At 41.9% G+C, this 72089-nt stretch overlaps 1 protein-coding gene across 1 annotated transcript; it reads right to left on the reverse strand.

Annotated features, from left to right (window-relative positions):
* Positions 1–5820: 5820 nt before the first annotated feature.
* ZBTB39 (zinc finger and BTB domain containing 39) lies at positions 5821–42280 on the reverse strand. Its single transcript, XM_089681028.1, has 2 exons — positions 42171–42280; positions 5821–10559 (listed from the first exon to the last, which is right to left on the reverse strand). Exon 2 carries the CDS (start codon positions 10431–10433, stop codon positions 8343–8345), a length of 2091 nt encoding a protein of 696 aa, XP_089537154.1. The 5' UTR covers positions 10434–10559; positions 42171–42280; the 3' UTR covers positions 5821–8342.
* Between the last annotated feature and the right edge of the window lie 29809 nt (positions 42281–72089).

Genomic DNA, 72089 nt, shown 5'->3' on the forward strand with positions numbered 1-72089 from the left:
ACATTTTTCCACCTGGAAATGTACTTTCTATGGTGCACTGCAGACAAAAAAAAAAAAAAATCACACTTGAATAATGCCCAGTGAAAAAATGCTGACCTCTTAACTATGCCTCCCAGCAAGCCTAGCATAGCGCCATGATGTTAGGAAGAAAGGGGGTGTGGATTTGGCAGGGGAATAGGTGGAGATCATCAGCACTTATAAGTAAACTTCTCTCCTTTCAAAAGGTCACCAAGAGATGGGGCCTAGCAGGAAGAATAAAAATTAGCTAACTCCACCAGATGCTGAGACATGAAACCTCATGATTTCATCACTTGCAGTCCAAAGACTTTGCTACGATTACCTGAACATCCATCTTACTAAACGGGAATGTAATATTTGTCAGCGGTCATTGCAGAAACTACATCTTAAAATGTGTCAAGTAGATCTCTGTAAAGGCAATACAATTAGGCCCCATGCACATGGTTGTCTAAACACGTGTCCAGGTATGCTTGGAGCCAATTTCTGAATGTCACTTGAAGCATGTAATGCTTTTCTAAGGCTGAATGCACAACTAGACGTCTGTCGGCATCTAGCTGAGTTCACACGAACAAGGAATCTCTGCGTCCCGGGACTATTTAGCCACGTAAACACATGTAACCCCCAACTAAACTTTGACACAAGAGAAATGGACCTGGAAGTATTAAGTATGTTTACGCCTCCCAGAACTTTTTCTCCTGGGATAGCAAAGGTCTGTGGGCATGGGCCGTTACTTGGAGATTTTCACCTACGTTTAAAATAAACGGTTTGCTCTCGGTCTTGGATATTGTTGTCTCACTGTACTGCTTGTTTATTGTACTATGCCACTGTTCAATAAACCATCATCCTGGTTGTTAAAAATATAAACGATTTACTCCATTTGAAAATAAAGTTTTTGTGTGGCTACAGTGTTGCAGAAATTATGAGAAACTTGAAAAATAAATATGTAAAACTAAAAACGTGAATTCTACATAGAGCCAGCCAAGGCTCAATAAGTGGCAACATTTAAAGTGGAACTATACTCACCTTGAATCCAGCAATGCGCCATCCCCAGAACTACCTGCTAAAATCTTCGGGCAGCCAGCTTCCAGGTCTCGATCGCTTGCTGTCTTTGGCTGGGCTGAGATTATGTCAGTGCGGGAGTTCAGTCAGCTTTGTGATTCCTGAATTTGTGCAATGAGCTTATACAACTTACTGTACAAGGGCAGACTGGCCAGTAAGTAGCTTTAATGCAGAATAGAAAAAGCAGGCCTCTTCTGCATTAAAAATCTTGCCTGTCTGCCCATTTTCAAGCCTAAAGTTCCACTTTAAGGAGATAGGCAGCTCTGTAAGCTCGAAGGCAAGACAGTACCTTACAGTAGGGTGCCATTTTGGAAAGGACTAGCAGTGAAGCCAAAGTTTTTAAACTTCACAACCATTTTACCCAATTATGCAGCATCACGGCATGATGAAGTTACTAACCATAGTGGTGCATATTCACTAATCAATATCAAAAATATTTCTCACCAACTCTTACAAGTTAAGCAGAAACTCTGCATTATCCTTTACTATCCAATGGCTATACAAAAATGCTTTCATTAATGAGCATTCACTCAAATTGATCCCAATTTGCAAATGCCTGAAACAAAAATTTGTAAAGCTAGAGTTTTGCTTTAAAGCAAATCTGTACTCTGACAATGGAAGCCATAATCCGTGCCTAATGATGAGTGCCTACAAGTACCTGGCATATAGTTTTGTATTGCTTGGAATCTTTTCCTCGTGGGATGCTGCATGAGACTGCCACCTTCCTCCCAAGGAGCCCAGGGGTAGGTGACAGATGTCAATCACCGCCCACTCTCTCTAGATCTTACTCTGATTCTAATTTCTTTTAAGTGAAGCACCTTTTGAAGTACTTCATACTTCTGAAGAACTGGGACTTTGTTAAAGAAGAACCATGGTTCAGGCAAAATAAAATAAATCATCCATTAGTACCCCCCCTACACAAAACGGTTAATACCATTTTGAAAATCCTTACCATTTAGGAGAAAATATTAACTGAATTTTCAAGACCTCATCTCTGTAATTCAAAAGATAACAGCATCTGCTCCGCCAAGGAGGAGGTGTAACAGCCGAGGATTACATAATATCTTCTCTCTCTCTGCAGTAAATGGAAACTACAATTCCCATCCACAACAGGGAATTGTAGTGAATGTGGGCGGGCACACTAGGCCTGTTTATGTTGAATGTGTCCAAGAGTCCCGGGCCACCCACCACTGCAAGTGGGGCTGAATAACATTGCTGCTTCCTGGAGAAAGAACTACAGAAGGGATGTGCCAATACCAGTGACTAAGGGAATGGGAGGCATAACATCCACCGGTCTTACAAATAGAAAACCAAAGATAATTAAATGGAATAGGCCATTTCACAGCAACTACTGAGTGAACCAGAAGATGGATGACATGTTCAGTGGAGGTAGGAAATCAGCAACAAGGACATGTTAAGAAATTTTTCCCTGGAGTTCTGCTTAAAGTAAGCACAGAGACCAGGTTGCTCCCATTTCCATTACATTCAGGAAAGATTAAGAGGTATTTTAACGTTTAGCATGTGTGATTAGTTTAATGCCCATAACCTAGTCACTGGCTCACTTTAAGAAATAATAAAATTTTTCCTGTGTATCCATCTTTTTGTTTTTTACAATTACAGTGAAACTCACAGGTTTAGCGCGCTCAATTTACACCAAACATCAAGGGCTCATTCACACGAGTGTCTGTGTAAGGTCTGGCGGAGGGTCTTTTAGTGAATAGCAATGCTTACTTTTTTTTTTTTAAATTTGAAGTATCACATAGTGACATTTCATTCACATCTCCACAAAGCAAAGCTGTGTGTTTTGGTGACATGCAGTGCCATCAAGTGAGCTGCAGGAAAAATGCAGCATGTTTGCATTTCTCCACACCAACATGTGGTGTGAAAGAGGGACATAGAAAATTTCCAATGTGCACCACTGGTGATCTGTACTTTTCTTTTGTAGAAAACTGCAGGTCACTCTATATAGTGTGAATGTACCCTCCTATCCTTTACAGCCAAGGAAGTTGCCATCCTAGTCTCTGTTGGCTCTGTAGCTTTCATGGTGCTGCACATTTGATCAGTTATGACATCAGGCATTAGTTAGCTTGACAGTTTGATTGAGAGCAAGGGTTTAGTTCAAAATGAGAGGGCTTATAAGCAGGTAAGCTACATTATATCACAGAAGAGACATGCAATGTCCCTACTGTGATTAAAAACAAAAACGTGGACTTCTGTTTTAACAAACCACTTTTAATATGCATGGGCAACATTTTTTATAAGTTTTCTAATTTGATTGAATTTGTACAAGCCAAAAAGATCACCTTTTCTGGATATGTAGCATTTACAAAGTGCCTGTGAAACACATATTGGTACAATGGTTTCAATTGCTGGCTTATATTGGCAAAAGCATTCACAATGTTATGCCTGTATTCAAAAGATAAACATTGGTGTGAAATGACAAGTATTCTGGCTCAAACGATTAAAATTCATAAAAAAATTAAAAATCACATAAAATAGAAAAACAGGATGAAGCACAGAGAAAAACACCACAAAAGGCTGTGAAATGGAGAAAAGTGAACTGCAAGAAACAATAAATTTGGCCCCGTTCACACACATTTTGCGTCAGAACACGCTAAAACGTGTAAAAGGCAATGTTTTTGATAGAGGCTGTTCACATCTGTCTGCTACAGTGCAATTTTGAAAATGTCTCAGTTCTGCTTTTTTGTCCACTTTTATGTTTTTGGAGGTCCAAAGAAATGTGCAAAAAGCACATTAAAAACCCCATAAAAACAGAAATGCAAAAGTGTGAATCTAGGCTTTTTAACTTAAACTCCAGTCAAAATAAAAATTAAAGTCAGCAGCTACAAAAAACTGTAGCCAACTCACCTGTCCCTCAATCCCATAGTGCCCTCACACCGGCCGGGTTCACAGGTATGTCCTGTGTCTATGGCGCCGGCATCTCCAGTGTTGGCACCCGGCTGTGACAGCTTGTGGACAATTTCTGCTTTCGAACACCTAGGCAATTGCAGTGGAAGTGGGTACCTGTAAAATTCAGGTACCCCCTCCACACCCTGTTCTCCAAAAGGTACCAATCCTTAAATACAGAGCTTTGCCTGCCGCTCCCTGTTAAGTATTTTCATGAAATCAAACATTAAAATTCAAGCTCTGCATCCCCCGAGCCACACCATCAGTGTTTTCAAATGCCACACATGCATTCTAAAGAGTATTACTACTAATATGCAGGTTTAGGGTGTTGGTTGAATGTCTGTAGCTAAGTCCTCATTATCTCCTCTAACTAGTCTGGTTAGGGGGGGAAACATTCACTGGAGCACGGGTTTCTGATACACACCTGCTCAGCTTTGAGGAAAACATTTCATACTTATGACTACTATAGCCATGAGGATCTCATCAACGGTGAATATTTCTTCAGAAAGAAACAAAAATATATCAGAACTAGTATGAATGCGAGTTAGGGACCTTAGAGTGCAAGCTTCTTGAGGGCAGGGACTGATGTGAATGTACAAATGTACTGTATATGTAAAGTGCTGCGTAAATTGATGGCGCTTAAGTACCTGTAATAATAGTAAACTATATTATGTAGTCAAATGAATGAAAACAGTTCTTGGTACTTAAATGTAACCTAGCAACTTTTACAAGGTAATTCACTTTCAGCAATGTATCACATGTGAACCACTAGCACTGGTGTTTAGACCACAACCAAGAATTGTTTACTTTCTGCATTTGTGCTAATCTTTAGGTAAGGTTCAAGCTGCTGCAATCTGATTTTGATCTGACTGTCAGTGCAATAATGTAGTGCAACTTGGATGCTACTGCTAAGTGGTTTGCATATTTCATGGGACCAGAATCGTGGGGGAACGGTACCAAAGTAGTACAGGAACCTTTTCCAGAATTGCATTGATGTGAACAGATATCATTTAAAACAAAGTTATTTCCATTGTCATGCGATTCTGTGCAACTCAAATTGCATCTGAAATCGCACTATTGTGAACGAAGCCTAACTCAGTAATCAACACTGCAAAATATTTAGGCATTAATAATAACAATATGATGGATCTTGAAAGGCCAGGATTCAAGTACAAATACAAAGATCAATTAAAAGTGCAAAGTATTTTCAGTGCCCTGTTTTACTTCCCAATTTTCTTACAATTTAAAATTCTTTACAAAATCACAAAACCTTTTTTTTTTTTTAAAAAATAGGTACTTGCAGGCACCATAGGGTGTCAGCATTTCAGCACGGTTACCTTTAAAGCTCAATTCCGGGCTAAAATGTTTAAAACAGCATCTCCGTCCGAATTAGTTACCACTCTCACCCTGCAAAATTCAACCTGGTAAACAAAGGACAATCTGTGAAAGCAGAGCACCATGGCACCCCCAAAGAAGACCTCCCTCACAGTGCCATGCATTCATATATAATGATTCTGACAGTGGCATTGACAACCACCAGGAAAAGATTCCCAAAGGAAGAACAACCTTGCATGTCATGTGACCATTCCACAAATAGTTTAAAAAAGAGAATATAAGAGTGGGGTGCCCAGGACAGGAGGTCACTAGGGACCAGGAGGGTAAGCACTTAAACTGAACTTATGTACAGAAATGCCTTGCATCACCCTGCAGCCTGACAATAACGTAATGCACAAAAGAGAACAAATGCAAAATTCTACTTTGCAAAAAGTTCAAGAAGGCATGTAAAAGCTAATGACCTATCGACTTTAAAAAAAAAAAAAAAAAAAAAAAGCCCTTTATTTTTATACTGTTGTGCTACCTATTTTGTACATTTCACTCTTTGAAGAGATATTCTCACACATCTAATCCAACTGTGAAAGTAAGGGCTTTAAAAAGGTTCAAAATTTGTTTATTTCAAGTGCATTCTCCCTATACACCCCATGGAGTGCTCAGTAAGAGTCTGGTACCTCCGGCTTTTCCTATGGGAGCAGAAGGAGAATTTCAAAGAGCATAGCCCTGGCAAATAATTTGCTAACTGGTATCCTGGGTCCTATGCAGCAAAAAAGACCTAATGGAGGACTGCAAACCACCATTTTTATTCATCTTAAACACTATTTGAAAAACAATATCCACTTTCATGATGATATGCAAGTTGATGGAGCATGACTACTATGCAGTGTAGGGTAAACCATTCTAGGTAATCAGCCATTTCACACACAATGGGGGGGATTTCCTAAAGGCAAATTTGATGAGTGCAAGTGCTGTTGCACTCATCAAATGCAGCTGCTTCAGAGATTAGTAAATGAGACAAAACTTTACTTCGCAAAAAATACCCATCAGATGCAAGAAAACAAAACAGCATTTTGCTTACGCATGATTGGATGATGGAGGTCAGCAGACAGTCCCCTAATTGGCTAAGCTCTGGAGTAACTGCATAGTCTATTTGTCTTTAGTAAATCCACGCCAGAGGATTTTATTTACCCTTTTAATACACAGTGGGGGAGATTTAGTAAAACTGGTGCAAACAGAATTTGGTGCAGCTGTGCATATAACCAATCAGCTTCTAACCTCAGCTTCTTGAATTAGGCTTTGACAATAAAATTTAGAAGCTGATTGGTTACTATGCACAGCTGCACCAGTTTTAGTAAATGCCCCCCCAGTATGTCAGAGGTCCAAATACATGACTACCATGTTTTGTTTTTTTTAATTGAAATTACATTTAAACTTGCATTTTGGACTTGCGTTGTGCTTAGACATCAGCCAGGTGATCTTAATGTACTAAAATGAAGAAGATAACACCAACACGATACACCGTGTTCAGATAATGGGCCTCTTCCTCAGGCAGCAGTGATGTCACTGCAAAGAGGCCCTTAATGGCCTCAAAGTGTCACTTTTTGTTGGTGACATAAAATTGCCCTGCCTGTTTATCAGAACATGGTGTGCTGCTGACATCTTGGACTGGACTAATGCTTTGGTGGCACAATACTCCAATGACTATGGTCACGTTGCTGTATGGAGTGTGCTGGACTCTTTTTATTTACCAAAACCTTCAGACACTTTAGATACAAACCTTTCTTTCTTCCAAACATTGAATACATTTTCTAAAATGGCATCACGTAAATAGTGTGACTGAACAGGGAAAACAGAATACCAAATCTGCCGAGTCTTGACTAAGTGCTTCTTCCAGGTTTACAAAATGCAATGAAGAATGGTGAACAGGTGTTCAATGATCTCTGGCCGCTCTCCAACCTCTCTACACCCTATAGCTGTCCTGGACTTAAAGAGAAGTCAGGTGAGCTCAGGGACAAGTAGCAGAGATTTGGTTTTGCAGAAGCTGGGGGTGGGTGGTTCTGCCAAAAGCAACTGAGTAGTGCACATAGCAAAAAAGGTCTAGGGAGAGCACTGGTGTGACTTGTGATGGTGTGAAAGTAGAGAATAATAACTGTCAGACAACTAGAATTTCTAGAGCCATGGTAGCAATTGGAGCTTTCATATTCATTCCCATACAGGTTTATTTAAAGCAGCACTACACCCAAATGAGAGTTGGAGCCTTGGAAGTTCTAGTGCGCATGAGAAAAAGACTTGCATCAATGTGAGAAATGTAGTACTGGGTGGAATTACCATTCACACAAGAACTTAAAGTAATGGAATGCATTTGTTTCTGTGTGGAGAGCAGAAAAACATTATTAAAATGGTGTTTGAAGGGTTTGGCATCTTTAAAGTCCACTGTACTATCATCCACTGTCTTAAACGATCTTATCCCAATTCTATATTACAAGGGCTTCCACAATAGCTCTGCATGTGCTGCATTACATCTTTAAAACAAAACTGACATTTCATATGCCACCTAAAACTAAAATGTTTAGTTTTAAAAATAGTTAAGTGGCATGAAAAGTCCTTCCTATTCTATAGAGTGGGAAAAAAGACATACTCTAGTTTAATTAGATGGTTAATCGCAATATGTTATTTTTTCTGATTTGTGTAAAACTGTAATCTAGCTACCTGAGGCAAAACAAGTAACAATGATGTACTCAACCCAAAATTTGAACTTATAGTAAACATAGGTTGCAACACAAGTTAGCGCAAAATGTGAACCTGTTGAGACTTCCTGCCAAAGATTTGAGTTTACAGAGACCCAAGAAACTTCACATTAAAGTGAACATAAAAAGCACACATGTAAAAGAAACTAAAAATTAGTAGCAAGATTTTAAACAATGAAATACCTTGCGGTGTTCAACTGCTACATTAAAGTGGGACAGAATAAACAGAAAAAAAATTAAAAAGTTCACAGTCCTCTGCCTTACATTCCCTTTAACCCATCAGCTATCAGCATTCTTGTCTGTTTCTTTGGAGTGGATAGTGTACATGAATGTTTGGTCAATGGTGAAGTCTGAAGGCAGGTTTCCTCTGTGCACTGCTATGTGTTCACCCATGAGGTTTAAGGTGGAGCTATAGTGCCCACATACGATGCACCTGTACATAAGGGCGCCTGCATGTGTCTTCAAGTGGCACTTGATGGTTGAACGGCCTCGGAAGAACTTAAGACACACTTTGCACTGATAAGGCTTTTCTCCAGTATGTATGCGCCTGTGATAGTTAAACTCACTAGTATGGGAGAAGCATTTTCCACAAACCTTACAAGTGTATTTGCTGTGGCCTGTCTGTCCTACAACTGAATGGTCATCTACTGTAAAATCCTCGGGGGCTTTTCTCTTAAACAATGGAATCTGGAGTTGGGAGAATTCAGAAAATCCAGGACGGTCTATAGGAATACTGCCACATCGATGCTGGTTGAGGTGCTGTCGGTAAGTTGTTTCTAACTTGAAACCTTGGGAACAAAGGTGGCAGCGGAATAATGCTTCTTCCGTGCTCTGATGGACAGCCATATGCTTTTCAAGTAAATGGCGGTCAAGGAAGCTGCTAGCACAGAGAGAACAAGAGAAAACCGATATGGACATGTGTGATAAAACATGCCACATGAGACCACAAAGTGTTAAGTGTCTCTGATCACATATTCCACAAGACAGGTTTTTGTTGTTGAGGTGCTCCAAAGCATGGGACCGCACAGAATGGAAATCCCGTAACATGTTCCTATGACAGGCTCCACATTGAAGTTCAGTACCTAGTGCTCCCACAAATGTGTTGACTTCGCCAGGAAGGGGCTGACCTGGTTGAACAATTATGTTATGTTCGGAGGTAACACCTTGTTGTCCTCTGTGGAGGGTGAGCTGCCACTGGCTGAAAAACTTGTCTTCACACATATCACAGGAAAAGAGAAAGATGCCAATATGTGATAGGACATGAGTGATCATAGCACCACGGTCATGGAATCGGGCCTGACAAACTTTGCAGCTACCTTTAACTAGATCTACATGTTCTCGAGCATGCTGGCGAATACGCTGTAAATTAGGTTCAAGAACTTTCTTGCACACTTGACAAGGCATAGCTTTTCCACTCTGATTTTCTCCATGACCAAATAATAGCAGCTCATCTTCGCTACCATCACTCAGTTCAATAATTTCCCCAGAAGGACCAGAGTCTTCATCTCCTCCTTCGTCAAACTGCAACGTTTCTTCTTCCAGATCGTCCAACTGAAGATCACCCATAGCTTCAAAACCTCCAGCAGATTCCTTGGAATTTCCACTAACAGAGGAATCCCCTGGAAAATAACCTGTTTTATTATAGTCACCATTGTGCTGAGTTTTATAGGGAGGGCAGGTGCTTGTTGGACCAAATCCAGGGTTCATTGCACAGTGTGAGGACTGGTACTTTGCTGAAGAACTTTGCTCCTCTGTTTTTGCTGGCAATGGAAAGTGTGCTGTTTCATTTATATTAGCTTCATGTTCTTCTCCTTTCAAAGAACCAGATACATCTGTCTGTGCAGTAAACTGTTTTTCTGTAGGAGGGAGATGGTTGTCCACTCCATTTCCCTTGGATTCAATTTGATTATGTTCTGTTAAAGCAGCACTTACAGTTCCCAAACGGCCTTCACTGGAGGACACAGAGCACTGGTTTTTGTGTCCTGAAGATCCCTCTAGATCAGGAAAGGTCGCATGGCATGCTTTTATCAAGTCTGCCATGCCAAGTTTCTCAGCAACTTCATAAATCACTCCCACATTTATAAGGTCAGTGAAAAGCTCTGAAGTGTAGATAAAGCTCAGGACTTTCTCGAAATTAGTTGGGGTTATGAAATCCACCACATAAGTTCGAGCAATATCCAAATCAGTGTTTAAGAACAATTTTTGAAAATAGGCAGCCGCAGAGCCAAGTACAGCTTTATGAGCTGGAAAAGACCTATTTCCCACAACAATATTAACATCACAAAATGCTCCAGACAACCTAGATTGGTTCAGCTCACGTAGCAGGTTGCTGGGGTGGTCTCTGCTGTTGAGTTTGATTCTCATACCCATTTTTATATCCCAGTGATAATGAAAAAGCCTTGTGAAGGGTCTTCAGGCCTGGCCCTTTAATCTGGTTACTCCTTGCACAAACGAAGTGGCACCTCACCCCCCTTCTAATGAGCTGTGAGGAATTATCTAGAAAATAAAATATAAAAAAAGTACTCAAATGTTAAGAATACACATATGTAAACAAACTGCAAATTACATATTTAATTCACTTTGAACTGTACTGAGAAAAATATGTAGGCAGCTATAACTAAGCTCCTTCTGATTTTGCCATTCTCATTGCTATTTCTGACTTCAGTATGTTAAGTCACTGACATGGAACCTGGTCAATAATCACTGCATATGTTGATCAGCATGGCAGAAAGGCAATTAAAATATTCAATAGCAGGTCAAATGCTAGACAACGTATTTCTCTCAGTACATATTGACCTAAAGCATGGAAGGTGTCCAGAGTTTTTTTTTCCATATTTGAAGATGTATGGTTCCAAAATTCTATAAAAATTCAGTACATACAGTAAATACAATGGAAAAAAATGGATTTTGGATTTACCAGTAAAATCTGTTTCCTTCAGTACAAGACATGGGCTTTTTTAAATCATTAGGCCTGGGTTATATGTAACTACCCAGAGGCGTCCCTAGGGTTGGTGTCACCCAGTGCGGTAACACTTGGTGACACCTCCTCTGATGATCCCCGCAGAATGGATCGGATCTGCGGATTGAGCATAATGGATCAGACTCCGATCCATTGTACTCAATCCGCAGATCCGATGCATCCTGCGGGGATCGTCAGCTTTCTTTACAACTTACCTTTTCTTGGAGCGGGTCCGGTGTCACCCCGTATAGGTTGCATGCCGACGAGGATCTATATGCAACCTATACGGGGTGACACCAGAAAAGGTAAGTTGTAAAGAAAGCCAACAATCCCCGCAGGATGGCACAAAAAACTGGCACTAATCATTCTCATACAATGTAAATGAATAAAAATGCACATTTGTCACAAGGAGAAATAAACACATCTATATATTTAGCAACATTTAAAACCATTAAATTAGAATGCAGTGCTCCAAATTAGGTTTCAATGAACAGAACCTCCTTAGGAAATATGCAGATGGAACCTCAGATATCTAGGCTTTTGTGTTCTCTATTGATGTGTTATTGGTGTCATCACATCAAGATCAATACAGCTCTCCAAGGTCCTCAGAATTAAAGTTGTGGATGCCTAAGATTATGACAAAGGACGTAAAAAGACCTAAAAATTATTTAAAACCAAATCATATCACTATCACACACACCATTATAAGGAATCTAATATAAAAAGTAGCATAGATCAAACCAACTGCAAATTTGTCCTGGACTGGTCAGTTATATCAGATCCAATTATAAAAGCCTGACACAGCAGATTGCAACCCTGCCTAGAACCACCCCTCCCAAATGATTCTAACACGAGCTTGATCATAGAGATTTGTTTTGATTAAACTCGTATTGGGGAAACTTTGGAGAGGTGGCCCTAAGCAGGGCTGCACTGTGCTTTATCCAGTGTGAAACTTCCTGCTGAGTTTGTGGAGCATGGTTGGGCTCCCTTGGTCAGTATCCAGAATTCCAGGGGCAAGGGTTTTATTAATGCAAGCTGGGAGCAGGGACATCTCTATACATGTCTTACAACAGTATATGTCAAAGTGCATGCATCTACAATCAAAAAGATTGCACCAATTTAACCTGCATGTGAAGTGTGCCAAGACAGTCCTTACTGCCAAAGAGGAAGGCTACAACTTCTTATTGAGCATATAGTCCTTCAGAAACAATATGCTGTGGACTGGTGAATCGGACATAAATGAAAACGTATTTTTAGTAGAAGGGGAGAACCCTTTCAACTTGTTAATGCAGTCTCAAGGAAATGTGTGATGTAGCAAGAAAAAGAAAAAAATTTACAAAAATCCTTCATGCCCCCTCCCAGCAGCTCTTCAGGCTGGCTTTTAATCCTAGGAGGCTGTATGGCTTTTCTATCATACCATGATTATTCTCGTAGGGGTTACATGATGGGGAGACGTGTCCCACTGGCTGTGACAGAAATCTGTTGCCAGCTTCTCTTTAAGGGCTCATTCACACCTGAATAATTTCTGACGTTTGCCAAACGCCCCTATAGCGTTTGACAGGCGTTAGGGAAGCATTTTTAACGCTTCCTAATTTCTGACGTTTGCCAAACGCACCCTATGCGCGTTTTGGAGGCATTTGCCAAGCGTTAAAACCACACCACAAACGCCTATAATGAAGTTTAATGGTATTAACGCTCCACAAACACCTGCCAGGCGTTTGAGGAGCATCACCATAGACTTGAATGGGAGGCTTCAATTCCTCCTGACTGGACATGAGGCTTCAATTTTGTTGCGAAGCTAATGCTTCAGTGAACAGCTGTGTGCTGTCATGTGCAGAATTTTCATTGGTGTTTGAGAAGCGTTAAAAACGCTTCCCAAACGCCTGCTAACAAAGCTAGTGTGAACTTAGCCTAAGTGTGCTGGGAATACACAGGGAGCATGCTCTCAGCACACATCCTCATCCTGCACCATGGAACCATGTGCAGTGGCTGAGCATTAAAGCCCACTTTTCCTGTTGTCACATATATGTGCTGTGTGGTATGCAACAGGTTGAAGAATGTTCAGTTTTTGTTAAAAGGGGAGGGAGGAGGATAACAATGCCCTAAACTTTGATTTTAGAGTGAAGGTCCGCTTTAAGAATGAATGGCAACACAGGTCAATGCACAAATCCAGTCTGTTATTATATGTGCAGTGCTGTGAAGGAGCCCTAAAAGAAGAGGATTGCTCATGAGTAAAATGCATGAACCCTGTCATTTGTACTTAACTACCTGTCTCTACAAGTTTATTTACTAAACCTGGTTTACTCACAATCTCATGCACTTCTGTATAGAAACCAATCAGCTTTCAGGTTGTATTGCTAAAGCTTAATTAAATAAGCTGAGGTTAGAAGCAGATTGGCTACCATGCACAGGATTCTGAGTGAACCAGCTTTAGTAAATAAACCCCTAGCTGTCTCTACCTACCTCCCACCTGGCCTATAATCAAATGATGGTCAAGCAGAAACTTTCTAATCCTGTGTAGATGTCATATGATATCCTCCAGGTGTGCACATCCACCAGACACCAGTGGATGACAGCTCACGGTCAGCCCCAGTACCATGTGATCACTGTGACCAATCACAGCAAGCACATGTCAAATGTACGGCATGAATGGCTTTGATTCATAGTCATGCATCATGTATTATTGTGATCTCTGTGAATGGTAACAGTGATCACATGGTACAGACAGGGCCAAACACAGTGCACCTGTACCATGTGATAGTTGTGGCAGAACCAATCACAGCTATCACAATTGTACATAATGGCACATGAATAGATGCCATTCATAAAAAAAATGACTGCATATAAAAAGTAATCACCGCTGTTATATGCAATCAAAGTGTATAAAAAAATAAGTAAATAAAATCCCAATCACCTCCCCAGAGCTGTACAGTGTCAATAAAATAATGCTGCCTTGCTCTGGTCACAGTATGTTAAAATTTTTTTTTTTATTTTAATTTTTTTTTTCATAAACATACTGTACCAATCAGTATCCTTTATCATCGCCTCATGATGCTATATTGCTCTGGTGACAGTATGTGTAAAAAAAAAAAAAAACTTACCATGTCTCTTACTAAATACATTGGACGGTCTATCCAAAAAGGGTCATTTTGGGGGGTATTTGTACTGTCCTGGCATTTTAGGGCTTCAAGAAATGACAGGCAGTCAGTACATCAGGACTGATTTTCAGATATATAAAGTATTATTCACCATAGTTTGTAGACTCTAGCTTTCACTCAGGACTAATATTATACATAGATTTGGGTTATTTTTACCAAAGAAATACAAATATATTAAATTTTGGACTAAATTTATGAGAAAAGATTTGCAAAATTTTAGCCACTTCAGCACCTCTACCTGACCATTTTTTGCAATTCAGCACTGTGCTACTTTAACTGGTAATCTAGTGGACATGCAATGCTGTACCCAAACGAAATTTAGGTCTTTTTTTTTTCCCACACAAATAAAGCTTTCTTTTGGTAGTATTTGATCACCACTGGGTTTTTTTATTTTCTGTGATATAAACAGAAAAAAAAACCCCAGAAAATTTTGAAAACAAAAAAGTATATAAAATTTTATTTTCTACTTTCGGTTATCCAGTAAACTCAAACTTAGTGATACATTTAGGCCAAAAAGTATTCTGCTACATGTCTTTGGTAAAAAATATCCCAATATGTTAAAAAAAAAAATACATAACAGGATGCCTGTAGCTGCAGGTATCATCCTGATATAACCACTCAAAGTCCAGTGACGTACCAGTACGTTGCTGGTTCTTGTTGGACATATATGTAACAGCAGAGAACATGGGCATATGATGAATTGGGTCTGTGGACCAATATGACCGCAATTCATTCTTTTTTGTAATTCCCATATTGAGGATTAGGCCCCAAAAAAGTTTTAAATATGGAAACCGAGGTAGGTTTTCATGCAAATTGTCTGGCAAGAGCTGGATCTGGGTGGGTGGCGATGTATTGTTGTGCATATAAATTGCTTTGGCCCACAATCAACTGATACAAATCTCCAGTGAAAACAGTGGAGTGGCTAAATGATAGTGCTGGCAGCGATTGGGGCTGATCGTACTAAAACTGCATTTTTGGGGACACTATCCCCACTAAGGGGGCACTAGTATAGTTCTGTTTCTGATCAATATATTGATCCATACAAACAGTGCACTAGTAATAGGGGTGATTAGCAACCTATAGTGTGAGCGCGATAGTGTGCAGGCAATCTAACACTAGCTGACCCTGGCTGGGAGGGGCACAAACTGACCCTGACGCCATCGGATGTCACAAGTGGCAGTAATACAGTGATCAGTGAAAACTTCTGACACTGTACTAATGGTGACTGACTGGGAGACAGGGGTGATCATGCATGCATGCATGCCGACAACCAAAAATAGAAAGCGATGTTAGGGTATATCACTTTGCCCAGAGCTGCCGCTTGCCCACACATTGTGGTGGGGCAGGCAGCCGGCAAGTAGTTAACTGCTTTACCACCGCCTACAGCAGAAATACTGCAACAGGGCAACGGGGCTGGGCAAAATCACGTATATACACATTTTGCATTTCAGGGTAGGGGGTGCGCACCCTATTTGTGCCGCCATTGGCGGCCTCAGCTGTCGATCACCTGGTCCTGGCCAGTGATTCCCCGCTGACACCCAGCGATCACTGACGGGGGAGAGGTCTGTATGTAAACAATACGGATCTCTTCCCTGTCAGCTCCTGCACACGGCTTTGTATTGCTCTGCATAGTGAAACACACACACAGCACACAGTAAAACAGCACACATTAAACCCTTTGATCGCCCGTGATGTTAACCCCTCCCTGTGTGATTAGTACAGTGTCAGTGCTTTTTATTAGCACTGATCACTGTATTAGTGTCACTTGGGATGTCAGTGACAGTTAGTCAGTTCCCCCCCAGTATCAGAATGCCCACCACAGTCCCACTATAAGTCGCTGATCACTGCCATATATAAAAAAATATATGTACATATTTTAAAAAAAAATCCAGTATATATACACCACCATTTGTAGAAGCTATAAAATGTTCACGTAAGATAATTAATTTACATGCATTGGTATTTTTTATTAGCAAAGACATGTAGCAGAATACATTTGGCCTAAATTTATGAAAAAATTTGATTACATTTTTATTTACTGGACATGTTCAACCACTTGCCATCCGCCTGCTGTTTATAAACGGCAGGACGGTGGCACTCCTGGGGCGGGTTACCGTTCATAAACGGCACCCGCCATTTCTAGCTGTGCGTGCTCCCTGGGAGCGCGCAGCACCACCATCCAGTGCCTGCTGTGTCCTCCGGACACAGTGAAACACCGATCATCAGAAGGGACCTCTGTGCGAGGTCCTGATCATGCGATTGCTGATTGGCCAATCAGTGATCACATGCAAAGTAGTAAGCAAGATGTCAATCTGTGAATGATCACAGTGGTCACATGGTACAAAGCTATTCACAACAGCCTTATACCATGTGACAAGCTGTGACCAATCACAGCTCACTCAGTAGTTCTCAATGGCTGCAAGAATGCAGACAGAGAGAAAGAGAAATGATTGCTTTTACATCCTATATGGGTGTAAAAGCAATCACTGTAAAAAAAAAAAAAATCTTCATCACCCCCACAAGTAGTAAAGTGTCACCATGGTGACACTGTACTGCTAGGGTGACAGTATGTAAAAAAAAAAACAAAAAAAAACCCATAAATAATACTATAAAAAAATAAAATAAAAATGTAAAAAAAATGTTTAAAAATAATAATTTTTGGTTATAAACTAATTTGGCTTTTTTTGTTTTTTTACTAAAAAGATAACGGAATACATTTCAGTCAAGATTTATGATGAAAGATTATTTATTTGCAAAATTGTATAAGAAAAACTTTTTTTCAAAATGTTTGGAAGTTTTAATTTACATAGCAAAAAAATAAAAATCCCAGCGGTAAATAAATACCACCAAAATAAAGCCTTATCTGTCTCAAAAAAATGGTAAAAAATTCCTATGGGTACAGTGTTGCATGACCGCACAATTGTCATTCAAAGTGTGATAGCGCTGAAAGCTGAAAATTGCCCTGGACAGGAAGGGGGTAAAAGTGTCCGGACAGGAAGTGGTTAATAACAAAAAGTCAAAAATATTGTTTCTTTCTCAAAATTGTTACTTTTTTTGCTTATAGCGCAAAAAAAAAAAAAAAAAAAACGCAGAGGTGATCAAATACCACTGAAAGAAAGCTCCATTTGTGGGGGGGAAAAAAAGGACATAATTTCATTTGGGTGCAGCGCTGCATGACCATGCAACTGTCAGTTAAAGTAAAGCAGCACCGTATCGCAAAAATGGCCTGGTCATGAAGGAGGGTAAATCCTCTGGAGGGCAAGTGTGGTTAATGAAAAAAAGAAAAATTCGCAATATTTTAATTAACATTTTAAACAACAAAAAAAAAAACTTTCATCAGAGTAGTTCAATGTTACCATAGTAACGGGGGTGGGGGGAGAGATTCACACAGCGCTCTCCAGTGTACCTACAACCAGAGCAATGTACTGGGACATCGCTCTGCCTGTAGCTGCCGCACAGAACAAGTCTGTGTGCTTATCTGTTCAGATGGTGTTGAACAGATGTAAATGGATATCATCCATTTACTTCTGTATATCTCCATTTTTATGGTCCTTTCAGATGGGCGAACCAGTTTAGTGGATCCGCTTGCTCAGCAGGAGATCTTGCCACTGATCCCCTGCGGATGATAGGTCTGTGTCCACTCCGCTGCTCCAGAGGACACAGAGCAGCTCGCTCTCCTCAATGGGCGGTCGGATGAAAAACGAACTACCTGTCCATTTCCATCCAACTTGATTTGTCCATTTTTTGCAGGTCAGATCGGATTGGATGTCGGCGGGTGTAAACGGACGTGTCTGCTCCATAGAGAATGGAGGTTCCAATCGGGTCTGCCTGAAAAATGGCAGTTAGGCAAGAAACATTTTTTGTTTACTTTTGTCACCTTTGATCAGTTTCTTCAACAACTAATAACAATGGATATAAACTGAACTAAAGACAGATGTGAAGACTGATGTAAATGGAATCAGTTCTCTTCAAATAACTAGTAGTGCACTGAAATGAAAACTCTCGGACCAAAACCGAAAATTCAGGATGCATTTGGCCGAACACCGAAACCAAAATACAGGTTTTTTTTTTATTTCACATTATTATATTTGACTTTATTATTTTATTATCAGCACTTTTTCAGTCAATAGGCTGCTTTCACACTGAGCAGTTTTTGAAGCACTTCTGCGTAAAAAAAAAAAGGGGGATTAAGAAAAGCTCAAGAAAAATGCATTCCTTTAAATTCATTGTATGTATTCACACTGGTCCATTGCACTTCCTCTGTGGTGTTAAAAAATCCTGCTTGCCGCATTTTGGGTGCATATTTGGTAAGTTGGGAAAAAAAAGTGCACCTTCCCATTGTGACCTGGTTCACACCAAAGAGTTTTTAGGGCTTTTTACAGAAACACACTACAGTACATTTAACATGGTTTCCTATGTGACATATTCACATCTGTGCTTTTTTGTGCTGCTGTGTTTTTGGAAAGGGTCAAGGACTTTTTTTTTTTTTTTAAACACAAAACCTTGCATTTTTGGTTCAATAGACTTCAATGGAGATGCTGTAGAAAATGCATGTAGTGCGTTTTTGACATGTTTTCATATGTAGGCCAAAAAAAAAAAACAAAAAAAAAAAAACAAAAAAAAAAAAAAACGCAAAACGGATTAAAAAACACATCACAAACGTGCAAAAATGCAAACTGCACTGGTGTGAACCAGGCCTGAAATTGAAGACGCATCAAAAAAGCACAAGTGTTGCGTTTTTAATCTGCCCAACAAGTTGGCAAAAAAAAAAAAACATGCCAAAAAAAAAAAAAAACACCCAAAACCCCCCCAGCAAATTGCATAAAAAACATGTCAAATACTTTTATATAAAAAACGAAAAAAAAACACACTGCAAAAAGCATTGCAAAACTGAGAACGTGAAAACTGCATTGGTGTGATCCAGGCCTGAAATGCATTGAAAATGCATCAGATACACAGAAAAAGAGTGTCAAAAACATATGTGCAAAAGATGCAGAACACGCTGCAAAACTGACAAAACGCAAACTGCATTGGTGTGTAAACAGGCCTGAAATGCCTTGCAAATGCAGCAAAAATGCATAAAAAAAATGCACGTGTTGTGTTTTTGATGCATTTTTATCTGTCCAGCAGCAAGTTAGTAAAAAAAAAAACAAAAACCTTAAAAAATGCCTCCAAAACGTACATGCAAAAACGCACTGCAAAATGGACAAAACGCAAACTGTACTGGTGTGACCCAGGCCTAAAATGCATTGAAAACCCATCAAAAATGAACAGGTGCTGCATTTTGATGCAGTTTTTTGTCACCTGACGTATGAAAAATACACTCTAAACGTGGTAAAATTGAGTGTTTCTGGCAGCAATTATCGGCTGCTTTTTTCCTATCAGCAAAATGCCGGTATAACCCTTCCTACTTATGCTATCTAAAATTTTTAAAAGTTTTGCCTTTAATTTTACTTAAAGTGGAACTACACTGCATCTGAGCACCACAAACCAAAAACATTATTTAATTTATTTTTAATATTCAAAGCAAACTCTCCCAGTCATCCATGTCTCCACGCTATATTTTACTGAAAAACCACTTTGAAAAACACCCCTTAGCATTTCTGGCTGTGGCCAACTTGAGTAGGCGCAGATGATTCATGTAGTATTTGCTTTCTGGAATCCATCTGCCCTTAGCTCAGGTATGCAGGCGGGAAGGTGTGCCTAGGCCTGGAAACCAGGAAGCAACTGAATAAATGCAAAAAAAAAGCTTGAGGGCCAATTCACACCAGATACGGTTCAGTGTGCTTTTTTTCTGCATCCAAGATCCACAGAAAGTAGGTTATATAGTTGTCATTGTCATAGTTATCATCAGTGCTTGCAGTAGAGGGGGAAAAAAAACCCCCAGAGTTAGACTTACCGGTAACTCATTTTCTAGAAGTCTTCCAGGACAGCCCCTTGAGACTTAGAGCTCCTCCCTCCGGGACAAGAAACATGTAAGCCCAGAAACCTAAAAAGGCATCCCTCTTAAGTATTCCCAAGAACCATAGGAAGGCACTAAAAGACACAACCATTTATGCATAAACATACATTACCGTACAAGAATCAGGGTGGGAAATCCTGCCTGTCCTGGAAGACTTATAGAAAATACGTTGCTGGTAAGTCTAACTCTGGTTTTCTCAAAAACGTCTTCCAGTACAGCCCCTTGAGACGATAATCAAGAACTTACCCATTAGGGTGGGGCTATTGTCTGGAGGACCTTGCGCCCAAATACCTAATCCTCACTAGAAAGCAGATCCAGATCTTGCTGGAGAGAGGCCTGAAATAAAACACTAAGGGCTAAGGCTTGTACCTTTAAAGTAATAAGCGAAAGACTCTGGTCTGCCCCATTCTGGAAAAAAATCTAAGACTGCTGGGATATCCAGAGGACTCTGACCCTGATCTGGCAACCAGGAGTTGAATCTTTTCCAAACCTTAGTATAAATAGCTCTGGTTACTGGCTTGCGGCAATTTAAAGTTTTCACTACCCTGTCCAAAAACCCCTGAGCTTTCAGTTGTTCCTCAGTAACCATGCCGCCAATTTCGAAGTCTTCACCTGAGGGTGCAGCACCGGACCCTGCTAAATCAGATCCTCCCTATCTAGAAGAAGAAACGAGGGAACAGAGGAAAGGCTCCACAGCAGAGAACCATGGTGTCTTTGGCCAAAACGGGGCCACCAGAATGAGGTTGGTATTTTTTGACAAAAATTTCCGCAAGACTGCTGGGATCCACCTTATTGGAGGAAACGCATAGCAGAGACTGAATTCCTATACATTTGTGAGGGCATCTATACCCAGTGCCCGATCCTGTGAATTTAGGGAGAAGAACTGTCTGACCTTCCTGTTCTCTTGGGAAGCAAAGAGATCTAACTCCAGCATGCCCCATCTCATAGTGATAGTCGCAAGCACTTCTTGGTTGAGAGATCATTTGTCGTACTTGACTGGATGCCGACTAAGGAAGTCTGCTAGGGAATTCTGCTCTACCTTCAGATGGATGGCATATAGCGAACACAAATTTTGTCTGACCCAAGACAGTATGCTGCCTGTGATTGCTTGGAGAGGAAGACTTCTTGTACCCCCTTGCTTGTTGTATGCCACCAGTCACATTGTCTGAACAGATCTGCAGGTGACGGTCTATTACATCTGCCCGAAAGGCATCCAGCGCTTGCTGGACTACCAGAAGATCCCTCTGATTTGAGGACCTCCGCGTTTCCCCCCCCCCAAGGACCATGACCCCTGGGTCATTCTGCTGCCTAGATGGGCTCCCCATCCAAACCTGCTGGCATCGGTCGTGACGATTACTGGATTCCGTGTGGTCCACTCCAGACCCCTGCCAAGAATGTACTGAATTCACCACCACTAAAAGGGATCTTTTGATCCTGGAAGGGACCTGGACTGGAAGATCCATGCAGTCCTGTCCCTGTTCCAAACCCTCAGAAGAAAAGACTACAGTGAGCGTTGGTGGAAACCAGGGAACAGCCGGGAAGCAAGATGTCATAAAACCCACCGCCTTCATGACGTCCCTTATTGAAACAACCAGATTGTTCTGCAGCCCTGCTAGCGCCTGGTCTATCTTGAGAAATATTTCCTGTGGAAGGAAGATCTTCCTTTCTACCAGGGAAATCTCACACCCCAGCTAGGAAACTTTCTGGAGGGAGTCAAACCAGACTTGTCTCTGTTGATGAGCCACCCCCCAGACTCTGAAGGAAGTCCTGAGCAACCCACAGATCCTCTACCAACGGTAAGAACTGGCCATGAAGAGCAGATAGTCCAGATAAGGAATGATTGTATAGGCATACCTCAATTTACGAATTTAATTCGTTCTGCGTATAGCAAAAAATTCTTAAATCGAAACACCGTTTCCCATAGGAATGCACTGAAAACCAATAAATCTGTTCCAGAGGTCAGAAAAAAAGTAAGCGATACTAAAATACCACGAGTTATTTTATCAAGTCATGCAATATTTTTGTAGCGACAACCCTGTGTTAATGTTTCAGCTGTCAGCAGGGTTCCCCACTGACAGCTGAATGTAAAAGAAAGATTTGCCAGCAATGAAAAAAATAATTTAAAAAACGGCATGGGGTCCCCCCCCATCCATTACAAGCCCTTTGGGTCTGGTATGGATTTTGAGGGGAACCTCCACGGCAAAATTAAAACGTCGTGGAGTCCCACCTCCATTTATACCATGCCCTTCAGCTCTGGTATGGGTTCTGAGGGGAACCCCCCCCCCATGTTGAGGGCATGTGGCCTAATATGGTTGGGGGGGGGGGGCTCGCTCATCCCCCCCCCCCTTTCCTGACCTGCCAGGCTGCATGCTCGTTTAAGGGTCTGGTATGGATCTGGGGGGGGTTCCATTTTTTTTACATTTCGGTGTGGGGGGTTCCCCTCAAAACCCATACCAGACCCAGAGGGCTTGGTATGAATGGAGAGGGGACCTCACAATGTTGTTTTATTTATTATGGTTCCAGTTTTTAAATGTAATTAGCTTTTTTTTCTTCACTATAGCTCAGAGATTCAGCTGTCACTTTCCCGCCAGATAAAAGAAAGAAAGTTTCCTTTTAGTTTATTTCCCTAGTTATAAAAAACAATGTTTACTTTTAGTTTCTTAAATTCTGTGAGCTATAGTGAAGAAAAAAAAAGCTGGCAATTGCATTTAAAAATCGGCACCGACATACACTTCGTATTGCGAAAAAAATTTGTAAAAAAAATAGTAAACCGAGGCATTATTTTCAATGGATTTTCGTTCGTACACCGAAAATTACGTTAACTGAGGCGTTCATAAACCGAGGTACACCTGTAATAGACTTCATCCTTAGGAGGGGCTAAGGTCTCTGCCAGCACTATTTTAAAAAGTTTTGGTGCTGAGGCCAGACAGAAAGGTAGAGCCTGACTCTGTCAAAATCGGCACAGAGATCCACCACTGGCAGCTTAGGTATTTCTGACACGCATGCTGTATGGGGATGTGAAGATATGCATCCCTCAGGTCTAGCATGGCCATGAAACAATCTGGCTACAGGATGTTTCTTACACAGAAGATCGATTCCATCTTGAAGTGTTTGTACCTTTGAGACTAATGGATTTTTCACTACAAAAACATATTAATAATATCCCATCCCTTGCTCGTTCCAGGGAACCTGAGTAAAGACTTGTTGATCCACAAGGTCTCCCCCACTGAGGGAGAAAGTTCCCCAGTCTTCTTCCCACTGGGATGCTCAAGTCATTGAGACTTGATGAGGCCCTGAGGAGGATTAAATAAGACCCCCCCCTTACCCTTGTTTTTGCACCCTGTCCAATGTTTCTTAGGTTGGACATCCTTGTTTTGCTGACAGAGTTTTCTGACAAAAAAACCCCCTGGAGCAATATTTCTTTTTACTCTCCGAAAATGCCCTCTTTTTATCGACTGTATGCTCCAAGGCCTCCTGGAGGCATGGACCAAAAGGTTATCGCATGAAAAGGGTAAGGCACAGAGGCACAGTTTGGACGCTGAATCCCCTGCCAGGTCTTCAACCACAATACCCTCTTTGCCGAATTTACCAGGGCAGACGTTCTTGTGGCTAGTTTGACTGATTTGGCCAAGTCATCTACGAGGAAACCTACTGCTCTGTACAGCAAATAGAAAGATTTCAATATCTGTTGCCTGGAAGTCCCTGCCGAGAGATGCGTCTGAAACTGAGTAAGCTAGCACTCAAGATTTCTGGCGGCACATGTGGCAAATAAAGCCGGCGTAAAGCTGATGGAGGTAGAATCCCAGGAGCTCTCCAGAGCAAAATTTCCTCCATCTTCTTAGAGATCTTAGATTAGGGGGCGTCCAGCTTTGGAACCTTGTTTCATGGCTGGGATCCATCTTCTTCAAAAGGAAACCTCCTTTTAAGACTATCCGAAAAAAAAGTGCTGTCTTTCAGGGGTCTCCCACTCCAGCTTGATGGCATCAAGCAGGGAACTATGAACTGAAAAACCCTAGTCTTTTTTTTGCATGTAGACCTTGGTACATGAGGTCATGCTTAGACAAATGTACATCCTCCTCAATCTCTAAGGTTTCATAGATCACTTCAAAGGAAGTCATCTACATCATCAAGGGTCAATTTGTATCTAGAACCCTTACAGGAGCAACCTTTTCTATCGTCCTCCTCTGAGTCTGAGCCAGACCCAGCCTGCGAGGAAGCAAGGGACCTGGGATCTTCCTCCGGGTCTTCCTGCCCCTGGCTCAATGTCTCCGATACTGGAGTAGTACCTGCAGACTGGGTCCAAGGCCTCAGGAGGTGTTTGCATCCTATCCAGCAAGGATCTAAATGACAAACGTAGTTGCCATATCATCCTTAATGGAAGGGAGAACTATATGGCAGGTTGCAAATGACTCATCCTTAATCAGACTATCCACGCGATTGCGGCATAAGGGCTTTTCCCAAGCTCAACCCAACTTGGCTGCACAAACTGCCCACTTCCTTTTGGGGGCCTGATTCTGTGTTTTAACCTACAACAAGCCAAAACACAATACAGAGCATAATAAGCCTGGGCTCCTACATTCCAGACACCACTGTGTTGGGGGAAGAAAAGAAAAACAAAAAACAAAAAAAAAAACACAGAAGTGAGCCCCACCATCACCTCAGCGACTGGGAGAAAAAAAAACTACCCCCAGGATTCAGCAAGGAGAATACCAATTCCCAAGCCTACCTGATAGGAGCCGGTGCCAGAGGAACCAGGGTCCGCCTGCTAGGAGGGGGGCCAGCACCCTACATTCTGTTCCTGTGGTGTGATAGCCACAGCCTCTGCTGAGTTTTCCTCACACATCACCAGCCACCCAAGAACACTGTTGCCTGCACCGCTGTGGAGACTGGAACTACGAGTCTCCGGCGCCCACTGATGATATTACTCTGGTCGGAAGTTCTGGCCAACAAGCTTGGAGCGTAGCCGCTCTGCCTTCCGGAAATTGCGGCCGCTTGCTCGCCGGAGGATGCCAAGCTGGCCAGGATCCATTGGCGGTGCAGCTGGACACCATCAGTGGTCTTCCTCCTCTGAGGACTGGAAAGCAACAGAAGCGCAACCCCACTCCTATTGCCTAATGGAGGGATCGTGCTGGGCAAGGAGGAGGTAACTTACCAAACCAGGAGCCACCAGCACTGCTCTTGAGCCTAGGGCTCCTACACAGGTTTCTGAATGTGCAACCTATCCTTACAGATGAAACACTAAAACTGAAGAGGAAGGCCTGGAGATCCACCTTTTAATGTTCTGGGCTTACGTGTTTCCTGTCCGATGGAGGGGCTCTACTTCTCAAGGGGCTGTCCTGGAAAACGTTTTTGAGAAAAAGAAGAGTAGAACAGGCTGCATTTTTCCTGCAAAGAACTGTACTGGAACATGGTAAAAACGCAATGGGACACACATGTCCCTATTTAAATTGAAGAAAAAGAGGGCTAAAAGTTAACTGGAACCAATAAAATAAAACGCACTGGAACGCGTCAAAAACACACCAGAATGCACATGCAAAAATGTATTCAGAACGCATCTGAACTGCGTTTCTATAGTGTGAACTGGTCCTAATACAAGTAAATATGATATACCTTCCTTTCTCTTTACTGATGCTAGCAGCATAAGGATTAAAAATAGTCAATGTCAATTTTGAAATACAAAAAAAAAAAAAAAGTGAAAAAATAGTTAATGTTGATTGAGAGAGTGAAGTTCCACTTTAATGCCCCATTCACACTATGACACACAAAGCCAGGCGTTTCATTTAACCACTAGCCTACAGGGCACTTATACCCCCGTCCTGGCCAGGCCAATTTCCAGCTTTCAGCGCTGTCGCACTTTGAATGACATATGCGTGGTCAAACAACACTGTACCCATATGACATTTTTATCATTTTTTTGTGACAGGGCTTTATTTTGGTGGTATTTAATAACCTCTGGGTTTTTAATTTTTTCCTAAACGAACCAAAAACCACTGAAAATTGTGAAAAAAAAGGGTTTTTTTTGGTTTTTGTAATAAAATTTTGTAAATAAGTGATTTTTCTCCTTCACTGATGTGCGCTAATGAGGCTGCACCGATGGGCACTGATAGGCTGCACTGATGGACACTGTATAGGTGGCACTCATGGGCATTGACAGGCATCACTGATGGGCACTGAAAGGCAGCACTGATACATGGCACTGATATATGACACTGACTGGCACTGATAGGTGGTACTGATTGGCATTGATAGGTGGCACTGATGGGTGACACTGAAAGGCAGCTCAGATGGGCACTGATATGTGGCATTGATGTGCACTGGTAGGCAATGATATGTGGCACTGATGGGCACTGATATATGGCATTGATGGACACTGACAGGTGACACTGCTGGGGCTACACTGATCATCAGGGCACACTGTTCATCAGTGCCCTGTTATCAGTGTACATGTCCCCTCCGCGGAAAGCCGATAACCGGCTCTCCTCTCGAGCCATCAGCGCGACAGCTCAAGAGGAGAGAAATGCCGATAACCAGCATTTCCCTGTTTACATGTGATCAGCTGTGATTGGACACAGCTGATCACATGACTGAGCCGACATCTTCGGCTCTTTCCGTGATTGGTGATCCGCTGTGTCCGAGGGACACAGCGCACCGCCGATCGCCGCGCGCTCCCTGAGCCGCGCATGCGCAGTGAGAATGGGACGACGTCATATGACGTCCTCTCAGAACGAGAGAACCACCTTACGCCCGTCATATTACTATATGGCGGGTGGGAGGTAGTTAAATTTCAATGATCTGACCTATGTGCTGTAAAGATGCTTTTACACTTTTCTAAGCTTCACACAAAAGCCGTGCCTCTGCTTGCTGCCCTTGGGGTACCATTATCAATAAAATGGCACCAAAAGTGACACACAAAATTTTTGCATGTAAATCCATGTACAGAATCACATGACTTTACATGTTTTCACAAAACGCTGTAGCGTGAATGCAGCTGTAAAGCAGGACTAAGGTTTGCTATTCACCTTTCCAACAGTCCCTCTATTAAGTCGGCATCTTCTCCTGTGTGATCATTTTTGGCCAGCGCAGGAGGATGTCACTTTTGTGCATAAGCTTCTCATTCCAGCACACAGGGAATGGGCCGGCTGCTGTAAGCTGAGCTACGCATGTGCAGCTCAGTTTACAGTCTGAGCATCGGTGTGAGCTGGCAGGTAGGTGTTGTTTATTGCAGAAGAGATCTTGCATGTCTCATCTGCAATAAAAACCCTGCCATAAAAACTGTGCCTGCTCACAGTATGTAATAGCAGAATTTTAGTTCTGCTTTAGGTCTCATGCACACTGGACTTAACTACTTGACCTCTGGAAGGTTTATTACCCCCTTCATGACCAGGGCAGCTTTTGCTATTCAGAACTGTGCTACTTTAACTGGCAATTACACGGTCATGCAACACTATACCCAAATAAAATTTACATAATTTTTTTCACACAAATAGAGCTTTCTTATGGTGGTATTTTCTAGTTATTATACAAACTAAAAAAAGACAGCATTTTTAATATATATATATATATATATATATATATATATATTCTACTTTCTATTATAAAACATATCCAATTAATTTAGGCCAACATTTGTTCTGCTACAGGTCTTTTTACTGCTACAGTAAAAAAAAATCCCAATAAGTAATATGTTAATTGGTTTGTATGCAAGGTAGTGTGTACAAACTAGTCTATACATGTGAAAATTGATTAATTCTGATGTACTGACGGCCTCTCTCATTTCTTGAGGCTCTTAAAGCGGTATTAAACCGCAGGCAAAAAAATAAATAAAAAGATCCCCTGCAAGGTAATGTCATAATGTGCTAGTATGCATCGCATACTAGCACATTCTGAAGGACTCACCTTAAAATGAAGCCCTCCAGCGGTGTCACTGCCGCAGAGGCTTCCATCCAGGTTCACAGGCCCTGGCCGTCTAGACCCACAATGACGTTACTCCTGCGCGGGAGTCCTGGGCCACGGCACAGTACTCTGCAGGAACAGCACAGGTATGTTGTTCCTTCAGAGTGCATGTGCCGGTTCTCAAAAAGGGCATTTCACCTACAGGTAAGCTTTATTATAAGCTTACCTGTAGGTAAAAGTTAAATAAAAAGTTTATTACCACTTTAAAGTGTAAACTCACATTTTTTTTTTTAAAAATCCCCGACAGACAGGGTATTTATGACAGAAGAGACCCTATCGTCATAAATGCTCCCTCCTGCCTGCCAGGCATCATACGCACAGCTCAGCGCACATTTACAGCCCCAGATCTGTGTTGAGGCGATGAGAGTCCCGCACCGATGCACGGCAGTGACATCATCGTGGCCCGGCCAAAGGCACAGAACACGGAAAGAAGACCAGGCGGAGATGGAAGTGCCCAGAGCCCGCCAGACTGATCACACCACAGTGCCGGTGACAGGTAAGTTTGCCATAATGCACAAATATGCAGTATATACTAGAACATTATGTCATAACCCACCTGGGGGCTCATAGAAATACGATGGACTGAACTGCCACTTTAAAACACCTGGTCTGGCTTTTTTAGAAGTTCATTGGCAAAGTCTAATCTGGCTTTTCTATTCTTCAGGCTTAGGAATGGTTTGCACCTTGTGGTGAACACTTGGTATTTGCTCTCGTGAAGTCTTCTCTTGATTGTAGACTTTGACAATGATATGCCCACCTCCTGGAGAGTATCCTTCACTCGTCTGGATGTTGTGAATGGGTTTTTATTTACCATAGAGAGGATCCTGCGATTATCCACCACTGTTGTCTTCCAAGGACGTCCATGCCTTTTTATGTTGCTGAGCTCACCAGTGCATTCTTCTTTCCTCAGAATCTACCAAACTGTTGATTTGGCCACTACTAATGTTGCTGCTATCTCTCAGATGGATTTGTTTTGTTTTTAAAGCCTTACAATGGCCTGTTTCACTTGCATGGACAGCTCCCATGATGTAGGTTCACAGCAATAGATTCAAAATGCAAATACCATAGAAATGCAAATCAACTCCAGACCTTTTCCCTGCTTAATTGATGAAGAAATAATGAAGGAGCAGACCACACCTGGCCATGAAACATCTTTTGATTCAATTGTCCAATTGCATCTGAGCCCCTGAAAAAGGGGGGATGGCTACTCTTAAGAGCTGTAATTCCTAAACCTTGCTACAGCCCATATCCATTAAATAACTATAGCTTGAAGATGTTTTGGTAAATACCTGAAAAAAAAATTAAAATTGTGCCCGTGTCCAAATATATATGGACCTAACTGTAATTACTCAGTCATGCAACACTGCTCATATGAAATTATTTTTTGAGACACGGGACACAGCCGATGACATATCACTACACTGACCCGTTGCCAGTGTCATGTGACCGCTGTGACCAATCACAGCAGATCACATGTCAATTGTATACAATGGATGGCTTCCTTTCATGCCATCCATTGTATACAATTATGTTGTTAGCTGTGACTGGTCAAGGCAGTTACATGACAGGGACAATCACAGCCCATCTGTATCATGTGATCAGCTTTGCCCAATCACAGCTAATCACAACAAAAAACTGAATGAATCAGTTTCATTCAGTAACAATGATTGCAAATATCAATGAAATACATTGGTATTAGCAATCATAAAGTGTTAGAAAAAAAAATCCTGATCACTTGCCCAAAGTAGTTCAATGTTACTATGGTAACATTGTATTGCTTTGGTCACAGTGTGCTGAAAAATAAAATAGTAAAAAAAACAAAAAAATAGAAACATTTGAAAAAAAATAAAACTCAATTATTATTATTTTCACCAAAGAAATGTAGCAGAATACATTTTGACCTAAATTTATGAAGAAATGTTATTTATTTGCAAAATTTTATAACAGAAATGAAGAAAAGTGTGTTTTTTTTCAAAAGTTTCAGATGTTTGTTTTATTTAGCAAAAAATAAAAATACTCAGTGGTGAGTAAATACTACCAAAAGAAAGCTCTATTTGTGTGAAAAAAATGATACAAATTTCATAAGGATACAGTGTTACATGACCGCGCAATTGTCTTTCAAAGTGCGAAAATTGGCCTGGGCAGGAAGGGGGTAAGAGTGCCCGGTATTGAAGTGGTTAACAAGTTAATTCTCAAACATGGCATAGGCATACTTGCAACTACACCCCAAAACACATTCTGCTACTCCTCCGGAGTATGGCGATACCACATGTATGAGACTTTTTCACAGTCTAGCCATTTAGAGAGGCCCAACATCCAAGAAGATTCACTTTAAGACCAGGCCTCCTTCTGACACTTTGTTTACAAGTGAAAAATCAGTATTTTTGCTAGAACTTAGAACCCCCAAACATTATATATTTTTATCAGAGGCCCTAGAAAATAAAATGGTGGGTTTTGCAAATTTTTACGTCACATGGTATTTGCGCAGCGGGTTTTTTTCAACGCAATTTTACACACTACTGCAAAAATACACTTGAATATATTTTAATGCAACACAATATAATACGCAATTTTTGTAAAATATAAAATTTGGTGTTGCGCTGAGTAAATACATACAAAACATGTCACGGTTTAAATTGTGCACGATTCTGAAATGGTGCCAAACTTCAGCATTTAAAAATCTTCATAGACAATGCCTTATAAGCTTTTACAGGTTACCAGTTTAGTTACAGAGAAAGTCTGATACCTCACGCGTGATACGATCGCCGTTTACATATGCGTACGGGACCAACACGTGTTTGCCTTTGTGAGTACGGGGGTGCTTTATTTTTTATTTTTTTTTATATTATTTACTGGTGGTACACTGACAGATGTTTTTGTGAACTTGCACTCTGTGACAGGTGATGATCGGCCACCGGTGGACACCGACAGATGTTGCAGTGGTATACTGTGACAGATGTTTATTGGACACTGGTATACTATGACAGATGTTTTGTGCACTGGGACACTGGCACAGATGTTGATGTGACACTGACACAGGGACAGATGGTGTTTGGTGTACTGTGTAGGGATGGCTGTAAGCTGTATTCTCTGCATAGCTGGACACTAACATCATCAGCTATGCAGAGAGCTGTAATAGGCTGCAGCATCCAGCTCTCCCCACACTGAGCTCAACAGGAAGCTCTGACACAGACACATGTCTCTGTTTACACTGAGTAATGGCTGTGATTGGACACTGCCATCACAGGATCAGGAGGGTCAATCATAGTGCCCATGTCCAAATCTGTGATGTGCTGTGTTTGAGGGACACCGCCATCACAGGATTGCACTGCTGCGTGGCCCTGAGGCCATGCGAGGCGCACGTTCTGAGAGGACATTCAGGAATGTTCATTTAGAACGGGAAAGCTCCCACCCGGCCACTGCACATAAACGGCTCAGAAGTGTGCCTTGTGCAGCCTCAGGCTGTTAAAATGCCAGGACAGTACATATACAGGGATGTGCTATTTATATCGCCCCACACCTGGGACATGTGATGCCAGGCAGGTTTTTTTTTGTTTTTTTAATTTAAATATTTAGCCCTGATGCGGACAGGTGGAAGCATTTGGGTGGCTATGCTGCCACCCCATTGCTTCCACACACACCACTAAATTGCCAGCGACCCCACCGTGTGCAAACCTCCCCCAGCTATGTACCCTGGGCTCCACTTACTCATCAGCAGGCTTGAGACTAGCGTAGTGGGGTGCCGACTGGTAGAAGGGAAGGAGGAGAGTGGATGTGTGTCCGCTCTCCTCCCCTTCTTGTCCTGACCTGGAGGTGACGTGTATGATATCACTTTTGGGTCACTGTTGACAGATCTGCACTGCATTACATTCAATGGAGCACAGGGGAGACACGCAGGGGCTTTTAGACCCTGCAGGTCTCAAAAAGAACCTGTCACCAAAAAATCATCACGTCACAAAAAAAAGTTTAAAAAAGGGTTTTTCATTGTAATAAAATTACAAAGTTACACCCAAGCACAACTACCCCCCCAAAAAAATAAATGTTGAGGCCCCCACATATAGTACAAACGTAAATGCACATGACAGGGCTCCTATGCATGAAAACGGCAATTTTGATACACGTTACATAATGCCTCGCACGCTGGAATGACAGCAATAATTCTAGCACCAGACCACCTCTGTAACGCTAAAATGATGACCTGTAGGGGGGCTTTAAAAGCGTTGCCTATAGAAATGATAGGATACTAAAGTTTGTCGCCATTTCACGAGTGCAAGCAAATTTTAGCTTTGACATGTTGGGTATCTACTTACTCGGTGCAACCTCATCTTTTATATTTTACCAAAAAATTGGTTAACTTGTTGGCTTCATGTGCCCTAAAATTAACTTAAGGCGGAGTTCCACCCAAAAGGGGGAGTTCCACTTTGTCCCCTGCTCCCCATTAAGGATTAGCACCTTTGGGGAGCAGGCGGGTCGGGATTGGAGCGGGTACCCGAATTTGAATTTGCCTAGGCGATCGGAAGCAGAAGTTATCCTCACCCCCCCCCCCCCCCCCGATAGTCTTGTGGGACATGTGGCAGGTCCCAGAAGACTACGGGGCTATTCACAAAGCGCAGCACTTCTCACGCACGCGCAGTGGGCACAAGGCTGTGAAGCCCCAAGCTGTCACAGCCGGGTGCCCACACTATTATTATTATTATAATACAGGATTTATATAGCACTAAGTTTGCTCAGCGCTTTACAGTATAAAGGGAGACAATACAGCAACAATACAGTTCCATACAAGAGGGTTAGGAGGGTCCTGCTCATTGGAGCTTACAATCTAGGAGGGAGGGGCTAGTGGTACAAAAGGTAGTAACTGTGGGGGATGGATTGGTAGGAGGAGTAGAAGTTTCCATTATTAGCTGAGGGCAGGATAGGCTTTCCTGAAGAGATAGGTTTTCAGAGATAGCCTAAAAGTAAGCAGAGTAGGCGATAGTCTGATAGACTGGGGTTGAGAGTTCCAGAGGATGGGGGATGCTCTGGAGAAGTCCTGGACAGGAGCATGGGAGGAGACAAGGGAGCTAGAGAGCAGGAGGTCGTGTGAGGAGCGGAGAGTACGGTTTGGGTGATATTTGGAGACAAGATTGGGGATGTAATTTGGGGCAGAGTTATAAACGGCTTTATATGTTATTGTTAATGTTTTGCATTTTATCCGTTGGGCAATGGGAAGCCAATGGAGGGATTGGCAGAGAGGGGTGGCAGATACAGAACAGTTAGTAAGGTGGATGAGTCTGGCAGCAGCATTCCTGATAGACTTAAGAGGGGATAGCCTGAGATTAGGTAGGCCAACGAGGAGGGAGTTACAATAGCCAAGGCGAGATATAACAAGGGAGTGAATAAGTTGCTTAGTGGTGTCCGAGGTTAGGAACGGGCATATCTTGGAGATGTTGTCTACAAGTTTTGGAGAGTGATTGGATTTGGGGCTGAAAGGACAGATGGAAGTCTAGGATTACACCTAGCACCCTAGCATGAGGGGAGGAACTTATGGCTGTGTTATTGATCTTGATGGAGAAGTCAGGGGATTGAGTTTGAGGAAGTGGAGTGACATCCATGTCGATATGTCGCTTAGTAGGTTAGTAATGCGAGAGGAGACTGAAGGGATGAGGTGAGGAGTAGAAAGATAGATTTGTGTGTCAACAGCATAGAGATGGTACATAAAGCCACGGGAGTTTATCAAGTGACGAAGGGAGGAGGTGTAGATGGAGAAGAGTAGGGGTCCAAGGACAGAACCTTGAGGGACCCCTACAGAAAGAGGGAGTGGAGAGGAGGAGCCAGAGTTATAGGTAACACTCAAGGAGCGCTGCGATAGGTAGAAAGAGAACCAGGAGAAAGCAGAGTCTTGGAGGCCAAGAGAGTGGAGTTTTTTTGGAGGAGGAGGGGATGGTCAACAGTATCAAAAAGCAGCAGAGAGGTCAAGTAGTAACAGTACGGAGTAGTGGCCTATGGTTTTAGCAGTTTGTAGATCATTAGTGAGTTTTAGTAGGGCAGTTTCAGTGGATGTTGTGAGCGAAAGCCAGACTGTAAAGGTTTAAGAAGGTTGTTGTCGGTGAGGTAGGAGCTCAGGCAATTGTAGACTAAGCGTTCTAAGAATTTCGAAGTAAACGGGAGCAGGGAGATGGGTCTTAAGTTGTTCAGGTTGGTGGGGTCCAGGGAGGGCTTTTTAAGTATGGAAGTGATGTGTGCATGCTTTAGAGGGGAGGGGAAGGCACCGTTAGAGAGGGAGAGATTGAAGATGTGAGGGAGCATAGGATGGAAGAAGAGGGTGACCGTAGTAATTGTGAGTGAACAGAATCCAGGGGGGCAGGTAGTGAGACGGGCTTCTGAGAAAACCTTATTGACCTCTTCGGTAGTAGCAAGGTCAAAAGACGAAAGTGTTGAGGGAGGTTTAGTATAAGGTATGCTAAGTGTAATGGATATCCGTGCAGTAGTGATGCCCCTACGAATTGCATCAATCTTATTGTTGAAATGATTTGCAATCTCCTAAGCAGTGAGTGAGGTACTGGTGGAGGTGGAGAAAGTAGAGAGTTAAAAGTAGAGAAGAGACGACGAGGACAGGATGACAAGCTATTGATGAGAGTGACAAAGTAGGCTTGTTTGGCAGCATGGAGGGAGGAATTGTATGTTAAGAAAGCAGATTTATATAGGGTGAATGCTTGGTGAGATTTGGTTTTACGCCACAGTCGCTCCAGCGCACTACTATGTCTCTTAAGATTTATGGTGTCGCCAGTCTGCCATGGTTGCAATGGTCGGGGCCTGATGCTTCATGTTGTTAGAGGAGCAAGTGAGTCTAATGTGGATGAAAGCAAACTGTTGTAGACAGCAGTGGCCAGGTCAGGGCAGGACAGGGGAGAGATTCTGTGATAGAGGCGGTCAGTTGCAGAGTGGAAAGGAGCAGGGTTCAAGTTGCGAAGGTTTCTGCGGGTAATTGTTTGCTGCTTGGAGGGATAGGTGTTTGAAGATGAAGACACTGTGAAGGTGATGAGATTGTGATCAGAGAGAGGAAAGGGGGTGTTTGTGAGGTTGTAGGGAGTACAACAATGGGAAAGTACAAGATCTAATGTATTCCCATCAGAGTGAGTGGAGGACTGTGTCCATTGCGTTAAGACAAAAGATGAGGTTAGGTTGAAGAGTTGGGATGCAGCCGGGTTGTTGACATTAATGGGGATGTTTAAATCTCAGAGAATGATAGTGGGTAGTTCAGAGGAGAGAAAGTAGGGTAGCCAGGCGGAAAAATCATCAAGAAAGCGGGACACCGGTCCAGGAGGCCGATAGATCACTGCAATCCTCAGATAACTGGGAGAAAACAGCCGAATGCAGTGAGTCTCGAAAGAAGAGAAGGATAGAGAGGGAGGGTTAGGGAGGACTTGAAAGGTGCTCAATGGGGATAGAAGCAAACCAACTCCACCACCTTTCCGACCACTGGGTCTGGGTGAGTGGGTCCAGAGAAGGCCTCCATAAGAAAGTGCTGCAGGAGAAGCAGAATCTGCTGCTTGGAGCCAGGTTTCTGTAATTGCTAGTAGGTTAAGGGAGCGGGTGACAAAAAGGTCATGGACAGAGGTGAGCTTATTACAGACAGAGTGGGCATTCCAGAGTGCACATGAAAAAGGGAGGGTGGTTTTTGGGAGCACGGGGACTGATATTAAATTGAGGAGATTGTGGCTATGCCTGGAAGAAAGAGGGTGCCTGGTGTGGGGGTGAAATAGTGGAGGACCAGGGTTTGGGGAGATATCCCCAGAGGTTAGGAGAAGAAGGAGGGTGAGGAAAGAAAGATGGGAGCGGGATGAATACGAGTGCACATGCCTTCCAGTCCTAGTGTTTGGGTCAGCAGGTGAGTAAAGTATCAGCAGGAGGTGATGAGAGCAGTAGTAGGGAGATGGTAGCAGTGGGGGTGAGATGTATAAGGTTTGGGGTGGAGCAGATAGGTGAAGAAAGGATATTTTGGGAACACAGAAGAGTAATATGAAAAGGGGGAGTAAAGGTGGCATATTACAAAGGTACACGGAGTGGGACTCAAGACTTATAGATGTTTCCCAAGGTGTTTGCTTGCAGTCCATTCAGAGTGCAGTAGAGTTCTTTGTTGTATCCTCCTGCTGCTTGAGTTATCCTGCTTTAGTTAAACTGCTGTGTTCAACTACAGCTCCACACTCCAGCATACACCACACTCGCGCAGAGACCTGCCCCCATATGCTGGTCTACATTTATAGGGAGATGGTCAAATGAGCAACTCTTCTCTGCCCCAATTAGGAACTGATAAGGATCACATGAATTGGGGGGGGGGGGGATATTTCTCAAAGACAGAACAGACACAGGCCAGAGCCATAAAAGAAGTGCAACAAGAGGTGAGAATCAATCAACACAAACAGACCAAAATATATACACTATTTGTTCTGAGATTTGCAGAAAGTCTATGCATTGCTGAAGTTGCAGTTTAGAGTGGAGATGAGAGCAGCAATTTACCTGTGAAAAAGCAGTTAAAAATGCTTGCACCAGGGAGAGAAGATGGCCAGTGAAACCAGCGGTGGTGAGGACATTGCTGGACCAAGGGACAGGTAAGTGTCTGTAATTTAAAGTCAACAGCTACAATTTTTGTAGCTGCTTACTTTTTTTTTTCAGCTGGAACTCCACTTTAGGTGTGTTTTTTACTGAAATGTTGCATTTCCTAGACCTTTGTGGTAATATTGTATGACAAAAAAATTGGAATTACCACTATTTTATTTCAAGGGTGTCTGTTTTCCAAAGATATCTATATTTTCTGGGGTTTATGTAATCTTCAGGCCTAAAGTGATTTTTTTTAAACGTGTACAAAAGATGCAAAAAAAAAAAAAAAGGGCTCTGGCAGCAAAAGGGATAAAGGATAAGTTCACCTTCGGGAACATGTTACATCTGTTTTTAGGGTGGAACATGTAACATGTTCCAGCTCCTCCAGCGGCTCAGCAGTATAGGGAGAAGCTCCCCGCACCCGCTGTTACTTTTTGAAAAGAGCGTGGCTGTGCAGGGTTCCACCCACATGGCCGTAACATTCATTCACAGAGTTCTGTGAATGAATCAACTACAAGTATCAACAGCCTTTGCAGATGTTGGCTTGCAGTTATCAATGACCTACCATGGAGTTGTTGAGCGCTCTGGTAGTTAATTGATTCTTCCTGTCAGTATGAAATTGCCTGCCTGTATGATGCACAATGTACAGACAGATTACACTGACAGTCTGCAGGAGTCCTGCACTGATTGGCTCCTAAAAAATAAATACATTTATATTTTACCTGTAAAAAGGGTGTATTTATTTTTCTTTTTATAAAGGTGAACTTATCCTTTAGCGGAGACCGAAGCTTGATTTGGCTGCTCAGCATGTGCATGTACTGAGCACCCAAGTGCTTCCATGTGTGAGGGTAACCTGAAAGAATAAAGGTTTTTTTTTTCTCTCATTGGATCCGGCACCTCATTTACCCACTCAACAGATGCGCACCTGCTGAGCGATAAGACAGCCGGACACTCCCCTTTCCTGACAAGCACATAATCGGGAATCATCACACTGCAAGGTCTCTCCATTCCCTGCTAGTCCTCGGGTACAATACTGGAGACAGTCAAAAAGGTGGCAAGGACATAAACAGCACAATGTTAAAAACCATTAAAGCGCCATAAAGCGACACTGCATCTTTTTGTTTTTAATCAGGACAAGCAGATTGGGACCCGGATTTAGTCCCTTGAACAAGTGTTTTTTTTTTTTTTTCAAAAATTTCCACACCCCTGATATCCACCCTAAATGACCCCTTCTTGGAAAGTAGACAGTCTGAAGTATTTAGTAAGAAAAAAGGCGAGTTTTTTTAACTAAATATTATTTAGTAGGAAACTAAATATTATTGTAAAGACAAGATTGGGGATGTAATTTGGGGCAGAGTTATAAATGGCTTTATATGTTATTGTTAATGTTTTGCATTTTATCCGTTGGGCAATGGGAAGCCAGTGGAGGGATTGGCAGAGAGTGATGGCAGATACAGAACAGTTAGTAAGGTGGATGGGTCTGGCAGCAGCATTCATGATAGACTGAAGAGGGGATAGCCTGAGATTGGTAGGCCAACGAGGAGGGAGTTACGATAGCCAAGGCGAGATATAACAAGGGAGTGAAAAGTTGCTTAGTGGTGTCCGAGGTTAGGAACGGGCATATCTTGGAGATGTTGCGGAGGTGAAGTCTACAAGATTTGGACAGTGAATGGATTTGGGGCTGAAAGGACAGATGGAAGTCTAGGATTACACCTAGCACCCTAGCATGAGGGGAGGAACTTATGGCTGTGTTATTGATCTTGATGGAGAAGTCAGGGGTTTGAGTTTGAGGAAGTGGAGTGACATCCATGTCAATATGTCGCTTAGTAGGTTAGTAATGCGAGTGGAGACTGAAGGGGTGAGCTGAGGAGTAGAAAGATAGATTTGTGTGTCAACAGCATAGAGATGGTACATAAAGCCACGGGAGTTTATCAAGTGACGAAGGGAGGAGGTGTAGATGGAGAAGAGAAGGGGTCCAAGGACAGAACCTTGAGGGACCCCTACAGAAAGAGGGAGTGGAGAGGAGGAGCCAGAGTTATAGGTAACACTCAAGGAGCGCTGCGATAGGTAGAAAGAGAACCAGGAGAAAGCAGAGTCTTGGAGGCCAAGAGAGTGGAGTTTTTTTGGAGGAGGAGGGGATGGTCAACAGTATCAAAAAGCAGCAGAGAGGTCAAGTAGTAACAGTACGGAGTAGTGGCCATTGGTTTTAGCAGTTTGTAGATCATTAGTGAGTTTTAGTAGGGCAGTTTCAGTGGATGTTGTGAGCGAAAGCCAGACTGTAAAGGTTCAAGAAGGTTGTTGTCAGTGAGGTAGGAGCTCAGGCAATTGTAGACTAATTTAAATATTATTTAGTAGGAAACTAAATATTATTGTAAATACAAAAAAAAAAAATATACTGTCATCAGTGCAATGCAACATCATCATATGACTGATGTGGCAGTAATCGGGAATACTGATTGGTGACAGTAGGTAGTTTAAAAAATTACGTTTGAACATTTTTACACTATTTTACCATAGTGACACTGTATTGCTTTGTAGGGGGGATGACGGTGATCAGGATTATTTTTTTACACTTTGATTGCTGTTAGAGCAATGTTTTGAACGGTCATGAATGGGTTACATTCATAACAGCTGTGTTTAGCCCACAACCATCACATGGTACCTGTGTGGGCCAATCACAGCATCACTCTATGGAAACACAGCTTTTATGAATGAAATTAATTCATAACCGCTTTGTTGACATTGTGATCGCATAGCGTACAGGAAGCCACAATCCACTATGTGGACATAGTGGTCGTAGGAGCAGCAAGCAGTCGGCTAGATGAAGTACATGTCCTTGATCCAGTCTGCCTGTACTGCCCTGCCGTAGATGTACTGTGGTCGGGCAGCAACCAGTTAAAGATGTATGACGCTTCTGTTTTTCCAGCCTGTAAAAGAACCCTTACGTAAGCCTATGTGTCCATGCACACATAGGGGTCCATTCAATAAAGGTTACCGCATGCGATAACGTCACGTGACTCATTTGCATAAGTTATTGCATGCAGCAACAAAATGTCCAATTTACAAGAAAAAAAAATTCTGCGGCATTTACAGCAAAATTAAAAATATGTTGGTAAATACCGCAAAAAAAGTAGTAAGCTGTCAAGTCCAATTCACAAACAGAACAGAAACTAAAAAAAAATGCGATATTAGTCACCAAGGTTTTGCTGGCAGTATCACATGCAGTATTTTTTCAAACCCCCTAGGGGTCTAGTATGGATATTAAGGGGAACCCCGCACCAATTTGTTTTTTTGTTTTTTTAAATGGTGTGGGATTTCCCCCCAGATCCATACCAAACCCAAAATCCCTTAGGATTGTGAGGGGACCCGAACGCCATTTTTTCTTTTTATATTGGTGTGGGATTCACCCAAAATCCATACCAGACCTAAGGGCCGTTGTTTTTTTTTATAATTAATATAATTTATATATAATTTTGGTGTGGGATTTTCCTTAAAATCCATACCAGACCCAAAGGGGGAGGGGGAGCCCCACACTGGTTTTTTCATCATTTGCAATTGCTGGCATGTTTTGTTTTCATTCAGCTGCCAGTGGGACACTGCATCTGGCTTCCTTAACTGCTTCCCGACCGCCCTATAGCAGATATGCCGCTACAGGGCAGCATGGGTGCACAAAATCACACATACATACATTATATATATATATATATATATATATAATATATATATATATATATATGTGTGATTTTGTATTTCTGGGTAGGGGGGGAGGCGCGCGCGCGTGCCCTACCCGCGCCGCCATTCATATCCGCAGCTGTCAATCACTGGATACTGGCCAGTGATTACTTGCAGGCTCCCGCTGATTGCTGAGCATCTCCGATGGGGAGGAGAACTGTTTGTAAACAAAACATTTCTCCTCCCTGTCAGCTTGTGCACACTGCATTGGATGATTGTGCACAGCCCAGTGAAGCACACAGACACAGCACATAGTAAAACAGCACACAGCTAACCCTCTGATTGCCCCCGTTAACCCCTTCCTGCCCAGTGCCATTAGTACAGTCTCAGTGCTTTTTTTAGCACTACTCACTGTATTAGTGTCACTGGGGATGCCAGTGACACCAAGTCAGTTCCCCCCCATTGTCAAAATGCCCGCTGCAGTCCAACTATAAGTCGCTGATTGCCGCTATTACTAGTAAAAATAAAAATTCCAGTATCTATACTGCCATTTGTAAACGCTATAACTTTCACGTAAACCAATTAATTTACACATATCAGGATTTTTTTAGCAAAGACATGTAGCAGAATACATTTTGGCCTAAACTTATGACGAAATTTCACTTTTAAATTTTTTTACTGGACATGTTTAATAGCAAAAAGTCAAAAATAGTTTTTTTCTCAATTGTCAGTTTATTTTTCAGAATGCAAAAAAAAAAAAAAAAAACGCACAGGCGATCAAATACCACCAAAAGAAAGCTTTATCTGTGGGAATAAAAGGATATAAATTTTATTTGGGTGCAGCATTGCATGACCGCGCAATTGTCAGTTAAGGTAACGCTGCGGCGTAACGCAAAAAATGGCCTGGTCAGAAGGGGGGGGGTTAAAATTCTTAGCAAATTACTCATTTGCAAAAAATGTACCGCACGGTTTCAGTCGTTTATTGACCCCATAGACGTTTACAGGTGTGTTGGAAGAGCGGTGTTTACAGGCAGAAATCAAAACCAAAAAAACACGCACCATGTTCAGGGGAGGAGCTATAAAGCAGAAAAAACGTAGAACGCACCTAAACATGTGTGATCGTGGCAGGACCCTTCAAGTGCTTGAACATTAATGCATTCCACTGGCCAGAATAAATTCATGTTAAGAAATTAATATGAGCCAATGGGATGCATTAACACTTGACGCTTCTAAACACATGTGCAGTGCGCAGCTTTAGGGGCTATTTTTAAGCTGCTTTTCTGCTGCCAGTTCAGGGGTGCCACAGGGCTGCCTTATATATATGAAGCCAAAATGAGCACAGTGAAGCCCCCCTCAAGTCTTTCTCCCCCACATCTTCCACAACATAGCTCTGAACAAAGCCTCCTCCACACTGATCACTTGGCTGAAATGTACAACACCCGAATCTTCAATAATTGGAAGAAGTGTACCTCAACCAATCAGACACCAGCCTGCTGAGGGGAGATCAGTAAAAAGCTGAATTCTGATTGGTTGCCATTGGTTACAGCATTTCTTATCTTAGCCTTGTTGTATGTACGGAAACAATAATAAGTCCGTCACTCCCCCACACACTGGCCGTCCCTCTCCGGAGTACAGGGGTGTGCGGAAGGGGAGGGCAGGTGTCCGGGCCTACAGCCAGCTCTGTATCAATGTAAACAGAGTGCCCTTTCCTCTCAGCCTCCATACAATCATCCCCAGATGCCGGGGAGGCCTCCCTACACACTATCCTCCTTCCCTGATTGCACTGTAGCGCCGAGGCCAAGCGCCCACCCAAATATGCGGCTCACCTTAACGGAATCTGTCCGGTGCCTCACCGGCAGGGTACACAAAGGCAGCTCAGCAGCTCCGGCCTCCGTACAAGATGACGAGAGCGACCCCGTCCAGAGGAAGAGCGACATTATCACACGTCGTATAACCCCCAAGGCTATAACAGCGCCACCTAGGGCTCGGAGGATGAAGTAGTATAACTAGGACTAGAGATTGGAAGGAACGAGTATTATATGGCACTCTATATATTATTATTATTATTTCAAGTACTTATATAGCACCGTCCATTTACACAGCGCTTTACACATATATATTGTACATTCACATCAGTCCCTAACCCTCAAGGGGTGTACAATCTAAAGTCCCTAACTTACATTCATGCACATACTAGGGCCAATTTACCTACCAGCATGTCTATGGAGTTTGGGAGGAAACCCACGCAGGCACAGGGAGAACATGCAAACTCTAGGCAGGTGGTGCTGTGGCTGGGATTCGAACCAACAACCGTAGTACTGCCAGGTGGAAGTGCTAACCATTTAGCCACTGTGCTGCCTGTATATCAGATTGGGGATGGGAAGGATGGAGTAGTATAAGGCACTGTATAAAAGATTAGGGATGGGAAGGATGGAGTAGTATAAGGCACTGTATATAAGATTAGGGATGGGAAGGATGGAGTAGTATAAGGCACTGTATATAAGATTAGGGATGGGAAGGATGGAGTAGTATACGGTACTTTATATAAAATTAGGGATTGGAAGGAAGGATAGAGTAGTATACGGCACTGTATATAAGATTTGGAATGGAGTAGTATGCAGCACTGTATATAAGATTCGGGATGGGAAGGATGGAGTAGTATACGGCACTGTATATAAGATTAAGGATGGGAAGGATGGAGTAGTATACAGCACTGTATATAAGATTCAAGATGGGAAGGATGATGTAGTATACGGCACTGTATATGAGATTCGAGATGGGAAGGATGGGGTAGTATACGGCACTGTATATAAGATTCGGAATGGGAAGAATGGAGTAGTATGCAGCACTGTACATAAGATTAGGGATGGGAAGGATGGAGTAGTATACAGCACTGTATATAAGATTCGGGATGGGAAGGATGGGGTAGTATACGGCACTGTATATAAGATTCGAAATGGGAAGGTTGGGGTAGTATACGGCACTGTATATAAGATTCGGAATGGGAAGAATGGAGTAGTTTACAGCACTGTACATAAGATTAGGGATCGGAAGGATGGAGTAGTATACAGCACTGTATATAAGATTAGGGATGGGAAGGATGAAGTAGTATATGGCACTGTATATAAGATTGGGAATGGTAAGGATGGAGTAGTATACGGTACTGTATATAAGATTAGGGATGGGAAGGATGGAGCAGTATACGGCACTGTATATAAGATTGGGAATGGTAAGGATGGAGTAGTATACGGTACTGTATATAAGATTAGGGATGGGAAGGATGGAGCAGTATACAGCACTGTATATAAGATTGGGAATGGTAAGGATGGAGTAGTATACTGTACGTTACTGTATATAAGATTAGGGATGGGAAGGATGGAGTAGTATACGGTACTGTATATAAGATTAGGGATGGGAAGGATGGAGCAGTATACGGGACTGTATATAAGATTGGGAATGTGGTAAGGATGGAGCAGTATACAGCACTGTATATAAGATTGGGATGGTAAGGATAGAGTAGTATACGGTACTATATAAAAGATTGTGGATGGCAAAGATGGAGTAGTATACGGCACTGTATATATAAGATTTGAGACGGAGTTGTATGCGGCACTGTATATATACGATTAGGGATGGGAAGGATGGAGTAGTATACAGCACTGTATATAAGATTGGGGATGGGAAGGATGGAGTAGTATGCAGCACTCTATATAAGATTAGGTATGGGAAGGATGGAGTAGTTTGCAGCACTGTATATAAGATTGGGGATGGGAAGGATGGAGCAGTATACGGCACTGTATATAAGATTAGGGATGGGAAGGATGGAGTGGTATACAGCACTATAGATAAGATTAGGATGGTAAATATGGAGTAGTATACAGCACTGTATACATGATTTGGGATGGGTAGGATGGAGTAGTTACATAGTTAGTCTGCCTGAAAAAAGACAAAAATCCATCCAGTTCAACCATTAAAAATAAATAAAAAAAAAAAATAAAATCCTATACCCACAGTTGATCCACAGGAAGGCAAAAAAAACAGCAAATCCCGATCCAATTTGCTCCTGCAGGGGAAAAAAATTCCTTGCTGATCCCCGGAAGGCTATCGGATATTCTTTTGATCAACTTTACATATAAATGTTAGTATCCAGTTATATTCTGTGTATCTTGGAAACAATCCAGGCCTTTTTTAAAGCAAACTAATGAGCTGGCCAGAACCAACTCTTGAGTGAGTCTATTCCACATTTTCACAGCTCTCACTGTGAAGAAACCTTTCTGTGGAGATTACATTTCTTTTTCTCCAGACGTAAAGAGTGCCCCCTTGCCCTCTGTGGTGACCTCAGGGTGAATAGTTCTACACAGTGTTAACTATATGAACCACTGATGTATTTATACATGTTGATCATATCCCCATTTAATCTCCTCTTCTGAAAAGAGAATTCAGTTCCTCTAATCTTTCCTCATAGCTGATCTCCTCCATGCCTCTTATCAGTTTGGTTGCCCTTCTCTGTACTTTCTCCAGTTCCCCAATGTTCTTTTTGTGAATTGGTGGTCAAATCTGAAATGCTATTCCAAATGAGATCTTACTAATGATTTGTACCGGGGTAATATGATATCTCTCTCTCTGGAGTCTCTATGTCTTTTAATACAAGAGAGGATTTTGCTCGCTTTAGAATCCGCAGCTTGGCATTGCATGCCATTATTAAGCTTGTGGTCTACCAGAACCCCCAGATCCTTCTCCACCATTGATTCCCTCAGTTGTACCCCCCCCCCCCAGTATGTATGGTGCATGCATATTCTTACCCCCAAGTGCATAACCTTACATTTATCAACATTAAACCTCATTTGCCACATAGTTGCCCAATTAAACAGTGCATTGAGGTTGGCTTGTAAGTTGGAGATATCCTGTAAGGACGTTATTCCACTGCACAGCTTGGTGTCATCTGCAAAGACTGAAATAGCATTTTTAATCCCAGACTCGATATCATTTATATATATATATATATATATATATATATATATATATTAAAAAGTAAGGGTCCCAACACTGAACCTTGGGGTACACCACTGATGACCCTAGACCATTCAGAGTATGAATCATTAAGCACTACTCTCTGAATACGATCTTTTAGCCAGTTTTCTATCCATTTGTTTGACAACTTCTGTCTTTCATGAATCCATGCTGTCTGTTGCTTAAAATATTTTTTCCCGAAAAGACATCATCTATGTGGTCTTTTATTAAACTCTCCAGTATCTTCCCAACTATAGAAGTTAAACTAACAGGTCTATAATTACTTGGTAAAGATTTTGACCCTTTTTAAATATTGGCACCACATTGGCCTTACGCCAATCCAGTTGTACTATGCCAGTCATTAAAGAGTCCCTAGAAATTAGAAACAATGGCTTTGAAATGACAGAGCTCAATTCTTTAACCTTCCTGGAGGTATTCCGGAGTGTAGCTCAGGGTAAAGTTTCAGCACCACAAGCAGTAAACCTGGAGCAACGCTGCACTCGGGAATACCTTGCAGCGTTGCTCCGGGATCTCTTCTGCACTTACCTTGTCCTTCGTTCCCGTGATGTCCCCCCTGCATCGTCCCCGACCATCTCTATTCCGGGTTCCGTTCCCTGTGGCGCCGGGACGTACGGGGACGGAACGCCCAGGAAATTAAAAAATGTCAAAAAGTGACATTCACTAAATACACTAAAATCACATAGTAAAACATTACTGTATCAAACCATTTCACATACATTTTGTCCCTAGTGCTTTGTCCTGTGCCCTGCCTGCATTTTTACTGTTCTTTCTGCCTGGAAACTGAGAAATGTCCATGGTATCCAAAAAGCGTCCCTTTTGGTCAAAAGCAGTTTTAGACCACCTAGAGAACAGCGATAGTAAATCAGAACTACTTGCAGAATTGAGTGATAATGAATCGTGGGGAAATTCGTCATCAGACACTGAAACTGATTTTGCGACTTTGCTCAGTGATGTGCGAACTTGGGGCTATATTTTAAATTTCAGTGTTTTTGGTTTGATTATATTATTGAAATAAATTTTTTAGTATTATAATATTTTTTATAAATATTTATTAAATTATAATTTATGATTTTGTGGTTCAAATGTTAACATACCTGGGATGTTAACTAGACTCTTGTTCGGACAGATTTCAGTGAGCTATTCCTAAAGATTACAGGCCAACAATAAAAAAACGACATATTTCCATGCAAAAAAAGTACCGCTTTGAGCACAGAAATATTGATATAATCATACCGCTAGGGAGGTTAAGGACCCATGGGTGTATTCCATCGGGTCCAGGTGCTTTATTAACCTTTTATTCTGTCTAAATATTTTTGGATCATATCAATTGTGAGCTAATGTGTATCATCTGGAACTGTGTCAATACCATGCCCATTATGGACAAGATCTCCCCCATGGTCCTTTGTATACACAAAAGGTATTTAATAAATTTGCCTTCTTTTTGTCCCCAGTCTCCGTTATGTCTCCATTTTGTCCCCAGATTATTTTGTAAAGGGCCTACATGCTCGGACTGGACCTTTTTACTATTAATATATTTGAAGAATTTTTTGAGGTTGGTCCTGCTATCTTTTGCAATCTGTCATTCGTTTTCAATTTTTGCAGCCTTTATTTCATTTTTGCATATTCTATTATATTCTTTGTAATGTTTAAACTATGATAGAGTTCCTTCATTTTTATATTTAATAAAAGCTCTTTTCTTATTATCTATAGCTTTTTTTAACTTTGGCCGTAAGCCACATAGGTTTGATTTTCAGCCTTTTAAACTTGTTGCCCATGGGAAAATATTTTGCAGTGTGTTCACATAGTCTTTTTGAAGAACTCCCATTTCTGTGTTGTGTTCATTGATGCCAATATTCCCTCCCAGCCTAAGTCTTGGAGAGCAGCTCTCAGCCTTGAAAAATTAGCTGTCTTAAAATTGAGCATTTTTTTTCTTTCCGTATGTGCTTGCTGTTTACAGCTAACAATAAATGAAATCATGTTATGGTCACTGCTACCCAGATATTCTTTTATATGGACGTTTGTAATAAGCTATGCATGGTTTGAGATTACCAGGTCCAACAGAGCATCATTCCTAGTTGGGGTCTCTACAGTATGAACTGTACCATAAAATTGTCCTGTTGTAGGTTTAAAAATGTTTGCCCTTTAACTGCAGTACCATTACTCCAGTCAATTTCCGGGCTGTTAAAATCCCCCGTTATTATCACTGTTCAAGCCCGTGCAGCCCTTTCGATCTGTGCAAGGAGCGGAGTCTCCACCTCCTCATTAATACTGGGAGGCCTATAACAAACTGTAATGATTACCTTTGTAGTATGCACCCCCATGTGCAGTTCCACCCATAATGCTTTAGCCTCATCACACTATCCATCTACTAGGTCCTCTTTCACACTCGCTCTGAGATCACTTCTCACATAGAGACAGACACCACCACCTTTCCTATTTACCCTGTTTCTCCGTAAGATAACATAGCCAGGAATATTAATGGCCCAGTCATGTGAAGAACGAAGCCAAGATTCAGCAATACCAATTAAATCATAGTTCTCTTCATGCACCAAAGCTTCCAACTCACCTATTTTGCTTGGCAGACTTCTGGCATGGGTGAACAAAAACTTTAATTCACTGACACCTTGTTCACACGTATTTTGCATATTTTTTATTTTCATACACATGGTACCAATTCCACTGGTTGTTTGTAACATGGGTACCTTCTTGTCATCTGCCATAGCCCTCCCCCATCTTTCCCCATTCCACCCACCAATAAGTACTGACCTCTGTCTGATCTGTCTACCCCATTATAATCTAATTCTCCCTCCTCCCTCAATCCTAGTTTAAAAACTCCTCTAGCTTTCCCATAAACCTCTCCCCCAGCACAGCAGACCCCCTTCCATTTAGGTGCAAACCATCTCTAGCATATAGGTTGCACCCCAATGAAAAGTCAGCCCAGTGCTCTAGAAACCCAAATCCTTCCCTCTTACACAAGGTCTTCAGCCATGCATTGAGTTCTCTAATCTCCCCCTGTCTTTCTTGAGTTGCGCAGGGAAGGAAGATTAGGGATGGTAAATATGGAGTAGTATACGGTACTGTATATAAGATTAGGGATGGGAAGGATGGAGTAGTATGCAGCACTGTATATAAGATTAGGGATGGGAAGGATGGAGTAATATGCAGCACTGTATATAAGATTAGGGATGGGAAGGATGGAGTAGTATGCAGCACTGTATATAAGATTAGGGATGGGAAGGATGGAGTAGTATGCAGCACTGTATATAAGATTAGGGATGGGAAGGATGGAGTAGTATGCAGCACTGTATATAAGATTAGGGATGGGAAGGATGGAGTAGTATACGGCACTGTATATAAGATTAGGGATGGGAAGGATGGAGTAGCATACAGCACTGTATATAAAAGTAGGGATGGTAAATATGGAGTAGTATACAGCACTGTATAGGTGAATAGGAGAACCAGAACCTTTGCTAAGTGGAAGAGTGGGTTTGATAATGAAGTTAGCAGTGCCTCCACTAAGGATAAGGCCTCTGTGAACAGAAGGGGTTCTCTTCCTGGGAAACTAAGCAGTAATCTAATCTGCAACCAACATATAACATTAACCATAAATATATAGATTCACACCAGTATGGACAAATTGCAAGCTTTATTAAGAAGAGAATAATAACAATACAACACATCCAATATACAAACAGGTTTGATCACCAAAGAACCCAACAAGAGTCCTGGAGGAATTGTACATATGTACTTGGGAATATAGACACTATTCTGCCAAAAGTATTGGGACGCCTGCCTTTACTTGCACATGAACTTTAATGCCATTCCAGTCTTAGTCCATAGGGTTCAATATTGAGTTGGCCCACCATTTGCAGCTATACCAGCTTCAAATCTTCTGGGAAGACTGTCCACAAGATTTAGGAGTGTGTCTATGGGAATGTTTGACCATTCTTCCAAAAGTGCATTTGTGAGGTCAGGCACTGATGTCGTATGAGAGGATGAGAAGGCCTGACTCGCAGTCTGTTGTAATGGGCTTGCAGGAGCCCCTAAAAGAACAACCTCACACCATAATTGCCCCTCCACCAAAGTTCACGCTTGGCTCAGTGCAGTCAGGCAAGTACCATTCTACTGGCAACCCCCAAACCCAGACCCATCCATGGGATTGCCAAACAAAGAGGCGTCATTCGTCACTCCAGAGAACATGTCTCCATTGCTCTAGAGTCCAGTGGTGGTTTGATTTACACCACTGCATCCGATGCTTTGCATTGAACTTGGTAATGTAAGGCTTCGATTCAGCTGCTCAGCCATTATTGTGCTAATCGGAAGGCCACACCAAGTTTGGAGGTCTTTAGCTATTGACTCTGCAAACAGTTGGCGACTTTTTCGCATGCGGTGACCCCGCTTAGTCATTTTACATGGCCTATTACTTTGTGGCTGAATTGCTGTTGTTCCCAGTTGCTTCCACTTTGTTATAATACCACTAACAGTTGACCGTGGAATATTTAGTAGCAAGGAAATTTCACGGATGGATTTATTGCACAGGTCTCAACCTATCCCGGTACTACGCTTGAATTCACTGACTTGCACTTTATTAATTCATGGAAGTCCATTAATGAATGATGTGGCTGTGTGGGCGGAACCCCGGAAATTTTACTTCTCATATTATCTGTCAGAGGGCATGGGGGCGGTGGCTGCAGCTATGGGAACATGTTACATGTTACATGGTAACATAGGTGAACTTATTCTTTAAAGGAAAGATTACCTTTTGAAATTACCATTTAGGATGGAACATGTTTCAGCTCCTGCCACCAATTCCCCCCCCCCCCGGTGTGAAAGTGGGTGGAGGTTCTTTTCCACAGTCCCGCTGTCACTATTCAAAAACAGATTGGCCTTTAGGCTTACAAGTATGCCATTCACCACAGCAGACGGCTCATGAGCATTTCATTAACAAGCCCTGCAGCTTTCAAACTGACAGCCTGTATGCAGGTACAGGAGAAAAGCTGCAAGGCTTGTCTGCGGAAGTCGGATATTGCACCCCTGATCCACTGATCATGGGTACAATGCTTTCCAGGCTTCTGCAAAAAAAAAAAAAAAATAAATTCACTTTTTCACTGCAAAAATTTTTTGCTCTAAAAAAGTGAACTTAGTCTTTAATGGGGCCGAAAGAGGAACAGCCTATTTGTCCTTTAACACCTGTAAAGTCCTCGGTGATCTTTTGTTTCTTTAATGTAATTACCAAGGTATTCAGAGTATTCTAGCTATTAGATCATCGTCATTTAAAGTGTAACAGCACTGAAAACTAAAAAATGGCTTGGACTGGAAGGAGATGTAACAGTCTGATCTTCAAGTTGTTAAGAAAGCTTACCATGCTGAAAGAAATGTGTTAGATTCATCACATTAGCACTCCCACATTTGTGATGCAACTCAGAGAAATGACTAGGCATGCACTGGATGCTATGCGAATTAGAATAACATGTATATGGGGTGTCAATGAGACTTAGAATAACAGGTTGCTGGTCACGCTGATGAATAGGGACAAGCTAGGTGAATTAATATATGGACATAGGGGAATCGATCAGCCATGACAAACTGCAGCCACATCATGTGAGCCCATCATTACAAGGTAAGGCAAACACACAGCACAGAAAATCTAACTAGACTAATACCTAGTTAAAACAATGAAAACATTTGAAAATGTACAATGCCTTTAAGCTTCTTCCACAATCATTACAATCAGTGGTCCAGAATTTTGCAGTGCTAAACAGAGCTACGGGTCTTTCACAATTCACACAACTCCAATGTCTGGTACTAAGTAGGGTCATTGCAGGAAAGCCATTGCTCTATCCTATAAACATCGTCATGCCTGGGTTAGCCTTCCTATCCTGTTTGCCTACACCCCCTTGATCCAAAGTAACCAACTCGACAACACCCCACACACACACCCCTGTCCTTCCCAGCTGAATGCTTACCTGAACCTCTCAGAATCAACCCCCACATCATATGCTGCAGTCTTCTATAGATACGTTTCCCAAGCATCCCCACCCCTAGGAGATGGCCACATAGAAGTCTGTGCGCAGGTGGAACCAGGATGTGATCAGCACTACAGTACTACTATATGTTCGAATAATTTACAAACTGTTAGATACCAGAACTTAGCTGTGAACCCCATTGAATTCTGGGGGGGGGAGGCTTGGGTCAGGCTATTCTTGATAATGCTGTCCATCCTTGATGCCTGGGACAGCCATGGTGGGTATCTGGGTACAGTGGAGTGAGATCAGCTGATCTCCACTCTGGTGAATAATCCCAGAAGCAACAAGCATTTCATTAAGTGAGCACTACTGCATCACATTGCTCCATGTGAGTCTGTGGCTGGAGGAAAAGATTGGGAGAGTGAGGATCGAGAATCGGGATGACAAAAAGTAAAGTAACGAGGAGAGAAGTGTTAGAAGAGAATAGGAGAGAAGGATCATCATGAGGAGGAGGAAGAGGATGACAGTAAGGAGAATAATGGAGATGATAGTGGAAGTGATGGTGAGAATGATGATAAGGACATGATGACAGACTGTCAAAGACAGTGATGGGGATGATAATAATGGATGGTGAAGACAGGGATAACGGGGATCTTGTAAAGTAATGGGGAAAGTGAGATAAGTGATGATAAGGATGATGATGGTGAGAATTGGTGATGACAGTATAAAGGCTAATGACGAGGATGATGATGGAAGGATGATGACAGGGATGACAATAATAATGTAAAGTAATGGGGAAAGCGATGGTGAGGATGATGATACTGAAAATAATAAGGATGTTGTTGACAGTATAGGTGATACTATAAGGGTGATAACAATGATGATATGAATGATGATGATCATGGTGATAACAGTAAAGAGGATAAAAATGAGGGTGATAATGAGGATGAGTATAATGATGCTGACAATGGTGATGACAGTATAGAGGATAAAGATGAAGATGATAAAGGGGAGATGATAATGATGATGGTGAGGATAATGGTGATCATGATGATGACAGTATACAAAGTAAATAATGGTGAGGATGATAATATTAAGGCTGAGGATGGTGATTACAGCAAAGAGGATTACAATATGGACAACTCTAATAAACCCACATGGGTCTTGGTCCTCCTCTCACAGTAAGGTTTTGGTTAAAAAAAAAAAAAAACGCTGTTCAGTCTAAAATGCCATGGCCTATTTTTTGTCCTATTCTGGGCCTGGGTGCACCTGTATACAAACATGGTGATTGCGTTGCACACATTGGGTATTGCCACGCCCACTGGAGTAAAAGCAAGAATTTTAGGGCCATGATTCCCTGTTAATTCTAAACTGATGACCAGTAAAGATGTTTAATCACTTGCCAACCGCAGATAGCCGAATGACGGCTTCACTGTGGCCGGCCAGTTCGGGGAGGGCGTGATATGACGTCCTCCCAGAACGCACTCGGGGCGCGCGCACCCGGTGATCTCCGTGATCACTGTGTCCTGAGGACACAGCTGATCACATGATATGGTAAAAGGCCAATCACAGCGGCCTTTTAATACATGATCAGCCACGTCCAATGACACACTGATCACCAGGAAATGCAATTGCCGGTTATCAACTGCATTTTCCTCACCCTGTCAGAGTGGAGACAGTTGTCAAATGAGGGAATGACACCGATCAGTGCCCTGATGATCGGTGCCCAGCAGTGCCACCCTTCAATTCTGCCCACAAGTGCCCAGCAGTGCTGCCAGTCAGTACCCATCAGTGGCGCCAGTCAGTGCCCATCAGTGCCACCCACCTGTGCCCATCAGTGCCACCCACCTGTGCCCCTCAGTGCCACACACCTGTGCCCATCAGTGCCACCGAGCAGTGCCACCCATCAGTGCCCAGCAGTGTCGCTTATCAGTGTCCATCATCAGTGCCAGCTCATCAGTGCCGCCTATCCGTGCCACCTCATCAGTGCTGCCTATCAGTGCCCATCAGTGCTGCCTATCAGTGCCCATCAATGCACATCAGTGAAGGAGAAATATTACCTGTTTGCTAAATTTTATAATATAAACAAAGAAAAAAATTTGTTTCGCATTTTTTGCTCTTTTTTTGTTTAAAAAATAAAACACCCAGCGGTGAGTAAATACCACCAAAAGAAAGCTCTATTTGTGTGAAAAAAAAATGATAACATTTTCATATGGATACAATGTTGCATGACCACGCAATTTTCATTCAAATTGCGACAGCGCTGAAAGCTGAAAATTGGCCTGGTCAGGAAGGTGGTATAAGTGCCCTGTAGGCAAGTTGTTAAAGCATCACCAATGAACAATACTGGGCACTGAAGTTTGTCACCATTTCATGGGCGCACAGTTTGAAGGTTTCGACATGTTTAATATCTATTTACTTGATGCAACCTACAAAAAAGGGGTAATGCATTGTGCTGATGTGCACTAAAATTAAATTTAGTGTATTTTTTACTGAAATTATGGGTTTGATAAACGTGTGCAAACATGCGACATTAAGCATAAACACTAGAAATTCTGAAGGACCCTCTGCACACTGGTATATACCCTTTCAAGTAAACTATGCAACAAATAGGGATATTTGGTTCACACATATTGCAATACATGTTTAAGCTGGCCAACTGCGTCAAAGTAATCCCTCTATGGCCAGTCCTACTCTGCCCTGCCTACACAAGTGCTACTGTGGACACAATGCTAGCATAGGGGAAAAGACACAATGGGGAGAGCTACAAGGTTCAGGTCTGGCTACTGACCCAACAATACAACAAACAAGAGATCCCTGTGCTCAAATCCATACAGCTAGTGCATGCATTTATCCATCAGGTGCTAAAGGGGTGTAACCACATTAACTCTAGAAATTCTGAAGGACCCTCTGCATGCACTAGCTGTATGGATTTGAGCACAGGGATCTCTTGTTTGTTGTATTGTTGGGTCAGTAGCCAGACCTGAACCTTGTAGCTCTCCCCATTGTGTCTTTTCCCCTATGCTAGCATTGTGTCCACAGTAGCACTTGTGTAGGCAGGGCAGAGTAGGACTGGCCATAGAGGGATTACTTTGACGCAGTTGGCCAGCTTAAACATGTATTGCAATATGTGTGAACCAAATATCCCTATTTGTTGCATAGTTTGCTTGAAAGGGTATATACCAGTGTGCAGAGGGTCCTTCAGAATTTCTAGAGTTAATGTGGTTACACCCCTTTAGCACCTGATGGATAAATGCATGCACTAGCTGTATGGATTTGAGCACAGGGATCTCTTGTTTGTTGTATTGTTGGGTCAGTAGCCAGACCTGAACCTTGTAGCTCTCCCCATTGTGTCTTTTCCCCTATGCTAGCATTGTGTCCACAGTAGCACTTGTGTAGGCAGGGCAGAGTAGGACTGGCCATAGAGGGATTACTTTGACGCAGTTGGCCAGCTTAAACATGTATTGCAATATGTGTGAACCAAATATCCCTATTTGTTGCATAGTTTGCTTGAAAGGGTATATACCAGTGTGCAGAGGGTCCTTCAGAATTTCTAGAGTTAATGTGGTTACACCCCTTTAGCACCTGATGGATAAATGCATGCACTAGCTGTATGGATTTGAGCACAGGGATCTCTTGTTTGTTGTATTGTTGGGTCAGTAGCCAGACCTGAACCTTGTAGCTCTCCCCATTGTGTCTTTTCCCCTATGCTAGCATTGTGTCCACAGTAGCACTTGTGTAGGCAGGGCAGAGTAGGACTGGCCATAGAGGGATTACTTTGACGCAGTTGGCCAGCTTAAACATGTATTGCAATATGTGTGAACCAAATATCCCTATTTGTTGCATAGTTTGCTTGAAAGGGTATATACCAGTGTGCAGAGGGTCCTTCAGAATTTCTAGAGTTAATGTGGTTACACCCCTTTAGCACCTGATGGATAAATGCATGCACTAGCTGTATGGATTTGAGCACAGGGATCTCTTGTTTATTAAGCATAAACATACCCAATATGTGACATATAAAATTGCCAAATACCAACAATTTATTCTTCATGATCTCTGCAAAATATGTATGTTTGTGAGTTTTAGCTAATTTTCAGGGCTAAAATGTACATTTTAATGTATGTGCAAAAATACAATAACAGCTCTGGTAGCAAACTACTTAAACTGTATGTGATGCTATGGAACAGTACGATTGTCATGAACACTGTTTTCACATATTTTGAATGTGTAGTTGACATTGTAACTTTTTCATTTAGATTAAAGGCTAAATTCATGTTATAATACAGTGTTTATGTATTTTGTGCAAAAACTACATCAGTATTCAGTAGAGATATATCCTTCAAACAGTAGATGGCAGTGTTTATAAGTTTGTAGCTGCATCTATGGTATACTCTATGTATTTTCTCTTAATAAAGTTTTCTGTTTTCCTTCTTGCGGTGAATCAGAAAAACACATGTGGACTGTGCACTGTATGTTCTGTAGGTCTATACTGTATACAGAATTTCTAACAGGTTATGGTCCCAGTCATAGCCAGCTACAGCAAATAAGTGCAAGATACAGCAACAGAAAACACTGCAACAGAATAAAAAAAATGGCCAGTAACACAGCTGCAACAATGCTTTAATTTGCAAACCTGACAAAGCAGAACTACCAGTCTTAGAAAATCAAGATGAAAATGTTGCTGCTAAAAGAAGGTATGTGGAAATGTATAAATAAATTCTGGCCAGAACACCCTTCTGATGAGTGGCTAGAGAAAGATCAGAAAGCTTAGAGCACAATCTCTCTTAGCACATAAGGTGATCAAATCATACATATATGTACTGTAAGTGTGAAACTGCTAAAGAAATGTGGGATGGATTACAAGAGGTGCATGAAAGTGCTAATCTCGGCAATTAACTATTTAATTAGAAAGTTATTCAAAACCAAGCTGATAAAAGGCCAGGATATGCAGGATTACACAGTGGTTGAATGCCTGAGAGGTATAGGAGAAGAAATATTAAGATGTTCATGTTGCATCACTATCACTTAGTGGTTTACCAGAAAGTTATGAAAAGCTTGTGGCAGTGCTTGATGCACGTCCAGATGATGAACTGACACTGGAATATGTTAAGGGAAAGCTTGTGGATGAATATACAGTAAGTGTAAAACAGAAAGCATTATTAGTGATGGTGCCTCTGTCACAGAATCTGCTTTAAGGATGAAAAATAGGAATAAAAAGAGTAACATGCAAGAAGACACACATGAATGCTTTTGTGTGCAAGAAACAAGGCCATTTAAAAGTAGACTGCAGAATCTGGAAAGCTAGGATGCAAAAGCAAACTAAACTACAAAAGCCAAAAGTGTGAAGGAGGAAGCAGATTTTTCTTCAGATAATGAATATGTTTTTCAATCCAAAAGTTGCATCTCATCTTTTAGGCATGGTGTGTTGATTCAGGAGCTACGAGTTACATGAAAAATTACAGAAATTTCTTTATTTACATTTACTAAAATTAAAAAAAAAAAATCACCACAGCTAATGGACAAAAAATTGAATCAGAAGGAATAGGTTTTCTTTACTGTCCTATTGCCCAGAAAGATACCTGTGAAAAATGTCCTGCATGTCCCTGCTCTTGAAACTAATCTTTTGTCAGTGAAGAAGCTCACAAAACAAGGCAACGTAGTGACCTTCCAAGGTGACAGTTATGCTATCACAAAAGGGGATGTCTTATTTGGAAAGGCTAAAATTACAGATGAACATTATCAGCTGAACTGCAATGAGGTGGTTAATACTGCCAAGGAGGAAAAACAATCAAACTACATTCACACATGACATGACTTGGGCACAGAAGGCATGACATAAAAATGAAAATAACTGAGAATGACTGTGCAAGTGGAATAATAATTAGTCCATGTGATCAAACAATGAAATGCACCAGCTGTATAAAAGGAAGAATGACAAGAAAAGCCTTTCAACAGCAGAGCTAAAAGACCTCTGGACTTAATTTCATTTAGATTTTTGTGGTTCAGTGGAAAAATTGACTCCAGGAAAGAAGAGTTATTTTCTCACTTTCTTGCAGTGAAGCAGAAAAACACATGTAGACTGTGTACTGTCTGTTCTTGCTATAGTCTCACTGGCCACTTTATTAGGTACACCTGTTCAATTGCATGGTAACACAAATTACTAATCAGCCAATCACATGGTAGGAACTCCATGCATTTAGGCATATAGATATAGTGAAGACGACTTGCTGAAGTTCAAATCGAAAAATCAGAATGGGAAAGAAAGGGGATTTTAAGTACCTTTGAACATTGTATAGTTGTTGGTGCCAGGAGGGTATTTCAAAAACTGCTGATCTACTGGGATTTTCACGCACAATCATCTCTAGGGAAATTGAGACTTATCGGACCAGGCAACGTTTTTCCAGTCTTCCATTATCCAATTTTGGACATTTCCTGTTCTTAGCTGACAGGAGTGGCACCTGATGTGGCCTTCTGCTGCTGTAGCCCATCTGCTTTAAGGTTCAACGTGTTGTGCATTCAGAGATGGTATTCTGCATACCTTGGTTGTAATGAGTGGTTATTTGAGTTACTGTTGCCTGTCTGTCATATTGAACCAGTCTGCCCATTCTCCTCAACCTCTGACATCAACAAAGCATTTTCATCCATACAACTGCCATCACTGTAAAGTTTCTCTTCTTTGGACCATTCTCTGTAAACCCTAGAGATGGTTGTGAGGGAAAATCTCAGTAGATCATCAGTTTTTTAAATAGTCAGACTAACCTGCCTGGAACCAACAGCCATGCCATGTTCAAAGTCATTTAAATAACCTTTCTTCCCCATTTTGATGCTCGGTTTGAACTTCAGCAAGTCATCTTCACCACATCTATATGGCTTAATGCATTGAGTTAGCAATTTGTGTTACCAAGCCATTGAACAGGTGTACCTAATAAAGTGGACATGAGAAAAGTATTTGGACACCTCTCCAAATCATTGGACTCAGGTGTTCCAATCACCTCCATGGCCACAGGTGTATAAAATAAAGCACCTAGGCATGCAGACCACAAACATTTGTAAATGAATGGGTCGCTCTCAGCATCTCAGTGAATTCTAGCACGGTACCAGGATAGGTTGCCACCTGTGCAATAAATCCATCCATGAAATTTCCTTGCTACTAAATACTCCACAGTCAACTGTTAGTGGTATTATAACAAAGTGAAAACAGCAAAGTGAACAACAGCAACTCAGCCATGAAGTAATAGGCCACATAAAATGACAGAGTGTGCCGATGCACACAGTGCACAGAAGTCACCAACTGTCTGCAGAGTCAATAGCTAAAGACCTTCAAACTTCATGTGGCCTTCAGATTAGCACAACAACAGTGCGTAGAGAGCTTCATGGAATGGGTTTTCATAGCCAAGCAGTGGCATCCAAGCCTTACATCATCAAGTGCAATGCAAAGCGTCGGATGCAGTGGTGTAAATTACACTGCCACTGGACTCTAGAGCAGTGAAGACGTGTTCTCTGGAGTGATGAATTACACTTCTCTGTCTGGTAATCTGATTGATGTGTCTGAGTTTTGCGGTTGCCAGGATAACAGTACTTGCCTAACTGTATTGTGCCAAGTGTAAAGCTTGGTAAAGGGGGGATTATGGTGTGGGCTTGTCTTTCAGGGGTTGGGCTTGGCCCCTTAGTTCCAGTGAAGGGAACTCTTAAGGCGTCAGCATACCAAGATATTTCAGACAATTTCATGATCCCAACTTTGTGGGAACAGTTTGGGGATGACCCCTTCTTGTTCCAACATGACTGCACACCAGTGCACAAAGCAGGGTCCATAAAGACATGGATGAGTGAGTTTGGGGTGGAAGAACTTGACTGGCCTGCACAGAGTCCTCACGCCAACACAACAGAACACCTTTGGGATGAATTAGAGTGAAGACTGTGAGCCAGGCCTTCTCATCTGACATCAGTGCCTGACCTCACCTCTGGAAGAATGGTCAAACATTCCCATAGACACACTCCTAAACCTTGTTGACACCCTTCCCAGAAGAGTTGAAGCTGTTATAGCTGCAAAGGGTGGGTCAACTCAATATTGAACCCTACGGACTAAGACTGGTATGCCATTAAAGTTCATGTGCATGTACAGGCAGGCATCCCAATACTTTTGGCAATATAGTTGTAATGCCTATGAAATGTGCTGGCCTTGGGCCCTTGGTTTCCTTGGGGATTTTTACAGTAAAGCATCGCTGCCCATATGCGAGAAGCATGGGGAATGACATACTGTAACGTCATTCCCTAGGCTAAGGGAAACTTACAGTCACAAGATATAGCTAGAATTGGGCTGCTTATATTAGATAAGACTTGTTTGTGCAGTTAGAAATGTTTAGAAAAGTCCGTTACTCTATCTAGCCCCCGGCTGGCGGGCTTATTGCCATAAGGTTTAAACATTTTGAACTTAGAGAAAGCTTAGATGGCAGTATGTAGATAAGAGTTTGATCATGTGTTTATTAGGCCTGCTAGATAGCATGATAGTAATAAGTGACTGGGTGTGACTCTGTTACCTCACAGAACCTTCCAGTGTTATCTGAAACAGAGCATCTTGACGCGGGTGAGGCGCCGCCCAATCTGGGATTGTGGCCAGAAGCACTGAGTGAGGTATTTAGGAGAGGCCTGGACACAATGCGATCAGAAGCCATCCCACGCATGAGGGAATGCTCTGACGCCGGGACTTTTGCTGAAGCTGCATGGACTCATCAGTAGGTTGTGCTCCGGGCTTCTCCATGATCTCCTGTGCACTGTGGTTCGATGAGGCCTGTTCCTTTCCTTCTTCCCGTAGCGTTGGTAATGAATTAATTCTATGCTGTGATGCTGTCAAAAGGTATGTTTATTTCATGCTGTAATACTCACATTACTATTGATGTGTGTTATTATGCAGATTGTGATGACCATAAGAAATATCCTCTTGTGTGTTGTGTGATAATAAAAGTGGAGGTTTTGACAGTGCAAGAACACTGCAGTTGGATTCTGTTATTTTTTGGGATGCTGAGTGAATGCTGCATGATGTGCCAGGGCAGTGTTAGACTTGGTAGTGTGTCCCTCACAAGCTTAGAAACTATGGTGTGAGTGCTGGTTTTGATCATACCTGTGCAGTGTGTGTGACTTGCTCTTGGTTTTTGTGTCCAGCTTTGCATTACATTAATATAAATATATATATATATATATATACATAATTTTTAACAATTTACCTTTTATGTAAAATAATAAATTTGCAGGAAAAAAAGTTTGCATTTTTTAATTTTTTTTTTACACAAGACCCTTTAAAGCATTGATCGCGGATGCAATGCCAGGCAAAATCTCCTGAAAAATCTCAGTACATTGTCTGCTCGTACAGTCAGGCAGTTACTGAATTGCAGGGAGAATCAGTGAAGTATGAGAGCGCTCACCACTGCCCTCGCAGTTCATTGGCCGTTGCCCACCACTTGTAGTTCATCCATTCATAGAGCTCCGAGGATGAATGATGCGACCATGTGGGCGGATCCCCACACAGCCACACTGTTTTTAAATTGTGACAGCGGGCCTTGAGAGAAGATCCCCTGCTCACTGTCACAGGGAGGGAGGGAGATCAGGGGGAGAGGAGGCAGGAGCAGGAACATGTTACATGTTCCATCCTAATTACAGGTGGAACATGTAATATATTCCAAAAGTGAACTTAGCTTTTAAATATAGAAAAAAAAACTTTTTAAAGGGATTGTAAAGGTTTTTATTTTGTAAAAATACAAAATATTGTCGGTAGTAGTGAGCAAAGAAATACATTCTGATCACAATGGGAGTGGTTGCATTTTCTGGTTTTTGAGTTAGCATCAAACAAGCATAAATTAGCAAAAAGTATGAGCAATATATAAAAAAAAAAAACAGTCCCTAGACAATCTGGAAGAAATTGTCCAGTATGCTCCAAATCTAGTTACATAGAGCGTAAAAATCCATTAATAGTCATTGTAATAAATGGAAACTCAAGTAAGGGAATGAAAATAAAAAAGAGGATAGGCTAGATTTGGGTAGGGTTAGGCAAAAGAATCTAAATATGAAGTGGAGGGGTTGGCTTATGGATCGAGCAAAGATCAAGGGGAGGTAATTATCAAACCAAGGTTGCCAGATTTTAGATGCTTAGGGATATGGTCTAATACCTTGGCTTCTGTCCTTCTATGAATCATAGTTTGCATAACCTGCTGTTTTAATTTGAAAGTGGAAAGACTGGGTTTCTTCCAAGCTTTTGCTATATTTTGGAAGATGTGATGACATAGAGGGGAATTTAACCTCCTCAATACAGGATACTTTCACCCCTTTCCTGTCAAGGCCAATTTCCAGCTTTCAGCGCTATCACATTTTGAATGACTCAGTCATGCAACACTGTACCCAAATAAAAATTTGGGTTATCGTTTTTTGAGAGAAATAGAGCTTTCTTTTGGTGGTTTTTAATCATCACTGAGTTTTTGTTATTTTTTGCTAAATAAACAAAAAGACGAAAAATGAAAACAATTAAGCATTTTAACAAATTATTTCTCACGTACGGCATAGGCATTCTTGCAATTACACCCCAAAGGGGTTAACATCTGTCAGTATCCCAGTGCAGAGCATCTGCAATAGTGTCCCAGTGCACATCAACATCTGTCACAGTTTCCCAATGCACAACAACATCTGCAATAGTGTCCAGTGGATCATCACCATTTGTCAGTGTCCCATTACAGAACATCTGCTTGGTGCACTGGTGATAGATGGCTGCACAGTGTGTGATCTGTGTGTAACTTAACAATTATAATCAGCAGTTATTCACAGATCCCTGACAAACTGCCGAGTTCCGCTTTCCTTCTTCTCACTCCTGCTCTCTGTGTGAGGAGAAGGAGAGCTGATCACCAGCCATGTGTTGTTTTTTTACATGCTTTTCTACAATGACTGTGATTCGATGCAGCCATCACATGATCACAAGTGCCAAGGAGATCTCCAGATCGGGGATGCGCTGTGTCAAAGGGACATCACTCGATCACACCACTGCATGGTTCAGGAGTGGGAGGATATATGGCCAGATGGGAAGTGGTTAATTTGAGTTCTGGATAGGTCTGTAGGGCACTGGTTCAACAGAATTACCACAGGATACAGGGAAAGTGAGAGCTATGCTAAAGTAGAGAGTGTCTGCAATACCTCACCCCAAAACTGGGTAGCTATTGGGCAGGACCACCAAACATGGCAAAGAGTACCTAAGTCTGGAAAGCCTCTAAACCAGTTGGGGGCAAGGGTAGGATGGACAATTTTTTTTTTAACCCTTGCTGGGATCATTTACCACCTAGTGAGAACTTTATAATCGGCCTCTAAGGCCTGTATATTTATAGTGAAAATTTGCTGAATTGCCACCACTCCAGTGCACAAGATCCAGTGAGAGGTCAAGATCAATGACCCAGCGATTAGTATACATGGGAGGGTGGAGTTGGGGGGGGAATTTAGGTGTCTGTACAGTTTGGAAATCAGTCCTGTTGCATGGGGATCAGACTGACAGATTTGCTTGAATTGCGTGAGGGAATTCAAGGATGCGTAACCCTTTATATAAGTGGAGTAGGAGTGAGAGATTTAGAGCTATTTAAATAACTGCAAGTTAGGAATCTTGTACTTTTTTTTTTAATAATAAAAATGTTATATTTACCTGCTCTGTGCAATGCGGCTCTTGGCTCCTCTTATCCGTGTACCTCCATGGGAAGCAAATTCCTATGGTGCACACATGCCAGCTTGCACCCAAGCTGGGCTGCATGTGTCTGTTGACACACACAGTGCGGCTTGGCCCTGTCCCCAGGCTCTCTCTTCAGAGGATTTAATTAACAGCAGCAGGAGCTTGTGACTCTCACTGAGTTCTGAGAGAAGAGAGAACAGCACTGGTGTTCTCGAGAACAAGACTGGATTGAGATCGGGCTCAGGCAAGTATGAAAGGGGGCTTGCTGGGAGTTAATCATGAAAGGGGTTTTACCCTAATACAGAGTATGCATTAAAGTAAAAATCCTTTAGCCTTTATAACCACCTTAAGTTAAAGTGGGGTTCCACCCAAAAGGGGAAGTTCCGCTTTAATGCTTTGCCGTGATCGCCTAGACGATCGCTGTCAAATTCGGGTACCCGCTTCCCAAAGGTACCAATCCTTAATGGGGAGCGGGGGGCTCCCCATTAAGGATTGGTACCTTTGGGAAGCGGGTACCCGAATTTGACAGCGATCGTCTAGGCGATCAGAAGGGGAAGTTGTCCTCCCTCCCTCCTCGTAGTCTTCTGGGACAGGTGACAGGTCCCAGAAGACTACGGGGCCACTCACAAAGCACAGCGCTTCTCGCACATGTGCAGTAGGCATTCAGCTGTGAAGCAACAAGCTGTCACAGCCGGGTACCCACACTAAAGATGCAGGCGCCAGGGAGAGAAGATGGCCTGTGAAACCAGCGATGGTGATGACACCGCTGGACCGAGGGACAGGTAAGTATCTGTATTTTAAAAGTCTTCAGCTACAGTTTTTGTAGCTGCTGACTTAGATTTTTTTTTTTAGATGGAACTCCGCTTTAAGTAGTTTTGGGTGCAACAACTGGGTTTTTGTTTTTTTAAAAATAGGTCAGGATTAAACTGTGAAAGTAGCAGCCACAACAGGTCTAAAAGCTATTGGAATGTTTACTCAATAAATGAAAAAAACTAAAACCCTTAGTGAGGTCCCCAAAAAATCTACAAAATTGATTATGTATATGTTTTTGGCAGCGAGAATCATTATTTCAAAATATTGGAAGCAATCGGTGGTGCCACTATAGTAAGAGTAAAACATTTGATAAAATGTGGGACCTGTGGATTCAATACTTGTCTGTTCCTTAACAAGTCCCTTGCTGACCCTCTTATTTTAGTCTTTACTTTCTTTTTCTTTCTTTCTTTTCTTTCTTTAAATCTGGTACTTTTTCATCTTCTTGGTGACTTAATTACTATTGCATTGCTGTTACTACAGTTCTGTTATAGTAAATATTTTACCCCTTTATAGTTACATAGTTAGTCTGGCTGAAAAAAGACAAACTATGAAAAAAATTAATCCAGTTCAACCATTAAAAAAAAAAAAGTTATAATCCTATACCCACAGTTGATCCAGAGGAAGGAAAAAAACCCAGCAAAGCATGATCCAATTTGCTACTGCAGGGAAAACAATTCCTTCCTGAACACCCAAGAGGCAATCGGATATTCCCTGGATCAACTTTACCTATAAATGTTAGTATCCAGTTATATTCTGTGTATCTAAGAAAGAATTCAGGCCTTTTTTAAAGCAATCCACTGAGCAGGCCAGAACCAACTCTTGAGGGAGTCTATTCCACATTTTCACAGCTCTCACTGTGAAGAAATCTTTCCGTGTTTGGAGATTAAATTTCTTTTCCTCCAGATGTAGAGTGTCCCCTTGTCCTCTGTGATGACCTCAGGGTGAATAGCTCTACACCGAGTTCACTATATAAACCACTGATGTATTTATACATGTTGATCATATCCCCCCTTAATCTCCTCTTCTCAAGAGAGAATAAATTCAGTTCCTCTAATCTTTCCTCATAGCTGAGCTCCTCCATGCCTCTTATCAGTTTGGTTGCCCTTCTCTGTATTTTCTCCAGTTCCCCAATGTTCTTTTTGTGAATTGGTGCCCAAAACTAAACTGCATATTCCAGATGAGGTCTTACTAATGATTTGTACCGGGGTAAAATTCTCTCTCTCTCTCTCTCTCTCTCTCTCTCTCTCTCTCTCTCTCTCTCTCTCTCTCTCTCTCTCTCTGGAGTATACCTCTTTTAATACAAGAGAGGATTTTGCTTGCTTTAGAAACCACAGCTTGGCATTGCATGCTATTATTAAGCTTGTGATCTACCAGAACTCCCAGATCCTTCTCCACCATTGATTCCCCCATTTGTACCCCCTGTTCTCAAGAATTTACCTATGGGTCAAACTGGTGATTAGAACTCCCCTTTCAAAACAAATGTTGTTCTACATTATGATGTTATCTAAGTTTGCTGTAGACCAGTTTTGTGGTTACTGACATTCTGAAGATGTCTGCTCATCATACTTATACCCTATGATGTATACCAGAGGGACCTCTGGCATTGGGGCTTGAAGTCTGAGGATCTTTTGATTTCTTGATCCTTGATGTATTCTCATTCTTGTTGTAATGGTATCTTGAGAGCCTCATGCTACTTTTTATGACAATTTCTATTGTTGTAGCCCCATTATCCTCAAGTGGTAGTAAACTCTAACCAAATAACAAAATGTGCTAATATGCATCGTATAAGGACTTACCTCAGAATTAAGCACTACAGCAGTGCGCTGTCACCTCTGCAGAGGCTTCCATCTTCAACCGGCCTTCCTTCTAGGTTCATGGGCTGCAGCCACAGATCGCAGCCCTGAAAGAACAGCATGAGTATGCCGTTCCTTGCACCGGTGATGTTACTGGCTGCAGCTAACTAGAATATTTCCTAAATGGTGCATGTTTAGTAGATATTCATTTTAATTGGCTTTATTTTTAGCTTTATTATAAGCTTACCTGTAGGTAAAATTAATAAATGCGAGTTTACTACCACTTTAATAAAAACATTGAAATATAAAACAAAAGCCCTTAACTTCATACAAATTGACCATGGACACAACAGTGCCTTTTCCCTCTAAGCGTTGTTTTAAAAAAGAATGATAACCCTATCTAAAAGTCCATTTTACCTTCCTGTGCCAATCTAGCCCAGAGTTTTCTCCTCTTACTGTATGTTTACTTCCTGGTTTGGGTATCTCTTTGGGTGGCCACGTGAATGCCTGCTGGATGTCCTGAATAACCAAGCATCATGCATCCATTGTTCCCTTTTAGTCCTATTGAGGCTCTATTGGCTCTGTTTTCTTTCTTGATTCTTGATCACTGTTACTTGGTGGTGAGAGTAGTGGCTGAAGTAACTCTGCCTTAAGATAACCCTGTTCAGCTTCCAGAAAGAAAATTTCTTCTTGTGATGCAAAATTAAGTGATAAGTGGAGCAAGCCTTTATTTAATAAGTGTAATGACAAGTTGGTGTTTAAAAATTCCCCTGCTGCCTGTAAAGAGTATCTCTCCATCATTAAAGAGGACATTTCTTCCATGTCTCAGGCTCTTAGATCCATGTTTTCAAATCTTAGATCCCTGAGCTAACCATCTACTGTGTCATCTGTTTAGTTTCAAGGTTTCCTGAAAGAAACAGAAATGGAGGAGGAGGACATTGATGCCCTTGGAGTTTAGTGATGCTGCCTCCTTGAGGTGTACAGAGGACAAAGATAGTAAAACCTTCAGATTTAATCTTTCTCTGAAAAAATAAGGATGATCTTTTAAAGGAGATTTATGAGACCTTAGCCATTCAGGAGAAACAAGTGTCATTGTGTCTCTATGACTGCATGTATCAGACCTTAAGGAAGACAAATGGTTTGTTTTTCCTGTCCAAGGGGCTCTTACTGAGTTGATTAGGAAAGAGTGGCTTGATCATGAGAAAATAACATTAATTTACTGAAGGCTTAAAGTGTTACTAAACCTACAACAGTAAAATCAGTCGGTATATGCAGTAAAGCATGCTTGTTATACTCGCTGTGGGATTTAAGGGGTTAGTCCACTGCATTGTATAAAAACGATGTTTTATCCTGTTTTCTCTGATCCTCCCCTTCTTCCACATTCCCCATTTCATCTCCTAAAAGAACAGATCCTCAGGGACACTCTGCACATACTCAATTTGGTGTGCATGGGTGGAGTTTTTTTTCTTTTTCTTGCAAGAATGCATGTGATCAACACAGGGTCAATCAGCACTGTCCAGACAGAGGATCAGGGGTCATTCAATCTCATAGGGCAATAAGCGGAGAATGAAAACTCCTCCTACAAACTTAAACCAGTGCTCTGCTGGACATTGATAGAAGTCACAAGACTGCTCTAACTGCTGATAGGAAAACTTATTTAGCAGTTTATATTTACTAAAATAATTAAATTTCCATGTTCTATGTACTGTGGGAGATCAGGTATAGTGAATGCAGAGTCCTGTGTTTAGTAACACTTTAAATGCAGATTTCTTTTACCCTTCTCTTGGAACAAAATGCCTAAATCGAATGGAGCATTTTCCCAAGTTTCTAAATCTACAGATTTGTCACTTAAAGATGTGGACATTTTTTAAATCCCATGAATAAAAGAATGAATATCCTGCTTAAATGTGGGTGTGTGCTATCACCAATCTCAGCTATGGCTACTACATGTCCAGCATGTAACCTGGAATTTTGGCCTTCCCGGATGCAGATGTATTTAATTATTTACTTACCCGCAGGTAACAAATTCTGAAGTCTCTTAACCTCCTATAAATGACAACAGGTTTTACTGCATACACCTCAGTTGAATCAGTTAAATAAAAAGTGTGTCCAAAGCTTGTTCGGTAATTTTGCACTCCTGTGACCCAGAAACAGCCGACAGTGCACTAAAGCTATAAAATGAAAAAATGCAGCGCTAATTATAAAATAACAAAAAAGTAAAAATAAAGCCCATATAAGTCAACAAATGAATGGAAGCAGGTGCATGAAAAGATTTCAATCCAAAAACCGTCACCATACACCCAAAACAGATTGGCCTCTTACCAGACAATTTTACCATACAAAACTGGTCAGCAAGTGCAATGTGATATAACATCAATACAACAAACGATCCTCAGTATCAATTCTCTCCAAGATGGTCAGGGAATGAGTACAAAGACCCAAGGGTAGAGCCTTGGTGTGTGACGTCACCGTGCTCTGGAGGGACGGTGGCCATCTTGTTGGTTTGAAGCTTTCTGTTTTTCAAAGCTGGTTATCTTACACCTTGATGTACGTGGAACTTAAATAAATTTGCCAAAGTATATTATAATTACTACACTATGAGTTGCCTTTTCTTTTTTACTAATTCCTTGACAGTTGGATGGGAGTTTCTTCTATTTGGAGATCTTTAAAGGTGGAGAAGTCATCTTTCATCCTAGAGAGAATTTCTACTGAGGATCGTTTGCTGTATTGATGTTATATCACACTACGCCTGCTGACAGGTTTTGTACAGCCAAGTTGTCTGGTAAAAGGCCAATCTGTTTCAGGTGTATGGTGACGGTTTTTGGATCAAAATCCTTTTATGCACCTGCTTCCATTCATTTGTGGACTTACAGTGGGGCAAAAAAGTATTTAGTCAGCCACCAATTGTGCAAGTTCTCCCACTTAAAAAGATGAGAGAGGCCTGTAATTGGCATCATAGGTAGACTTCAACTATGAGAGACAAAATGAGAAAAAAAATCCAGACAATCACATTGGCTGAATTGGAAAGAATTTATTTGCAAATTATGGTGGAAAATAAGTATTTAGTCAATATCAAAAGTTCATCTCAATACTTTGTTATATATCCTTTGTTGGCAATGACAGAGGTCAAATGTTTCCTGTAAGTCTTCACAAGGTTGGCACACACTGTTGCTGGTATGTTGGCCCATTCCTCCATGCAGATCTCCTCTAGAGCAGTGATGTTTTGGGGCTGTCGCTGGGCAACACGGACTTTCAACTCCCTCCAAAGGTTTTCTATGGGGTTGAGATCTGGAGACTGGCTAGGCCACTCCAGGACCTTGAAATGCTTCTTACGAAGCCACTCCTTAGTTGCCCGGGCGGTATGTTTGGGATCATTGTCATGTTGGAAGACCCAGCCACTTTTCATCTTCAATGCCCTCGCTGATGGAAAGAGGTTTGCACTCAAAATCTCACGATACATGGCCCCATTCATTCTGTCCTGTACATGGATCAGTCATCCTGGTCCCTTTGCAGAGAAACAGCCCCAAAGCATGATGTTGCCACTCCCATGCTTCACAGTAGGTATGGTGTTCTTTGGATGCATTCTCTCTCCTCCAAACACGACGAGTTGTGTTTCTACCAAACAGTTCTATTTTGGTTTCATCTGACCATATGACATTCTCCCAATCCTCTTCTGGATCATCCAAATGCTCTCTAGCAAACTTCAGACGGGCCCGGACATGTACTGGCTTAAGCAGGGGGACACGTCTGGCACTGCAGGATCTGAGTCCCTGGCGGCGTAGTGTGTTACTGATGGTAGCCTTTGTTACGTTGGTCCCAGCTCTCTGCAGGTCATTCACTAGGTCCCCCCGTGTGGTCCTGGGATTTTTGCTCACCATTCTTGTGATCATTTTGACCCCACGGGGTGAGATCTTGCGTGGAGCCCCAGATCGAGGGAGATTATCAGTGGTCTTGTATGTCTTCCATTTTCTAAGTATTGCTCCCACAGTTGATTTGTTCACACCAAGCTGCTTGCCTATTGCAGATTCAGTCTTCCCAGCCTGGTGCAGGTCTACAATTTTGTTTCTGGTGTCCTTCGACAGCTCTTTGGTCTTCACCATAGTGGAGTTTGGAGTGTGACTGTTTGAGGTTGTGGACAGGTGTCTTTTATACTGATAACAAGTTCAAACAGGTGCTATTGATACAGGTAATGAGTGCAGGACAGAGGAGCCTCTTAAAGAAGAAGGTACAGGTCTGTGAGAGCCAGAAATCTTGCTTGTTTGTAGGTGACCAAATACTTATTTTCCACCATAATTTGCAAATAAATTCTTTCCAAATCAGCCAATGTGATTGTCTGGATTTTTTTTCTCATTTTGTCTCTCATAGTTGAGGTCTACCTATGATGCCAATTACAGGCCTCTCTCATCTTTTTAAGTGGGAGAACTTGCACAATTGGTGGCTAACTAAATACTTTTTTGCCCCACTGTATATGGACTTTATTTTGACTTTTATGCAATTTTTAATTTTATATGATAACATTGCCTTTATATGTGCAAGCTGCTTTTACTTTGTTTTATTATATTTCTTTGTGGTTTAATATCTGAGCGCAAGTGTTGTTATAGAGAGTGCACTAAAGCTCACTGTCAGCTGACGTCACAGAGCCATTCAAATCTCTGAATATACAGGTAAAACTCGAAAAATTAGAATATCGTGCAAAAGTTATTTTATTTCAGTAATGCAACTTAAAAGGTGAAACCAATATATGAGATAGACTCATTACATGCAAAGCAAGATAGTTCACGCCATGATTTGTCATAATTGTGATGATTATGGCTTACAGTTTATGAAAACCCCAAATCCACAATCTCAGAAAATTAGAATATTACATGCAATCAATAAAACAAGGATTGTACATAGAACAATATCGGACCTCTGAAAAGTATAAGCATGCATATGTACTCAGTACTTGGTTTGGGCCCCTTTTTCAGCAATTACTTCCTCAATGCGACATGGCATGGAAGCTATCAGCCTGTGGCACTGCTGAGGTGTTATGGAAGACCAGGATGCTTCAATAGCAGCCTTCAGCTGTTCTGCATTGTTCGGTCTCATGTCTCTCATCTTTCTCTTGGCAATGCCCCATAGATTCTCTATGGGGTTCAGGTCAGGCGAGTTTGCTGGCCAATCAAGCACAGCAATCCCACGGTCATTGAACCAGGTTTTGGTACTTTTGGCAGTGTGGGCAGGTGCCAAGTCCTGCTGGAAAATGAAGTCAGCATCCCCATAAAGCTCGTCTGCAGAAGGAAGCATGAAGTGCTCCAAAATCTCCTGGTAGACCGCTGCGTTGACCCTGGATTTAATGAAGCACAGTGGACCAACACCAGCAGATGACATGGCTCCCCAAATCAACACAGACTGTGGAAACTTCACACTGGACTTCAAGCATCTTGCAGTGTGTGCCTCTCCATTCTTCCTCCATACTCTGGGTCCTCTGGAGCGGCTTGACAAGAGGAATACGACATTTGAAGCCCATGTTCAGGATCCGTCTGTGTGTGGTGTCTCTTGATGCACTGACTCCAGCCTCCGTCCACTCCTTGTGAAAGTCCCCAACATTTTTGAATGGCCTTTTCCTGACATTCCTCTCCAGACTGCGGTCATTCCTGCTGCTTGTGCACCTTTTTCTTCCACACTTTTCCCTTCCACATAACTTTCTATTAATGTGCTTTGATACAGCACTTTGGGAACATCCAACGTCTTTTGCAATTACCTTTTGAGGCTTTCCTTCCTTATGGAGGGTGGCAATGAGGGTTTTCTGCACAACTGTCAGGTCAGCAGTCTTTCCCATGATTGTGATTCCTACTGAACCAGACTGAGAGACCATTTAAAGGCTCAGGAACCCTTTGCAGGTGTTATGGCTTAATTAGCTGATTAGAGTGGGACACTTTGAGCCTAGAATATTGCACCTTTTCACAATATTCTAATTTTCTGATATTATGGATTTGGGGTTTTCATGAGCTATAAGCCATAATCATCACAATTATGACAAATCATGGCGTGAACTATCTTGCTTTGCATGTAATGAGTCTATCTCATATATTAGTTTCACCTTTTAAGTTGCATTACTGAAATAAATGAACTTTTGCATGATATTCTAATTTTTCGAGTTTCCCCTGTATCTGGACAACAATATTGGGATCCACCCAGATGTTTGACTGGAAGCTGGCTCAACTTCTCCGCATGGCACTGAGAACCTGAGCAAGCCGCTCCCACCCCCTCCACAGCCTGATGACTGACAGCCACTGCTCTGTGCTCTGAGAGGACCCAAGCACTGAATAATCAGTGGTCATGTGATCACTCAGTCATCGAGCTTAGAGATAGCAGGGAACAGCTGCAGTTTCAGACTGATACTGCAGCCATATAGGTGAGTATGTTTGTTTGTACTTCCTGCACTTCTACTTTAAGATGTCAGCAAAA

Source organism: Staurois parvus, unplaced genomic scaffold, assembly GCF_062004578.1.
Source record: "Staurois parvus isolate SC_StPar_1 unplaced genomic scaffold, SC_StPar_1.0 ptg000017l, whole genome shotgun sequence".
Classification (NCBI taxonomy): domain Eukaryota; kingdom Metazoa; phylum Chordata; class Amphibia; order Anura; family Ranidae; genus Staurois; species Staurois parvus.

Coding starts and splice junctions, on each gene's coding strand:
- ZBTB39 (XM_089681028.1), bottom strand. CDS start 10,433: ATGGGTATGAGAATCAAACTCAACAGCAGAGACCACCCCAGCAACCTG.